The 71447-nt window shown below is 36.9% G+C and overlaps 1 protein-coding gene across 1 annotated transcript; it reads right to left on the bottom strand.

Annotated features, from left to right (window-relative positions):
• Nucleotides 1–20845: 20845 nt before the first annotated feature.
• On the bottom strand, nucleotides 20846–70763 carry LOC125267347 (metal transporter CNNM4). The gene is made up of 7 exons (XM_048188887.1): nucleotides 69173–70763; nucleotides 53428–53571; nucleotides 52936–53070; nucleotides 51504–51673; nucleotides 40154–40250; nucleotides 28158–28333; nucleotides 20846–22789 (listed from the first exon to the last, which is right to left on the bottom strand). The coding sequence occupies exons 1-7, from the start codon at nucleotides 70542–70544 to the stop codon at nucleotides 22550–22552; spliced, it is 2334 nt and encodes a 777-aa protein (XP_048044844.1). The 5' UTR covers nucleotides 70545–70763; the 3' UTR covers nucleotides 20846–22549.
• Nucleotides 70764–71447: the final 684 nt, after the last annotated feature.

Raw genomic sequence — 71447 nt, 5'->3', positions numbered from 1 at the left:
AATGAGAAAAGAAAAAAAAACATTTTTGAAAAATTATATTTTATTCATATTATGCTATGTCCTCTGTAGTGGACACAAGGACTAAGTTGTTTAAAAAATAAAAAAAAAATATTCACCAATCAATTTTTAGGCTTCAGTAACCACACTTTGTTTAAAGATGATTCTCAACTATGTTATGAACGATATAATTAATTGATATACCCTTTTACTTTGTGCAATATGTGGGTAAAATGGCCATACATGGGTTTTCCCATTCAATACAATGCATCTATACACTGTATCTAATTTGCATATTAATGTGTTCTTGGGGCAACATGTAATGAAAAAGAGGAGTAATAATTGGCAACATTTTCATAATAATATCTGATTATTAATAGGAATATTGATATATCATTTATTTTGCTATTCACTTATTGTGTCTCCCAAAATGCCTGATAAACATAATTTAAGTCCTGGTGTCCTCCACAGTGGACATGTATAAATCAATGCCTTGTTTTGTAAAATAAAGTAAAAAAAATTTTGATTAGAAACTAAATGAAAATGAAATTGACTTTATTGTCCCCAAAGGGAAAATTTGTGTTGGACTCAAGGTGTTTACATTGACAAAATCATTAAAAACAACAACAACAACAACAACAACAAACACATAGATAGTAAAACAAAATTACATTCATTCATTCATTCATTCATCATTTAACATTTTAATTGAAATAGGTATAAAAGACTTCTTAAACCGATTATACCTACACATTGGAATTCTGTACCTTCTTCCAGATGGTAACAATTCATACACTGTATGCAGTAAATGGATCAGCTAAGATATGATGTGCTTCTCTAAGAACAGACTGACTCAAGAGGCAAATGGTCCTTTCTCCCAGTGGTCTTCATTGCTTTTTTTACCAAGCGTGCAAGATTAGATTTTACTTGAATTGTAAGGTTACCAAACCATACCGTAATGCCATATCTGATTATGCTCCGTATAACTGATAAAACAACCACATGATTTTCTGATCCACTCCATAAAGCCTTAGTCTACGCAAAAAAATACAATCTTTGCTGCACACGAGAACAAATTGTATCCACAAGAATCCCCCAAGGTGTATTATCCATATAGATACCAACTTGTAAGAGCACACTTGCTTCATTGATGTTTCATGGATAAACACTGGTGAGTGATGATCACCTATTGATCTAGGGTCCAAAATCATCTCCTCTGTCTTTTTTGTATTTAAAATAAGATGATTTATATCACACCTTGATACCTCTGCAAAGTAAACTGACAAATCATTATTCTCATAGAGAAGACTAAGTATTGCTGTCAGGGCCATGTTATCCTAATGGGCGACATGGGCTGCAGCCCAGGGCCCCGAACACTGGGGGGCCCCCGAGACAATCCTCTTTTGTGTTTTAAAACGCATCGTCATAACACACCCGAATCAAGAGTCACAGGCACAGCGGACACGCACGCAGGAAATACAACTAGGACAGTGGCGTATAGCGTCTGGGTATGCATATGCATATGGGCCTGGGTGGATTGGTGGCCCGCTATTATAGACTTAACACCAAGGTATACTTCGGGTGTTCGCAATGCGTAATTTTCGTCATCAGGAGGGTTCGCGAACGGTATGGACGTCTGCACTCACCATCCGCGTGCGGGCCAATTTTCGTGATGGCACGGACCGTGTGTGTACTGTACAACAGCCCATGCGAAAGTGAACTGAGTGCTTGAAAACACAAGTCCACTAGATAGTGCGCAGTGCACACGCCGAACGCATCTTTCCGCAGCCAAATAGTTAAAGGCTCGCACGCGCGTCTGTGCGCGAGACACAAGCCATGTGCATGTTCATAAAAATGGAGCATAATAGAAATAATGTTGTCAATAACTTGCTAAAGCCTATCTATGTTAAATGTTACTACTAAAATCATTAAGAAGCTGAATACATGGACAAAGAAATTGTCCATTACCATGACTTACTGATGATCTATTGCATTTGATCGTCATTTTTTTCAAGTGTGTTTCTGAAACTTAGGCATGCAGTAATGCAAGTAATTACAGAATTTTAAAAGAGTCATATTGGTTTTCTGAAAAAAAAACAAAAAACGGCTACATTTTAAGATACTGCACAAGATGTGAATAAATGTAACTCGTACACTCGTTGGGGTGGATGCTTTTTATTCAGTGAAATAAAATGCACACAAAACGTGATGGAAACACATTTAGAGAAGAAACTAATAGTACATTTATTAGGTATTGTTGTGGCAAAAAAATCAACTCCGACTCTACTGCATAAGAGACAAACACTTCCAATTGTCTTTAAAGCTTTTATGTCTTGCAAGAAAGGTCAGACAGGTCATACAGAAACACAAGTAGCTGCAGAGTGTAAGACCAAGAACGAAAGCTTCCCCTCACTTTTATATCTCTAACCTCCAAGGCCGAAGCCTCTATCCTTTTACCATATTTGGAACATCTCTTAGCGGCTGTAACTTTCCACACATTGTTAGCACAGACATGTTTTTAACATACATCTTGCATGTCCCCATACCATATCTTGCTCTTTCTATTTCTAACATCTATGTTAACACTATGTTAAACATTACCACTTAAGCCAACATCATACCATGTTCCATAAGCATCATATTTCACAAGAACACAGGTTAAAATCATATTAAAAATTAAAATTTCCACAACAATTCCCTCTTCTTATCATTCATTGATAACTAATCATTACTTCTACTTCATTTCACATCACAGTCTTAAGGGTTCACCACTAGTCATTCATATTCAACTTAAAGTATCTTATACAGTAAATTTAAGTTCTTACGTCACATATATGCTCTTCATTTCTGATCTTCATACAATCAACAAATTCAGATACGTCACCCAATCATAGAACTAATGATAACATCCTTCCTTTTACAGACATATAGCATGCAAATTTCTAACATCTTATCACAACAGATCCATTTTGTAGCCCACGATGTGTCATTGTCCAACCTCAGTGGTGATTTGGAATTTCTTGAGCTGATTTCACCTGTACACAAACTTTAGACAGGATCGGAAACATTTCTTTGCAATAGTTCAACATGTCATGTTCACACAATTCTGTTGATGCCACTCGTTGTTTAGCCCCTTCTATTCCCAAAAATGGGCTCTTCCAACCTAATTTAAAATTTTCTGGCATATTTTCAGCCATACATTCATTAGTTACCATTCCCCTTTTTGATGCATTGTTCATCATCAATTGATCATAGTGGTTGGAGACATGTTTCTCTAAACAACATTTGCCATCAACACTAAGCTAAACTCCATCTTCAATTCTGCAACCAGATTTCCTCCAGCTTTCTCTGTCCCAGTGGCGGCGGCAACCCCCTACCATATCTTGCTCTTTCTATTTCTAACATCTATGTTAACACTATGTTAAACATTACCACTTAAGCCAACATCATACCATGTTCCATAAGCATCATATGTCACAAGAATACAGGTTAAAATCATATTAAAAATTAAAATTTCCACAACAGTATAAAACGTGCATTAAAAAAAGTCTGTGGAAGAATCGCGTTTGCCCAGGGCCCCGTGAAGGCTTAACGCGGCACTGATTGCTGTGTCATCCAAAAATTTCAATTTGAAAATTATTATAATCACAACTTGAACACTCGTTGGTATACAATGTAAAAAGGATAGAAGAATTAACACATCCCTGTGGAACACCTGTGCTAATACTTTTCAGCTCCGATAAAGTGTGACTCTAACCTGTTGAGTCCAATTAGTAAAAAATGAAAAATGAAAAGAAAAAAAGTGACTGGAGAGGAAACATTGGGAGTGCCATATAGGTTTTCAAGTGTCAGTAACCATGAGAAAGCTAGATTATTAATTTCAATTAAGCAGATATTTTGCCATGACTTTTTAGTTTATTCTCCATTGCTGCATCATATTACATCTGTCACTGTTTCAGTGTTTAAACCTACACTCACCTGGTTGTCTGCAAAATTGCATTAAATAAATAAAACATGCTGAAATATACATAGGCTGTCTCTGAAAGCTGAAAAATGCTGCCTTTGGAGGATACATTCAAACCTCAGACTCAGTGACTCAGGAGCGAAACTGTGGTGTTTTAATCTTGGAGTCCTGGGTTCAAGTCCCACTGTTTTTTGGGGTGGGCAGTTGTGGCCTAATGGTTTAGAGATTTGGACTTGTAAGCTGAAGTTCACAGGTTCGAGTCTCAGTTCCAGCAGAAGGAAATGTAAGTGGCAGGAAATGTGGTTAGGGGGATGAATGAACAGCGTTCTCTTCCACTCTTATTACCCACAACTGAGCAAGGCACCTAACCCCTAATCGCTCCATGGGCACTGCAGCAATAATGGCTGCCCACTGCTCTGGGTGTGTGTTCAATAATTATGCAGTGTGCACTTGGATGGGTGAAATGCAGAGCACAAATTTCATGTATGGGACACCATACTTGGCTACACGTCACATCACTGTATTCCAAGGCACTAGGGGGCACACCTGAAACCAATGTTAGCTTCACTTCCCACACTTGGTCTCCTGAGATACCTATTTTGAAGGCAGCATAGATGTATCCTTAGCTGTCTTTGATATCCCACAATCTTGTGCATTCCATTCTCTGAAAGTTGAGCTAAAAAATAAAGATGGCACCTGACAGTTGTGGTTGGTGGTCAGTTTGTGTGTAATTGTACACTTTTGACCAACATTTTCCATTTTTGATGTAATTTCTACTTGTGAGAAATTGTATGACCTTGTATGACCTATACGATATCTGGTGAACACCATTTGATCAAATCTTGTTTTAAGGGAGATTAAAAGTCTGTTAGCAGTTTCAGGATAAAGAGAAATGACTATAGTAGTAATTAAATGTTTGCATAGTTATCACCAAAGCTCTCTCTTTGCTGTATATCATCAAACCGTTACGTTGCCTCAGAAGTCTGTCCAAAATCTGTCTGAAATCATTTTTATAAGGAAATGTGCAAATGCTTCCTGCAAAGTTATTGCCTGATAGGGCAGCAAGGCATCAAGTGAGCTGCTTAAGCTTTCATACGCAGCTATAATAAATAAAAGATGTGCATATATAATTCAGGCTCACGCCTTAGTTCTTCATTCAAAGCTGATGTAGAGTCTGAACAGGATCAAAATTTAGCAGGCCCACCATAAACTGGGTTTAAGCCTCAACTCAGTGAACTTTTGTTTGTAAATCTTTGTAAAACTTTTGTTTGATTGTACCCGCAAATATGAATGTATTCCGCCGTTGTATTTCAAATTGCATATATGTATTCCTAGTGTAGAAGCTTAGCTGTAGTTGTGTTAGTGTCATTGTAAAGAAAAAACTGGAGTGTAAACTATAACTTCCTTTTTATGCCTTTCCCACCTGACAAGTTTGGTTTCTTTGTAAAGCTCTCTTTATGCCTCATTCAACAATGTATGTCACATTACTGTAAAATGCATTGTTTTATTTTAATGATACTGTGAAGGAAATACACTCTGATCTGATACTTCATAAATTATGCAAATCGAGCCACAAGACAAGACAAAGAAAGGTTTTGCCCGCCAAACATTACATTCGTATTATTGGCGGGTCCACGGCCCCAAGGAGGCGTTCCGATTGTTGTCCTTAAAACACAATGGCACACATCTCCTCGTTGCACAAGTTTTCTGTCGTCATGCTTTTGCCATCCTCCATCACCTAGGAGATGAACTCTCTTCTTTATTTTCCGGTTATATTACTCTTCAGTTTAAACCTCGTTTGAAAAACCCGCTGAAGAACACCCTCCTGAAGAAGGACCAATTACCAAACCGAGCACTCTGAAACTCTAAAATGACAACACCCGAAACTATATGTAAGTATTAACTTCTTTAAAGGTGCCCTAGAATCAAAAATGTAACTTACCATGACATAGTTGAATAACAAGAGTTCAGTACATGGAAAAGACATACATTGAGTTTCAAACTCCATTGCTTCCTCCTTCTTATGTAAATCTCATTTGTTTAAAAGACCTCCGGAAAACAGGCAAATCTCAACATAACACCGACTGTTACGTAACAGTTGGGATCAGTAATATGTACGCCCCCAGTATTTGCATATGCCAGCCCATGTTCAAGGCATTAGACAAGGGCAGCCAGTATTAACATCTGGATCTGTGCACAGCAGAATCATCAGACTAGGTAAGCAAGCAAGAACAATATCGAAAAATGGCAGATAGAGTGATAATAACTGACATGATCCATGATTACATGATATTTTTAGTGATATTTGTAAATTGTCTTTCTAAATGTTTCATTAGCATGTTGCTAATGTACTGTTAAATGTGGTTAAAGTTACCATCGTTTATTACTGTATTCACGGAGACAAGAGAGCCGTCGCTATTTTCATTTTTAAACACTTGCAGTCTGTATAATGCATAAACACATCTTCATTCTTTATAAATCTCTCCAACAGTGTGTAATGTTAGCTTTAGCCACAGAGCACTATCAAACTCATTCAGAATCAAATGTAAACATCCAAATAAATGCTATACTCGCATGATCCGAAGCATGCATGCAGCATGCATGACGAACATCTGGTAAAGATCCATTTGAGGGTTATATTAGCTGTGTGAACTTTGTTTATGCACTGTATTACAGTCGAGAGCTCGGGGGGCAGGGAGCGCGAGATTTAAAGGGGCCGCAGCCTGAACCGGTGCATAGTTAATGATGCCCCAAAATAGGCAGTTAAAAAAATTTATGAAAAAAAATCTATGGGGTATTTTGAGCTGAAACTTCACAGACACATTCAGGGGACACCTTAGACTTATATTACATCTTGTGAAAGAACGTTCAAGGGCACCTTTAAGATTTGTGTACTGAGTTTCCTTGCTGGCTCTCAAAGGTTTAACTGTTTGTAATTTGCCACTGTTTTGATCACCTCTGTTTTCTTGACTTTACTTTCATTTTCGATATATATGTGTAGTACTTATAATTTTATATATTAAATACATTATATTCATGCTTGATTGTTCTGCTGCCCATTCAGAAAGATCAAGTCACTTTTAGGTTCGGTCCGGCTTTACGCTTTGATGCTATAATAGGAGTTTATTCTCGTGGTCAAAGAATAACATTCCTTTTATAATAGTCTGTGAGAAAACTAACAGTTTGCTGGACAAACTTGGATAGTTTCTCTAAACAACTATTAAACTAGAACTGATCATATATGTAATTGATTATAATTCATTGTAACTGATTCACAATATATGTGCATAATTCCCTCTTGGGTTGATATATGTATCATAATTAATCATAAGGCTTTATGATTTATTAGATTCATATATTTCACCCATAAATTGATTAAATACTTGTAATATCGCTAAAGATTTGTTACACTGACTTATCTGACTTAGAGTTATGTAATCAGATTACTTATTCAAATAACGAGTAAAGTAATGCATTACTTTTACCCCCAGTTTCAAAGACAAGACTTAAGCTAGTGCAGAACTAAAATGCATGTTTGAGCTGTTTTAACTGAAAGCAACTTGCACTGACATATCTTAAAATATGTCAGTGCCATTGTTTTGTCTCATGATGCACACCAGTAATGTTTTTATTCTAGTGTACGTTGTGATGGAATTTTTTTTATTAATCATAACATTTCCTTTTCCTTGCAGCAATAACACTTACATGCTTTTGAAACCTAAAGCTCCTCAAACTTTGGGTCTAAGTCAGTGTCTTAATCATGTCCAAATATAAGAAAAGGGAAAACGAAACCTAGGGACAACGATCTAACTAATGACAAATAAACACATGATTTGGGCAGATATTGCTTTACCTAGTAACAGAAGGGTTTGAGAAGCAATCATATTGTTGAATGCTTTGCCATGCTCCTATCCTGTATAAACTGTTGTATTCTTTTTGCTGGTGGGATTCTCTGTGATTGATACGAGGTCCTCCAGCCATGATTAAAGCATATTCTAGGACAACAACTGGTGTCTCTTGTGCAGCGCTGCAACTTAGACACTTGAAATCTATTTCCCAGGTTTAGTGTCGTAGGGGACGAGACGTTCAACTCAGAGTGAGACTCTTAGGCGGGGTTGATTGCGGTCAGGTAACTATAACTCTTAGGCATCATATGCGGTCAGAGCAGTTACACTTAGGCGTCAACCTTTGCGGGCAGAGTGGGATTCACCTGAGGATAATTCTTGTATGTGTCAGGGACACCAAGTTAATTTAGGTCAGGTGCGTAGGGGAAATCTACCACAACGTTTATAAAAGCTACTTAAATATCCTAATTGAACTAAGGCCTAATACTGGCTTAGGCTAAGCCCTGTCTGTGACATTGGGCCATTCATTTACTTTTTCAAACAAGTAACGCAAGTTAGAGAGAAAAGTGCAAAGGCTTTGTGTTGACTGTGTGAACATGGTTATTGTAGTTCTAGACTAAATATGAGCATTTACTCATTCCATGATCCAATTCAACAATACTAATAAGCAAAAATAAAAGGTCTTGTTGATGATTGTTCTGTGCATCTGTAGGCAGAGATGCCAATAAACAGACTGTAAAGGGCTACAGACTGAAACAAGACTTGATTTTTTTTCACTTTTGAGTTTTATTTAAAGCATGAGAAGCTGGCTGTGTTTCAATGGCTTTGTGGATGATTCCTATTCGCTGTGTGGATTAATGCGGCAGTTTCCTCAGTTTTGTGTGGTTTCCTTGGATTTTGAAGAGAAGCTATTGCTCTTCAAAAACGTGAAAGCCTGCCTGGCAAGTATTACGGGAATTACTGGAAGACTGTGCTGGGGCTTTGGCTAGTGAATGGATGCTGAGTCCTTTTTTTGAGGATGTGCCTTTATTAACTTCTGCCAATTACTTCATTCTCTTCACTTCTTTTACATTTGTGCCACTGATGCCACAATTCTCCTTTTCATCACTTGGCTTAGAGAAATTTAGAGACATTAATTCAACAATCTACACTTTCAACATAGAATTGTGTAAAATTTCAAGAAATGTAATTTTACCTTACAATTTTGGCCTTCTGATTATTTTCAGCATGTTTCTTTGTTACAGGCTTCTCCTTGATATATGGTGTTTGAGTAAAAAATAGTTGATTCAGAACATGCCTGGTTTTAAATGCTGAAAGTACAAACCCAATTCCAAAAAAAAGTTGGGACACTGTACAAATTGTGAATAAAAAAGGCAATAATTTAAAAATCTCATAAACTTATATTTTATTCACAATAGAACACGATGTAACGGTGTTAAAGAAGATGTGCTGTCCAGATCTTGAAACACTCATCATTAACTGCAAACCGTTCTATTCGCCGCGGGAGTTTTGCTCGTTCATTCTGGTGAGCGTCTACATTCCTCCGCAAGCGCACGTGAGCTCGGCTTTACAGTTACTCGCTGATATGATCACAGAGAGCGAGCAACAACACCCGGACTCTGTTCTTATCATTCTCGGGGACTTTAATAAAGCGATTCTCTCACGTGAACTGCCCAAATACAGACAGCATGTTACTTGTCCCACCAGAGACAGTAATATACTCGACCATTGTTACACAGCAATAAAGGATGCATATCACTCTGTCCCACGGGCAGCTTTGGGGCTCTCTGATCACTGTCTAGTTCATCTCATACCAACCTACAGGCAGAAACTGAAATCAGCTAAACCTGTAGCAAAGACTGTAAAGAGATGGACCACCGAAACAGAGCGGGCTTTACAAGCCTGTTTCGAATGGACTGATTGGAGTGTTTTTGAAGTTGCTGCCACCGATCTGGACGAGCTCACAGAGACTGTTACATCATATATCAGTTTCTGTGAGGATCTGTGCATTCCTACAAAGACTCATTTATCTTACAACAATGACAAACCCTGGTTCACTGCAAAACTCAGCCAGCTCCGTCAGGCCAAAGAAGATGCTCGCAGAAAAGGGGACAGAGTCTTGTACAAACAGGCCAAATACACACTGGAAAAGGAGATCAGAGTGGCAAAGAGGAATTATTCTGATAAACTTCGGAATCAGTTCTCTTCTAATGACACAGCTTCAGTGTGGAAAGGTCTGAAAGACATTACCAACTACAAGACACCATCCCCAGCTCTGTGGAGAATCAACAACTGGCTGACGATCTAAATGAGTTTTATTGCAGGTTTGAAAAATCACCATTCACACCTCCATCAACCCCACTCTCCCCCACACCTGCAATTCAGTTCAGTGAAGATGACGTGCGCCAGGTCTTCAGAAAGAACAAGAGAAGAAAGGCACCAGGCCCAGACAGCGTTTCACCAGCCTGTCTGAAAACCTGCGCTGACCAGCTGGCCCCCATCTTCACACAGATCTTCAACAGATCACTGGAGCTGTGCGAAGTCCCCTCATGCTTCAAACGCTCCACCATCATCCCTGTCCCAAAGAAACCCAAAATTACTGGACTAAATGACTACAGACCTGTGGCTCTAACGTCTGTGGCCATGAAGTCATTTGAAAGACTGGTTCTGGCTTTTCTGAAGGACATCACTGGACCCTTACTGGACCCCCTGCAGTTTGCTTACCGAGCAAACAGGTCTGTGGATGATGCAGTCAATATGGGACTGCATTATGTTCTCCAGCATCTGGACAGACCAGGGTCTTATGTGAGGATCCTGTTTGTGGACTTCAGCTCTGCTTTTAACACCATTGTCCCATCACTCCTCCAGCCTAAACTAACTCAGCTCTCCGTGCCCACCTCTGTCTGTCAGTGGATCACCAGCTTCCTGACAGACAGGCAGCAGCTAGTGAGGCTGGGGAAATTCTCATCCAGCACCCTCACCATCAGCACCGGCGCCCCTCAGGGCTGTGTGCTCTCCCCACTGCTCTTCTCCCTCTACACCAACGACTGCACCTCTAAAGACCCCTCTGTCAAGCTCCTGAAGTTTGCGGATGACACCACACTGATCGGCCTCATCCAGGACGGTGACGAGTCTGCTTACAGACTGGAGGTTGAACAGCTGGCTGTCTGGTGCAGTCTTAACAACCTGGAGCTCAACACGCTCAAGACAGTGGAGATGATCGTGGACTTCAGGAAAAACCCACCTGCTCTCCCCCCACTCACCATCATGAACAGCACTGTGACTGCAGTGGAGTCATTCAGGTTCCTGGGCACCACCATCTCCCAGGACCTGAAGTGGGACAACCACATCGAGTCCATTGTGAAAAAGGCCCAGCAGAGGTTGTACTTCCTTCGCCAGCTGAGGAAGTTCAACCTACCACAGGAGCTGCTGAAACAGTTCTACTCTGCCATCATTGAATCCATCCTCTGCACTTCAATTACCGTCTGGTTCAGCTCAGCTACCAAATCTGACCTCAGAAGACTACAGAGGGTAGTCCGGTCTGCTGAGCGAATCATTGGCACAACCCTCCCCACTCTCCAAGAACTGTACTTATCCAGAGTGAGAAAAAGGGCAAAGAAGATCACTCTGGACCCCTCACATCCAGCACACTCCCTCTTTGAACTGTTGCCATCCGGTCGACGCTACAGAGCCCTGAGCACCAGAACGACCAGACACAGGAACAGTTTCTTCCCTCAAGCAATCCATCTCATGAACACTTGACAAACACGGAACACACAACACTATTACATATTATTTACTTAAAACACTTATTTATATCTCAATTTGCACACATAATTGTACATACAATTGTCTATAATATATATTGTCTTTTGCTTTTTTTGCACTTTGTCTATCTTGTAAATTTGTATATTATTATTTTATTCTTTTTATTATGTGTCTTGTCTTGTCGCTGTTACTCTGTTGCACTGTGGAGCTTCTGTCACTAAAACAAATTCCTAGTATGTGTAAACAACATACCTGGCAATAAAGCTCTTTCTGATTCTGATTCTGATTCTGAACATAGATAACATATCAAATGTTGAAAGTGAGACATTTTGAAATGTCATGCCAAATATTCCCACTGAGCAAATTACGTCCAGAAGACGTCTTTTTGAGGTCTTGTCTCAGGTTGAAAAGACGTCCACTGAGGGGCCAGAATGAAAGTTTTTATGACGTCTTTTTTTGACGTCTTCTGGACATCCAATATAGACGAACACGCAGAATCACCAAAGGAGAAAAATCACAATTTTTAAGCCACCATCGTGGAGATGAGTGTTTGCTTTAGTTGGGCTCTTGACCCTTGCCTTATTAATATTAGAGTTTGTTTGGGCAGTTAACTGAGTCATAACAGCCAGACAAGTAAAGAAAAATGATCAGGTGTTGGTCTCACATAACCATTAATTGACCTGATTCACTGAACTCATTTAGAGTCCAATCTCTGAGTTAGATTTACGTTATTGATTACAGCAGCACTGTGATTCTACAGCACAAGATCAGCTTTATCAATATAATATAAAGGATTTCACATGATAAAATTTTTTTTCTCTTAGGCACACACAGACATCAAGAATCAGCCTGTGAATCTCAATGACGGTGACAAGCAACATATTCTGATCAACAGATCAACTCTGAACATTAGAAAACAAGCTACTAAAAAGTTGCATAAACAGAACAAAATAAAATATGAGAATAAAGGAAATTACTAAGACAATTAAGCTCATAATTTATTCATGCAGCAATGCATGATGGGAGCCATGGATGAATTTTGATTGGTGGCTCCCAGAATGCACTGCAACATGCTTTTTGATGGTCACCACTGTTGAGATTCACAGGATGATTCTTGATGTCTGTGTGTGCCTAAAATGAATTTTTTTTTTTTTTGTTCAACACACCTTTTCTGAAATCATTTGAATCATATTGTAAAAGCTGATCTTGTGCTGTAGAATCACAGTGCTGCTGTAATCAATCATGTAAATCTAACTCAGAGATTGGGCTCTTCATGAGTTCAGTGATTCAGGTCAAAGAATGGTTATGTGAGACCATAACTAACACCTGATCATTTCTCTTTACTTGTCTGGCTGTTATGACCCAGTTAACTGCCCAAACAAATTCTAATATTAATAAGGCAAGGGTCAAGAGCCCAACTAAAGCAAACACTCATCTCCACGATGGTGGCTTAAAAATTGTGATTTTTCTCCTTTGGTGATTCTGCGTGTTCATCTATATTGGATGTCCAGAAGACGTCAAAAAAAGACGTCATAAAAACTTTCATTCTGGCCCCTCAGTGGACATCTTTTCAACCTGAGACAAGACCTCAAAAAGACGTCTTCTGGACGTAATTTGCTCAGTGGGTTGGTTCATTTTGGATTTCATGAGAGCTACACATTCCACAGAAATTGGGACAGGTAGCAATAAGAGGCCAGAAAAGTTAAATGTACATATAAGGAACAGCCGGAGGACCAATTTGCAACTTATTAGGTCAATTGGCAACATGATTGGGTATAAAAAGAGCCTCTCAGAGTGTCAGTGTCTCTCAGAAGTCAAGATGGGCAGAGGATCACCAATTCCCCCAATGCTGCGGTGAAAAATAGTGGAGCAATATCAGAAAGGAGTTTCTCAGAGAAAAATTGCAAAGAGTTTGAAGTTATCATCATCTACAGTGCATAATATCATCCAAAGATTCAGAGAATCTGGAACAATCTCTGTGCGTAAGGGTCAAGGCCGGAAAACCATACTGGATGCCCGTGATCTCCGGGCCCTTAGACGGCATTGCATCACATACAGCAATGCTACTGTAATGGAAATCACAACATGGGCTCAGGAATACTTCCAGAAAACATTGTCGGTGAACACAATACACTGTGCCATTCGCCGTTGCCGGCTAAAACTCTAATGGTCAAAAAAGAAGCCATATCAAAACATGATCCAGAAGTGCAGGTGTTTTCTCTGGGCCAAGGCTCATTTAAAATGTGGCAAAGTGGAAAACTGTTCTGTGGTCAGACGAATCAAAATTTGAAGTTCTGTTTGGAAAACTGGGACATCATGTCATCTGGACTAAAGAGGACAAGGACAACCCAAGTTGTTATCAGCACTCAGTTCAGAAGCCTGCATCTCTGATGGTATGAGGTTGCATGAGTGCGTGTGGCATGGGCGGCTTACACATCTGGAAAGGCACCATCAATGCTGAAAGGTATATCCAAGTTCTAGAACAACATATGCTCCCATCCAGACGTCGTCTCTTTCAGGGAAGACCTTTCATTTTCCAACATGACAATGCCAGACCACATACACCCCCCACAAACTGAATCTCAGCATAAATACAAATAGTACAGTATGTTAAGAACAAGAAAAATAGCACTTGCTTTAACAATCACAAATCCTTTGAAGAATTCAAAAATGTTCAAAACTTAAATTCTCATTAATCATTTACCCATATGCATCCCAGATGTTTATAACTAACCTTCTTCGGCAGAACATAAAAGAGATTTGCGATCTGTTGCATATCATGAAAATGAAAGGCTGTCATCAGGTATAAGTAAATGATCCAAACCTTTATTTTTGTAACGATACTGCACTTTTTAAACAGTATGATAACATTTTTAAGAGGAAAAAACAATGTCAAAGAGAAAAGTGTAAATTGCACCGTCCAATGAGAGGAACTAGCGTGTGAATAAAGCTTAAGAAGAAAAAATAAATAAATAAATAAAAACAGCCAACACATCAGACCAACTTTGGATAGATCTGGCAAGAGCTCTGATGAATCTCAACATGCACAGGTCTGAGAGGAAAACATTAAGAAAATGGCAAAAGATAATTATCATTAACACTGGACACACTTTTAAAATTAAAGAGAAAATGAACTGTTTAGTAGATTAATGTAATTAGAAACTTAAATAAATACACAGTAAATAAATGTGTTTGTTACAGTAGACAAGACAAATATCATCTTAACAGAAGCAAGGGCCATGACATGACCAGATAGTTTAGCCGTGTGTAAAAGGAAGTGATTGTGTGTTTTCCAGTTAGCCAGAGAGGAATGAATAAGTAAGTGATTGTGTATGTTTTTAATTTGAGGTGGGTGAATGCTGTATGCTACTGGAAAAATGCATGTGAATTTGCATTTGCCTCACAAATAGTAGAGCATGTGTGTGTGCAAATTTAGCAAGAATACGTGACTCTGATCTTAATAAATTGGGTAATATATGTAAACCAATTTAAGGGTTCCTGATACAAAAACCAAACCACTTTCGCAATGTTACCTCTTTATACAACAGATGTTCCAGGCAGGTCCAAATAGTTCCAGGCATCTTGAGGATTTGACCAGATTCCAGTTCCATATCCCTTTGCCAAATGATTTCAGTTATTTCAAAGGTCTTTAGAGCCTAAAACTACAAAAGAACCAAACCCCACAAGGAAATTGATCAAGCAAATAAATATAACAAACAACAGAATAAAAATGACAAACTATTGCTTATGCTTTATTTTCTATGGAACGTATCTCCGATACATTCACACACACATATATAGTGCAGACACACAATTGCACATAGATGTGAATATACACAGAAATTTTAACAACAAAATAGTGTAATGTCTGAAGTACAACAGACAAAGGAGACTATAACTGCCGGTGCAAAAAATAAGGCTGCAAGCAGCGATTGAAAGGCCCTCGGACATGGGCTCACCGCCACTCGTTGGTCTTAGGAAAACTGTGAACAGTGGGTGACATGCATGTAAGCCAGTAAATACAAGAGAATTATGGCAAAGTCATTTCCAAGTGCCACACTTCCTGCTGCCAACAGGTGGCGCTTTAACTGTAACTGAATATTGCCATGTAGATGTCTTCAGGCCAGGACTATTATCAAACATGTGAAGTTTGGAGCAGATCAGACATTGTATGCCTGAATTACAACAACTTCCTGTTTTGTGGCGTTAATCGAATACTTTAGCACTCAGACAAGTGTTGTATGATTTAATGTGTTTCTAGTATGTTTGGCACTTCGTGGCATATTTAAATGTGTTTCTGGGAGTGAATTACAGTGCAAAGCATGCCGTTTCCTGTTGCCAGCAGGTGGCGCTATGACTAACTGAATATTGGCATATAGATGTCTTCAGGCCAGGACTCTTATCACACATGTGAAGTTTGGGGCAGATTGGACACTGTATGCCTGACTTACAACAGCTTCCTCTTTCATGGCGTAACTTCAAACTTTGTCAGGCCGCCACGGACACGCCGTTCAATGAAAACTCAAGATCTTTGCAACGTATCGTCACTAAGGTCTTCAGATTAGACTGACAACATATGATGTTGATCTGCTTAAATCTCAATGAGGAGTTAATCACAGTGTAAAACATGTAATTTCCTGTTGCCCACAGGTGGCGCTATGACGGTAACTGAATGTTGGCATGGCCAGGACTCTAATAAAACATGTGAAGTTTAGGGTAGATCCGACATTGTATGCCCGAGTTACAACAACTTCCTGTTTCATGGCGAAACATTGAATTTTGTCAGGCCGCCACGGACACACCCTCCAGTGAAAACTCAAGATCTTTGTAATTTAACGTCGCCAAGGCCTGTAGATTAAACTGACCAAATATAATGTTAATCTGATAAAATCTCTAGGAGAAGTTCATTAAAGTACAACGTCTGGAAATGGCAAAAATTTTGCAGAGATAAATTCAAAATATCTCACTTCCTGTTGGGTTTTCAGATTTTGCACCAGGGGACTTTTTTGTAGGTATTGGGCTGTTACATCTGTCTACCGAATTTCATACCTGTACGTGAAACGTAGCACGAAAGGCGCTTGAATTGAAATGTTGTAGGTGCCGCTATCGAGCCATTTTGCCACACCTAATTCAGAAACCCATATCAGATGTAAATTTTCACCACTTCTGACGCGTGTGCAAAGTTTCATGACTTTTCAAGCATGTTTAGGCCCTAAAAAAAGTGATTAATTTCAGAGAATAAGAATATATAGCTACAAGCAGCGATGACGGACCCAAGCCGGTGGCACCGCCAACCCGGTGGCTTCAGGGCAACTGTGCACAGCGGCAATAGGCATTTAAAATGGGTAAACATAAAAGGACCATGTCAAAGTCATTTGAATACACCACACACAAACCACAACAGCCACATCCATGAGATCGTTTAAATTTAGATTAATTGCATGTCATAGAATGTCATAGGTTAATTTAAAATGAGTGCATAATATCATCCTAATCTGCCATACATTCTGTTTTTTGTGCAGATTCAACAGTACTCTTGAGAAATGTAATTCAGTCTTAAAGGGTTAGTTCACCCAAAAATAAAAATAATGTAATTTATTACTCACCCTCTACACCTGTAAGACCGTTCATCTTCGGAACACAAATTAAGATATTTTTAAAGGTCCCGTTCTTCGTGATCCCATGTTTCAAACTTTAGTTAGTGTGTAATGTTGTTGTTAGAGTATAAATAAAATCTGTAAAATTTTAAAGCTCAAAGTTTAATGCCAAGCGAGATATTTTATTTAACAGAAGTCGCCTACATCGAACGGCCAGTTTGGACTACATCCCTCTACTTCCTTCTTTAATGACGTCACTAAAACAGTTTTTTGACTAACCTCCGCCCACAGGAATACACAAGAGTTGCGTTTGTAGAGTGTGTTTGTCGCCATGTCGTCGAAACGCTGTTATTTTCATCCCGCAGTCCAATGACCGGGTCTGATTCCGGCTCAAATTGATAGGGTAAAATTAAAGACATGTTTACAATAACACTGAGCGCATGCATCTCCACGTTATGGTAAGAGGCGTGACCTTTCCGGGCAAGATGCGCTAAACTGCTGTCGAATCACAACACAGGAACCGCTGGCACAATCAGAACTCGTTACGTATTTCTGAAGGAGGGACTTCATAGAACAAGGAAGTCATCAGCCCGTTTTTGTGACAGTGGAAACAGCGGTATACAGATAAGTAAATTATGTGAAAAATACTGTGTTTTTTTACACGCGAAACATGAACACATGTTATATTGCACACTATAAACACAATCAAAGCTTCAAAAAACCACGAAAAACGGGACCTTTAATGAAAACCAATGTCTCAGTGAGGCCTCTATTGAGAGCAAAGTCACTGTCTACTCTCAAGATCCATAAAGGTACTAAAAAAATATTTAAAACAGTTCATGTGAGTACAGTGGTTCTACGTTAAAGGGATAGTTCACCCAAAAATGAAACTTCTTTCATCATTTACTCACCCTCAAGTTGTTCCAACCTTGTATAAATATCTTTGTTCTACTAAACACAAAGGAAGATATTTGGGAAAATGTTTGTAACCACACAGATCTCACCCCCCATTGACTACAATGGTGGATCTGCTTGATCTTCCAGTGTCCATAAAAGAACTAGTAGCGTGCAGTAACTTCTGTTGGCAAAAACTTTAGTCCTTCATCATTACTTATACAAGAGCAGTGTCACAGATATAGTCTTGTAAGGATCTTGGAGCTGTGCCGGAATTGAGGTTGTGCTGTACTAGCCCCGTTTGTCCACAGTCCTTATCTTGTGCCAGGAAGATGTTTTGGTTGTGGTCAAGCACTTCCTGCAACTGTCCATGCTGGCTGGGGGTAAGTCCTTCACTGCACCATTGCCACAGCTCCTGAATCACCAGTACAGTCTCTTTTGAAGGAGAGGGCACTGGTTCGGTCAACTGGGCCGGCGTGGTGCTAACATCCATAGGGGTAACATTCAATGAGGGCGCTCGACTATTCTGCCCAGCTGCTTTCCCCCTCGCTTGGCCCAAAGGCACATCAACTGTCTTTTGCCCCTTCTGTAGGGGAACAACTTCATGACCGATCTGAAGGTAAGCCCTGGCCACATTTATGCAAGCCCCTCTCAGTGTCAAAAAATCTAGTCCAGTAATACAAGCATCGTCTATGTCTGCCAGCCAAAACTTATGGACGAAAACACCCGTGCCCACGGTCACCTGCAGGTGAGGACCGCCCGCTCCCCAGTTACAGTTCTCACCTGCATCGCAGTAGCTGACTATCTAGTCTCAGCCTCAGACATTACGGCCACGGACCGTTGGCTGAACGTCTGATGCATATGGTACACTTAACTGGAAACACGTCTTGGTTGAATTCTACAGGATGTCTGTGAGACACGTGCATCGCGTTTTTTAATGGTCCGTCTGGAAACAAATGCTGTGACGCCAAACCCCCTTGTGGATTTACAACTGTGACAATAAGCAATTACCAGGATCAACTAAATGCTGGGTTTTCAAAAGTATGTGTAGTGTGTGGCTCCTTTGTTGCAGTAAACTTGCGCAATATTCTTGAATTAATAATTTATTAGATGCACGCTGGTCTGTTATTGTAGAGACATCGACTTTACATTTTCACACCCCTAAACATGACATGGAACAAAACGAATTGTGATTGGTTGCTTACTTGCGTTACATGTCAGTCAAACGTCCTCTTGGGTGGTCCTTGGCCAATGAAAGCTGCAATAAAGTCTAAAGGTCTGGCTACACGAGACTACTGACCACCCAGCTGGCATCGTCCCTTCCGTTCCAGGCAGGGTTCCTGGGCAGACGATGGAAATGGTGGACCCTGTGTCAATGAGGGCCCTGCAAGCATGTCCATTTAGAACACAGTGCATGTACAAACCCTGGGTGTGGCCCACAAGCGAACATTTTTTCTATTGAGGGGTGTAAACTGTGGCTTGCGGGGCAAAATGCAGGCTTGCGGGGCAAAGGCGCAGGGGTGGAACAATCACGGGCCAAATGTCACAACCTCCCCGCAACGGTAACATGGGTCCCATTGAGTAGAACGCCCTTGCTGGTTCAGGGGCCTTATTGCATAAGGTCACCCATATGGCATATAAGGGATATGCATCATCGACATTAGTACACTTGGTCTGGCGTACTCGGGCAGGAGGGTGGCAAGAGAGAGCCTCTGCACGTGTCATCATGAATACAGACTTGCTCTGCCTCTGCCAATGCTTGAGCCAGTGTTCGTGGGGCAGATAAGTGAACATGCAGTCACAGGGTAGTCTCGGGTACTCTCGCCACACATAGAACCACACATATCTGCTGTTCAAGCACCCCCAGTCTCCTTTGTCAATTTATACCTAAACCTAGCATTATGTGTGCTGTGTAAACAAGATGGTTATTGTAGCTTTAGACTAAATTTGAGCATTTACTCATCTCACTTGCACAAAAACAGAATCAGTATTCCTCAAAATTAATAAAAACAGTGAAAGGAAAACTCAGAATATTACACAAACCTGCGATGTTAAATTATACAAATGTACTTTATGTATTTAATCTCACTTTATTAACCAACGTCTTTGCTGCTGACATTTGATGATTCAAATCAACCATACTAATAATATAATCAAAAATGACTTTAGTTAAACATTACAATTTGCATTTAAGTTTTTTTTTCTTTCATTGCTTATGAGTGTTGAACTTCCTTCTCCTGTGTCCTTTTCTTCTACATCCAGAATGGCAGCACAGGTAAAAGTTTTGTTTGAGCTGCGCCCTCTACTGTACAAGCGTGCATTTGCATTTCCTTCAGCCTGAGGCTTATTAATTTCAATTTTGGTGTGAAAGGGCCATTACATTTGCCAAAATAGAACTTTTTTGTTATTAAAAACCAAGAAAAGCCCAGTCCAGGTGAGAAAACATAATGTAACATTACTTTCCATAAAACATAAGTAGCACAATTAGTTATTTTTAAAAGTAACTTTCCCCAACATTGGTCAGTACACCTGCTGATGATTTAATGCAGAACATCTGAATTGTTAAACACTTTTGCTGTGCGAAAGAGTCAGAGGGAAATCTGGATGAATTACAGAACAAATCACACTTTACAAGAAAGTGTAAATATTAAATTTGATACTCTTAAGATGTGTCTTATTAATATAAAGCTGAGACTACTTCCCTTTAGTCCTTTTACATATTCACTTGATTTGAGGTTTACAAAATACCACTGATTATGAATACAAGAATATGAAACATATTACACTGATTAAATAAATAATTTAATAGCCAAACTCAGATCATCTAAAAGAAGACCTTTCCCAAACCACAAAATAACTTGGAAAAATACAGTATAAAAAGAATCAAGTTTCCTTTGAAGACAAAAAAAAAAAAAGGTGTGAATTCATAATGTATTTTGTGACTAATTTGAGAAAGATAGGAAATCATTTTTGATTAACAGTTCAAACGAACAGGGAGTGTCTAAAAAAACTGAGCAGCTGTCAACAGCCAAAAATAGAAATACACAGTGCAGTTATTGTACCCCTTTTTATCAATCGAGAGATGCTACAGAATAGAGGAGGCTTTGCGTCCATTTGACTAGGCATATCTTCCAAGCAACCTGTCTGAGACACTTTACACTTTGATTGTTCTTATCAGTTTGGAACATATTTGGTATGAAAGCAAAAGATTTGCACAATGGCAAAAAAGGCAAAGAAACAGTACATTTTATGAAGTCACTTCCTGAACCTGCCATCTCCTAGTTTTAGGCATCTACAATTTGTAGTTTGTACCATGTCAACCATGCAACCTGCATATAAAACGCACAGCAATGTTAAGAACTCACAAAAAATAATAATAATTAAAAAAAGAAAGAAAAAAGAAAATCATTTAAAAAAAAATACAACCTCAATTGAATGCTAAATAAATACAGCAAAGTGTTAAATTCTTTTGGTTAGATTACCTCTGGTCCAATGGGAGCAACAGATACAGTTCGAGAGCTTTAATCACACAAATGTCTTGTGCTGAAAAGTGACTCCATTTACAGTTGTACTACAATGACAAATGCTTGTTCTCTTTGGAGTAAAAAAGTCAATGCAATATTTTTAAAAGGACAATTTTACACATACACAAACACTAAATCACATTAACAAATCTCCACAGACAACCAGCAGAAATATCAAACATAAAAATTACATGTGGATGCCATGTGGATGAGATGCATTTTATCTTTGTGTTTCACTGTTTGGTGCATTTGACGACAGCATGCTTCACTTTTTTTGATCACTTGTCGCATGGGTTCACGTAAATCAATAGGGAATTATCGAACATGCAATTACTATGTGAAGCTCAGCGTCTCCCTGAGTTGTTGCTTGCTTGGGCTGCAACGGCCAAATCGGACTCATGCGTTGTCGTATATAACACACACTGGCACGTATATATCTCTATCACAAACTCACTTTCATTTTCACTCACACACATACATACATATATATATATATATATATATATATATATATATATATATATATATATATATATATATATATATATATATATATATACGGAATTTGGTACAAATGATAGAGCTATTGACTAACACTAAATAAAAAGGCATCTGCAGTTTCCCTCACTCGCATTCAGCCAGTTTCTGAGCAACTTCAATAGAAAAATGACAAAATAAACATCTTCATGTATATAGAAATGTCTCTATTATCACAGTCTATAAAACTCCCCAAAGAGACTATTGGAAACAGGGGCCTTTTTCAGTCCAGATACACTTTGGCTTCTCTGTGCCTTCGTCTTGCACAATGTGTTACACAATGTCTCAGCAAACTATTGCTCATCATTGACCCACACGGATATACCGGGAAATGGAATGGCTAGTGTCTGATAAAACTGTATGGGAAAAGGTGCTTAATGTCCAGTGGGTGTGAGGGACATCGTTGAATTGTGTGCAAGTGTGTCAAATGGCACTCTCGTTATGTGTGCTGTGATTGGCCTGGAGTGCAGATTGGCTGTTCTGTTCATTGAGGAGTGAGGTCGTCTCATCGGGGGCATCCGTAAGCGTGAGAATGTTTTCCGACGAGGGATGGTGAACGGATGATGTGCTGTTATCCACGCGGCCGTGTCCGCTGTCTGGAGACTGGGGCGAGCTGTCCAACCGAGACGCCATCAGACCGTTCTGATACTGAGAGCGTGTGATCTGGAAAACAGGAAGAGACAGAAATATTGGTTGTGAGAGCCATTTAGAATTTATTGTAGAATTTCTGCATGGGGATGGGACCTGGGCGCTGAACATGCTGATTGGTTGAGTTCAAGCAGCATTTTATTTCAGCCATTTTTGTAAAGTCTGCTGCAGTGCGTGCAGTAAGAGTTGTTTGCTATTCGAATCAAAAATACGACCGATGGACTGACGATGAGGTTCAGGCTTTATTAAGCTTATATGCAGATAACGAAATCCAGTCCTAAGTCACCAGACTATCTTCACGGTACTTTAGACTGCTATGGAAACGCAGCTAGCAACAGGTCTGGGGGAAAAAATGTTCCTGGGACAAATTGTTCCAGATAATTTTGGTGGAAACGCGGCTTTAGTGACACACTGAAATTTTTTTTTTTTACCAAAACACAAAACCGAAATTACAGTTTATTCAATAGTAATCAATTAAGCATACATAAACATCTAAACTGCACATTGGGGGGATTTTATATCAACTTTTTTATTATTATATAACTATGTTGAAATATAAACATTTAAACGGTGGCTGTAATAAAAACATGGCAAGGCAATTTTATTTGTATAGCACATTTCATACACAATGGACACTCAAAGTGCTTTACATAAAGAGGAAGAATAAAAATAGAACATAAGAAATAGAAATAACAGTAAAAACAGAGAATTTTGTTATCTGGATGAAAGAGCTAGGAAGTTTCAGGGAATTTTTTTGTTGTTGTTGTTGTTGTCCGTCAGAGTGGATCTAAACGGATCTATCCATCAGAGCAGATCTAACTGGATCTTCCTCACACGTCAGGACCGCTGTCTAGCTCTACCTGTTAAGGCACCTTGAACTGATAAACAAAGTTTCAATCTCCCCTTTTGCCAAGACACCTCAAAATGCGCCACACAGCCCCAATCCCCCTTCCGGAGATATCTTATCTATGCAACGCAGTTCAAATTTCCCCTTTGGAAATTTCCCCCTTTGGAAAGTATCCTGACTGTAATCCAGATATATCTTAACCATGCACCCCAGCTCAAATTTCCCCATGGTTTGTCCATATTTACCAAATTTAAACCTAATCACAAAAGCTTTCTTCCTAATTCACCCAGCTCTTTCAACCAGACAGCAATATTTAAGATGCATTAAAAGTCAGGAATAACAAGATGATACATAAAAGATATAAAATACATTAAAAATGAAATAAAACAGGAAAGGAATTAAAAAAAAAAAAAAAAAAAAAAAAAGATAATACGTATAAAACAGTTCGGACATAGCACAGTGCTCAATCAGCAAATGCATAGATAAAAATATATGTTTTGAGTCTGGATTTGAATGTGGCTACTGTTGGAGCACATCTGATCTCTTCTGGAAGCTGGTTCCAGTTGCGGCTGGCGTAACAGCTAAAAGCAGACTCTCTCTGCTTTGAGTGAACCCTGGGTATTTCTAAGTGACTTGATCCTGATGATCTGAGTGATCTGTTAGGTTTATATTCTATGAGCATATCTGCAATGTATTGAGGTCCTAGGCCATTGAGTGATTTATAAACAAGTAGCAGTACTTTTAAAATCAATTCTAAATGCAACTGGAAGCCAGTGCAAGGACCTGAGGACTGGTGTGATGTGTTCATGTTTTCTGGTTCTGCTCAGAATCCTGGCAGCAGCGTTTTGTATGAGCTGCAGCTATCTTATGGTCTTTTTGGGCCAGTGAGGAACCCATTACAATAATCCACCCTGCTGATGATGAAAGCATGAACAAGTTTCTCTAAGTGTTGACTGGAGACAAAGCATCTAATTCTTGCAATATTTTTGAGAAGATAATATGCTGATTTAGTTATTGTCTTTACATGGTTATTGAAACTCTGGCCTGACTCCAAAATCACGCCAAGATTCCTAACTTGATTTTTAGTTATTTGACCCCTAGAGTGAAGGTACGTGTTCACTTTGAGAACTTCATCTTTGTTTCCAAACGCAATGATTTCAGTTTTGTCTTTGTTTAACTGAAGGAAGTTTAGGCACATCCAGTTTTTAATTTCATCAATGCACTGGCACAGGGAGTCAATGGGGCTGTAGTCGTTAGGTGATAGGGCTAGGTAAATCTGGGTGTATTGAAACATACATTAAACAAATGAAGACAACAGGTTAAAGGTTAAGTGTGTAAATTTTAGCAGTATCTAGCGGCAACGTGCGAATTGCAACCAACGGCTCAGTCCACCGCTCATCCCTCCCTTTGGAAGCACATAGAGAAGCAATGGTGGCCGACACAGGACAAAGATGTCGTTGTCTGAGACAGAAGAGAGTAGCCAGTCACACAATGAGGTTTCTTTACAGTTTGTCCATTTAGGGCTACTGTAGAAACATGGCAGTGCAAAATGGCGACTTAACATATAAGGGGACCTTACAATTATCGAACATGCAATGACTATGTGAAGCTCAGGGTCTCCGAGTTCTCCCGTGCAGTTCAACAAGAAGTCAGCTATTATTATGCTATTAAGTCAGCTATTATGCTCTGGAATTTGATATACTCCTCCTAGGCGATTAATCCAATCATCACCAAACTCGGCCAGCATGAAATCAAAACATTGAGGATGCCAAATTGTGAGCGGATTTTTGATATCTCAAACGGTTTGGCCGTGGTGAAGCAACAAATTTATGGCGAGATAAGGGGAACAGGAAGTATGTTATAACATCTGCATACATTGATTGATTTTTATGAAACTTCAACTGTGTGTTTGTTGTAGGAGTCCGATCACATGGATGTGACTATTGTGAGTCAAAGTTATAGCGCCACCAACCAGCAACAGGAAGTGTGTCACTTTAAAAATGCTTTGAGGTCACCCTTTTATTTTTACCCGATTTCCTTTAAACTACATTAGAATAATGTCAAGACATGGCGAATGTAGACCTGTGAAAAGATTTTTGATATTTTTCAAGCACTGTTGCCATAGCAACAGATCTAACTTCAATATTTGTTTTGTGATTGTGAACATCATGTACGACGCATATGTCCTTAAATTAATTATTTATTGATATAATTCAAGTTTATTAAAAACCCCTATTTAAGTAAATTACACATGATTTTATAAAAGTGGATGTTTAAAATAAACTTGCATAAGTGAGCAGAAAAATCTAGACATGTTCCTTACTATTACCTGAGACTGACATTAAAATAGACTTTGCAGGTTCTGTGATTTGGCCCTATTTATTAATTTTAGAATTTTTTCATCATATACCACACATATTGAAATGAAATGAAAGCATGCTTTTGGTGCATAAGTTTGGTGCACAAATATGGAAGCCCATTTCCGCCACTAAATAAAAAAATAAAAAGTAATTGCAACTTTTTATCTCAGAATTCTGACTTTTAATCTCGCAATTGCGAGTTTATATCTCACAATTGCGTAATATAAAGTCAGAATTCTGAGATATAAAGTCACAATTGTGTGATAAAAAGTCAGAATTCTGAGATATAAAGTCGCAATTGTGTGATAAAAAGTCAGAATTCTGACTTTTTTTTCTCGCAATTCTGACGACTTTTTAATCACGCAATTCTGACTTTTTTCTCTCAATTGAGAGTTATAAAGACAGAATTCTGAGATATAAAGTCGCAATTGCATGATATAAAGTCAGAATTCTGAGATATAAAGTTGCAATTGCGTGATAAAAAGTCAGAATTCTGAGATATAAAGTTGCAACTGTGTGATAAGTCAGAATTCTGAGATATAAAGTCGCAATTGCGTGATATAGTCAGAATTCGGAGATATAAAGTCGCAATTGCGTGACAGTCAGAATTCTGAGATATAAAGTCACAATTGCATGATATTAAGTCAGAATTCTGAGATATAAAATCTATTAATAAATAGATTTGGCCCTATTTATTAATTTTAGAATTTGTTCATCATATACCACACATACTGAAATGAAATGAAAGCATGCTTTCAGAATTCTGAGATATAAAGTCGCAATTGCATGATATAAAGTCGTAATTGCATGATATAAAGTCAGAATTCAGGAAGTCAGCTATTATTATGCTTAAGCAGTAATCTCTAAGCAGTAATCCTGATGGTCAGTCGCAATGAAAGGAAACGCAAGCAAAGTAAGGACTGTGAGAAATAAAGTTTCACACAATTGTGAGAAAAAAAAGTCATAATTCTGACTTTTTATCACGCAATTGCGACTATATCTCAGAATTCTGACTTTATATCACGCAAGTGTGAGATTAAAAGTCACAATTACTCTTTTTATTTTTTTATTTAGTGGCGGAAACGATAGCTCATGGAGGAAAAAACAATTTAGGGCAGGGCTTGATTTTGTCCATGGAGAACTGATTGGATGTATGAAATGTAGTAGTTTTCTATTGGTCTATTGGCTGTGAGCAACAGGTTGTCCCACCCTCATGCCATAGAGAATTACAAGGGCACATGAATTTAAAAAACATGTGCACGGATCATTTAAAATAAATACTAAAATATTTCATAAAAAATATTTTGTGATGGAGTATTTTTGTGCCAAATACACTACTTCTGGTTTTGGACTGGGTTTTCTGAGTTTTTTTTTTTTTTTTTTTTTTTTTTTTTTTGAGTATGGCCCTTTATCACGTAATAAAGAGTGGAATTCCTTGTATGGGTACTTCTCTCTGATGCGTGCATACACACACACATCATCCGGAACAAGAGCACTTTGTTCAGGTTACGGAAGCAGAGAGATTTTTCAACAATGTCACCAAAGGAGTGTGTTTTTAGTTGTGAGGGAAAGATGACATTTTCAGCTTCCCAAAGAACCCAGTGTTAAGGGAACGGTGGATGAAGTTTTTCCGGGACAGCAATGGAGTTGTATGTATGTTTGTTTGTTCCCGGAAATTCGTTGATGAATGCTTTGTAAACAAGTCCCAGTTCAACACTGGATTTGCAGATCGCAGGTGGTGATTAAAACTGTATCAGATGTCTGTGTTTTGTTGGCAATCGGCATGCAAGTGCATAAAATGTAAACAACACAAACTTTTTGTTCCCTTTTTTAATAATGATGTCACAGCTTGCAGACGATCTCGAAGTAAAAGCTGCACATGCTTGTGACTCTTTAGCTCTGCCCACGGCAGGCACGCCTCCAGGAGCTCAGCTTTTTTTGGAAAGACTCGGTACTCTGTATCTATCTTTTATGAATATGAAAAATATAAAGATTTTTCGGAGATATGGAGGATGCAATACTACTCTACAGATACTCAAGATTAATGTGTGTGTTACCTACCCTTTAAAGACACCATTTTGGTAAATGATTTCGGCCTTCAAAAACTGTTTTGACCAAAATCAAAAAATCATTTTTGGCCGCCGAGAGTTCATGCATCACTAAACCATATCTTTACCTTCACAAACTGTAGGTCCGCCAGAGCTCGGACATTGAAGTCTGGTGTGTACTGCGGCAATGGAGCGCTGCTGAGCTGCGTGTTGCTGCCGCTGACGGACTGAGGTTCAGGGTGATCTGTGTAGTTCAGAGACGCAGATCGGTTGAGTCCGCTGATGTGAGAGGGTGATCGGAATTCTGAAAGACACGCACAGAATGTTGAAAAGATGTGATAAAGGAGGGTGAGTAAAGAATGACAGACTTCTCAGCATGATGATGATTTACAATGTTTTCAGGAGCTACAGTGCAAAAAATATTTAAAACAAATGAATAGTTTTATCAGCAAGGATGCATCAAAAGTGACAAAGATATTAGGAACATTCCATGTCAAATCAACCAATTTTTTTAAAAAATTCCCTGCTCAAATGTATGTTTTTGTTCATATTTTTTTCTGAAGAAAGACAAACAAAAATAGTGATGAAACCAAAATATTAATATTATTACTGAGTAACCCACTATTTTGTAAAGGTGGTTTTCACATGAGATTTGGTATAAAAATGACTTTAGAAAGACGGCAGCATCATTATTTTATTTTTACACTGAGATTGGTAGGTCTATAAGTTAAATCTGTTTACTTTATTATTTATAAATAAATATATAGCTTTTATTATTTATTGCAATATGCCAATGGTGAAAGTTCAAAAATTGGAAAAAGGGCACTTCTTGTGTTTTTTGCCTCAAGTTTGCATGCCTGTAACTCAAGAAGTATTAAAGATATCTTTATATCCTTTTTAATTTTGGTTTTTAACAAACATTTCTTTTGCTATCTTCATTTTAAAAGCTCAACTTGTTTAAATCCCAGAGATATGGAGATCTTAATGCTGCTCATTGAGTAAAGTGCTAAATTGTACACATTTTCAGTTGTCAAAAACCAAATGTGGGTCACTTTGCATACAGCTGATACTCTTTTCTTTCAAATAGGAATCTCTGAAGAACAAATATTGTTGAAACTAGAAATGTATTGTGTGTTTTTCCATCAAAACTACTGCATAGAACATAACTCTCTGAGTGCCATAAATATAGTTTTTTCAAAGTTTGGATGCCTGATTTAAAGATATCTTAATATGATTTTAGATTTTGGCTCTTAAACTTTTCTTTTGAAAACTAAACTTCATTTTCAAGGTCTTTGTTTCATAGGAACACAAATCTAAAATTATTTTTGATATCTATAAAACTTCTTGTGTTAGCAAGACATGTAAACTTCAGAAGAAGGTTGTTGTATGCCATTATTTTGATAGAGGGAAACAAGATACATTTCTAGTTTCAGTGTTATTTGTTCTTCAGACATTCCTCTTTAAACACAATAAATATCAGCTGTTTGAAAAGGTAGCCACATTTGGTTTTTGACCATTGAATATGGGTAAAATAAAACAATTTGAACATGGAGATCCCCTTTGAGATCCCCATGTCTATGCGACTGAACATAGGACCTTAAAAATGAAGATTCCAAAAGAAAAGTTTATTAAGAATGACAATCTAGAATATTAAGATATCTTGAATACTTTTAGAGTTACAGACATTTCATACACTTTGGAAAAATAATATTTATGGAACTGAGACAGGTATGTTCTATGCAATAGTGTTGACAGAAAAAAAAGATACACATTTCAAGTTTCAACATTATTTGTTGTTCAGATATTCCACTTTAAAAGAAAAAAATGCTGTAAGTAAAGTGACCCACACCTGTTTTTTGTTTTTGTTTTTTTTGACCACTAAAATTGTACAATTTACTCAATGAGTCGCATTAAGACCTCCATTACTCTTGGATTGAACCATATAGGGCCTTAAAAATGAAGAAACCAAAAGAAAATTTTAAGAATCAGAAAAAAGGATATTAATATACAGTGCCCTCCACAAATATTGGCACCTTTAGTAAATATGAGCAAAGGCGGCTATGAAAAGAAAATCTGCAATGTTTATCCTTTTGATCTTTCATTCAAAAAATTCACAAAATTTTAACCTTTCATCGAAGTAAAAGAATTCAAAGTGGGGGAAAACTCACATTATGAAATAAATGTTTTTCTCCAATACATGTTGGCCACAATTATTGGCACCCTGAGAAATTCTTAGGAGTAAAATATCTCTGAAGTATATTCCCATTCATATTTAAAAATTTTTTTAGCACACCAGGGTGACTAGGAGTATAAACATGAGGAAACACAAAGGCCAAATTCCCGTAATCAAACTATAATAAACCAAAGAATCTAGTTCTGATGAGCAATATAAATATATAAAACATGTGTCTAAATCATCCTAATGTGTGGTGATGAGGAAAGTTTGAGTGGCCAAAGACTCTCCAAGGATCACAGCTGGAGAATTGCAGAGATTAGTTGAGTCTTGGGAAAGCCTAAAAAAATTACCAAACAGCGCCTATAATCACCAAAAGTTGTTTGGGAGGGTTTAAGAAAAATCCTCTGCTCTCATCCAGAAACAAACTCCAGCATATTCAGTTGACAGACAAGACTGGAACTTCAAGTGGGACCGGCTTCTATGGTCAGATAAAAAAATAAAAAATAAATTTAAAAAAGAGCTTTTTGGCAGCAAACCCACCAGATGGGTTTGGTGCACACAGGGATAAAACGTACCCCATGCCCATTTTTTTTTTTTGCTGGAGGTCCTGGACATCTATCAAATACCAACAGATAAAAAAAATAAAATAAAAACCTGACTGCTGCTAGAAATCCAGTAATGGGTCATGGCTGAATCTTCCATCAGGACAATGATCCAAAACATCAAAACCAACACAAAAATATGTCACTGAGCACAAAATGCCTGATGAGCAAACAACAGAGCTGACATCATCTTGGTCTCCGAGGCCACAAAACAACTGATCTTGCTGGAGCTGACAGTGCCCTGGGAGGAGAGGATGGAGGAGGCTCAAGAAAGAAAGAGCTGGTGGACTGTCAGAGGAATGGATGGAGGACCAGGTGCATGCAAGTAGAGGTGGGCAGCAGGGGATTTGCCATTCACTCCCTGAGCAAGGCCTACGGTACGCTGGTCATAACAGGTGCTAACCGAAGAAGAGCCATAGGCAACAACATGGAGGAAGCAGAAAAAGCATCCAGATGGCTCTGGGTGAAGAGGGGAGAGCCGTGGGGGCAGTAGAATAGAATGACACAGGCCAGGGTCTGATCAGCCTCGGTCAGGTCGTCAGGACAAGGGTGTCTGTTGTAAGACCCGAAACACCCAGTGACTCCTGGAAACAACACTGATGATGTGTCCAAGGTCGTGCATCAGAAGATGTTTCTGTAAACAGAGCTGTTATATTGCCAACGTGAACTAGAAAAAAAACATTTATTTCATAATAAGCTTTTCCCCCCCATTTTCAATCGTTTTACTTAAATGATGATTTTTTTTTTTTTTTTTTTAATGAAAGATCAAAAGGATAAACAACGCAGATTTATTTTCACAGCCACCTTTGCTCATATTTACCAAGGGTGCCAATATTAGTGGAGGGCAAAAAACATAAGTAGTGCCACTGTCGGCAAATAATAATTAATAAAAGTAAACAGATTTAACTAATAGATTTTAAAATAAAAATTATGTAAAAAATAAAATTATGATGCTACCATCCTTCGAACATCATTTTTATCCCGTGTAATTTGGCTCCAAATCTCTGATTTGAAATCAAAATCTCTGAGCCCCCTCTACAAAACTACTGAGAATTACTTTTATTTTATTTATTTTTTTTATCAAAATCAATGTGTTCAATGGTTGTGTTGACACGGAATAACCCTTTAAATGTTGGAAAAGACTTCTATTTCAAATAAATGCTGTTCTTTTGAACTTTCTAGTCATCAAAGTTCATCCACAAAAATATTGAGCAGCATAACTGTTTTCAACATTGATAATAAGAAATGCTTTTTTGAGCAGCATATTAGAATGATTTCTCAAATCAGCAAATTAGAATGATTTCTGAAGGATCATGTGACACTGAAGACTGGAGTCTTCAGTGCTTCCGCTATTCTACTTATGGAACAAATGCGGCGCCAGTTTTGTTTTTGTCCATAGGTAGAATAGGGAAGGCGTAGGACATACAGCATAAGGTTTTTGAAGAATACGGAAAGCGGAAGCACGTGCAAGGCGATCATCTGTTTATATAAAGCATATACAGTTGTATTTTTTTTTTTCGAAAATGGCCGATCATTTCGCTAGATAAGACCTTTATTCCTCGTCTGGTATCGTTTAATGCCCTTTGAAGCTGCACTGAAACTGTAATTTTGACCTTCAACCGTTTGGAGACCATTGAAGTCCACTATAAGGAGAATAATCCTGGAATGTTTTCATCAAAAAACGTATCTTCTTTTCGAATAAAGAAAGAAAGACATGAACATCTTAGATGACATGTGGGTGAGTAAATTATCAGGAAAAGTTTATTTGAAAGTGGACTATTCCTTTAAATGATATCACTTTTCTATTTCACAACCACAACCCCATTGTTTGATTACAAAAAAAGATATAAAAAAGGCATCATAAAGAGATGGGAAATGAAGTCATTCTAGACAAGAATTCCAGTGAATCATAACCTTTAGCCTAAATAACCTGTATTTTACAAAACATAATAGAAGGAATATATCATACAGTGACACAGTGTGTTCTCATCTGCTGACAGCTTTTTACTTGGAAAAGTGCTAAAACAATCTGCATGCATTTAAAAAACACTTAATTTCAATCCAGCTGGAAAAGTTGTTTTTACCATGATAAAATATGTCCCTGCTTATTTCTTCTCTACATATTGTTAAAAATCAAAGACCATATAAAATTTGAGATTGGTTTGAATCAACAAGGACCTATCTTTATCTTAATCTGTTTATCTTCCTGTCCTAAAGGCAAAAAAAAAAAAAAAAAGTTATTAGGTGACTATTACATAAATGCATCAGCACATTTTCCACATCTGCAATGCATTCACTTTCCCAAGAGATAGAGTGTCATGCAAACACATTTCTCATCACTACAAGAGTCATAAGGTAGTCAAGAGGTTCAGAGAAGAGAGTTAAAGGAGTAGTAAAAGTTAAAGGAGTAGTAGTTCACTCACAAATGAATACAGAGCGCATAAGACATGATTCATACTGACCACTTTTATGGCTTCACAGCCATGGTTATCACTAGTTATCAGCTATCAGCAATAGTATCTTGTTTAAAAAAAAAAAATCTCCTTTTGTGTTTCATAGATAAGATACTCATAGGGGTGTGGAATGATATGAGTAAAATATGACCGGATGTTCATTTTAGGCAAACAAATTCTTTAAAAGCCATTATTGAACACACTGGCATAAAAAAATGCTCTGTGAATGATTTTATAAAACAATATAGACGGGGACTTATAAACTATGGGCCCTATCATACACCCAGCACAATGTGACGCCAGGCACGACAAGTGTTTTTTGGATTCTGGATTCATTCTTTCCACTGTCAAAATTCCGCCTTGTATATCATGGTGTAAGCGCATCTGGCTTTTAAAGGAAATGGGAAATGAGAGTCTGATTCAGTGTTCAATTTCACAGCTGTTTTTGTTTTAATCTTCTTCTTCAGACAAAAATGCTCTTTAGTCTCGGTCACATTTTTGTCATTCATATTTTAGTCAAACTACAGTTACCAACATGATAGCTATTTTATATGTAGTCTTTAGACAAAATAGTCATTATAATTTTTCTCTTTAGACCAGTTCATTTTTATGAAAAATCTGAATCAAGGTAACAGGCTGTATTGACACTGCACTCTTAGCAGTAGCCCTTGTGCAATTCTAAATATCCCTTTTCAGTGGTTCTCAAACTTTCTAGAGTGTCATACCCCCTGAGGGATTTAACATCCTTCTGCGTACCCACTCTCTTTCCCACTTAGACTGCAGTTACACCTTTTCCATTAAGGGACAATATTTGCCTCCTTAAAGGTGCCCAAGAATGCTTTTTCACAAGATGTAATATAAGTCTAAGGTGTCCCCTGAATGTGTCTGTGAAGTTTCAGCTCAAAATACCCCAAAGATTTTTTTAACTGCCTATTTTGGGGCATCATTAACTATGCACTGATTTTTTCAGCGCGCCGCCCCTTTAATTCACGTGTTCCCTGCCACACGAGCTCTCGATTATATTACAGCACATTTACAAAGTTCACACAGCTAATATAACCCTCAAATGGATCTTTACAAGATGTTCGTCATGCATGCTGTATGCATGCTTCGAATTATGTGAGTAAAGTATTTATTTTGATGTTTATATTTGATTCTCTATGAGTTTGAGGCTATGCTCTGTGGCTAACGGCTAATGCTACACTGTTGGAGAGATTTATAAAGAATGAAGTTGTGTTTATGCATTATACAGACTGCAAGTGTTTAATAATGAAAATAGCGACGGCTCTCTTGTCTCCGTGAATACAGTAAGAAACGATGGTAACTTTAACCACATTTAACACTACATTAGCAACATGCTAACGAAACATTTAGATAGACAATTTACAAATATCGCTAAAAATATCATACTATCATGGATCATGTCAGTTTGTTATTGCTCCATCTGCTATTTTCGCTGTTGTTCTTGCTTACCTAGTCTGTTGATTCACCTGTGCAGATCCAGACGTTACTGGCTGCCCTTGTCTAATGCCTTTCATAATGTTGGGAACATGGGCTGGCATATGCAAATATTGGGGGCGTACACCCCGACTGTTACGTAACAGTCGGTGTTATGTTGAGATCCACGTGTTTTCCGAAAGTCTTTTAAACAAATGAGATTTACATAAGAAAGAGAAAGCAATGGAGTTTGAAACTCAGTGTATGTCTTTTCCATGTACTGAACTCTTGTTATTCAACTATGCCAAGGTAAATTCAAATTTTGAATCTAGGGCACCTTTAAATTGATTTTTCCAATGCATTTTTTTTGCCTTTATTAATAGCCTACCTTTATAAAATAAATAATGCTTTAAATAAAAAATTAAAAAAAGTGATACTTTTAAAGTCGGCATGAAATCAAAATCAACCCTATTTACTTTGTTAGTGCATATTACTAGTCTTGTGGTAAACAATTAATCTGTGCAAGTTAAAACACAGAAAAAAATTGTTTGTCGTGGTAATCTTTAATCAAAATCTGAAAAGTTACTTCCGGTCTGGAATGGCGTTCCTTCTCTGATAACATCAGTTGGACGGCTTGGTTTGAAAACGCTCAAACCACTCCTCTCCAACCGTTGTCTGCTATGAGCGAGAGATGGAGAGGAGGAGCGCTAAAGTAAAACTCTGCACTCTATTCAATATTCCGTTTCACCTGGAAATACATCACAACACTGGAGAAAAGTCATTTGCAACTTCAGGTTCACGGGGACTTTTAGTGCACCTGCGCCACTTCAGACCATGCGCTGAGATCATAAAAAATAGGGCCCATTATCATCATCAGCAAAATACACTGTCGTTCAAAGTTTGGGGACAGTAAGATTTATCGTTTGATTGTTTTGAAAGAAAGCCATTCAGCAAGGATGCATTTAATTGATCAAAAGAAACAGTAAAGACAATTATAATGTTACTAATGATGTTTTCAACATTGATGATAATAAGAAATATTTCTTGAGCAGCAAATCAGCATATTAAAATGATTTCTTAAGGATCATGTGACACTGAAGACTGGAGTAATGATGCTGAAAATTCAGCTTTGCCATCACAGGAAAACATAACATTGTAAAATATATTAAAACAGAAAACAGCAAATATTGTAATAATATTTTATAATAGTAATGTTTTACTGATCAATGAAATGCAGCCTTGGTGAGCATAAGAGACTTCAAAAACATTAAAAAAATCCTACCAACTCCAAGTGTACATATGTCTTAAGGATAGTTGTTGTAATGTGTGTGAGTGTGTTTAGGGGTTATATATATAAAACACTAAGCAGTCTTAATGTAAGAAATAATACATCTAGATGTGAAGAAACACCACACAGACGCATAAGGAGGGAGGTGAGCAGAAGTGCTGGATATCACACAGATAAAGACATGCTTCACTCAGATATCGCCACCTACCCGCACATTCACAGTACTGCAGCCCACAGTTGGATAGTTCACCCAAAAATGAAAATCCTGTCATTATTTATTCACTCTCATTGCCCTTTGTGGAATAATTTCTTCTATTAAACACAAAAGAAGACATCTTGAAGAATGTCAAGCCCAAAAAAGACTGCCCAATTACAGCAGCCCACATTTTTAAGCATTACATTAAGTCTTCTAATGTCATTCAAACTATATGTGAGGGAAAAAAAGACAAATTTAATATGTTATTCACTGAAAATGCACCATAGCTTCTACATATAATTTGTCCTAGCATATTTTCATCATACGGACTGTTTTTATGGTGCCTTTTGTGGCTTGACAGAGCCTACTTTTACATTGATAGAAAAGATCTTTTCTGCAAGATCTTTTCTTTTATGAGATGCAAAGATACTTGCATCCCATAAAAGAAATAAAGTCATGGAACAACATAAGGGTGAGTAAATGATGACAGAATTTTCATTTTTGGGTGAACTAACCCTTTAAATGTGTTCAACTGTTAAGGCTCTGGAGGGAAGCAGGCATATGAGAGGAATTATTCAACTCCAGGTCTGTTCGCAAGATCTAATCTACAATAAATCCAAGTGTTACATTATTGGTTTCTTTGAACAAAAAACTATCTACTTTACTATTCTTAAGTGATAGGAGAAGGAGCTAAAGGCTGCCCCTTAAATAGCACTTGTAGGTTATTTCTGCAAAAACAATCACTGTTAATCAGACTGACCCTTCCCAGTCAGTGGTTAGAGAGCCCCGACATGCCGACAGTTACCTGGGAAACGAGAGAAGAGAGAGCATCTCTTAAGAGACAGGTGACGAGGACGAGACACACTCACTGGGAGCGAGAGAGAAAGACAGAGATGGGAAGTGTAAGACAGGGTTGAGGGAAGAGGGAAGAACAGGTAGAGGGAAAACATAAGGTTGAAGACACACACTATCGTTCAAAAGATTGGGGTCGGTAAGATGTTTTTTAAGAAATTAATATTTTTATTATAGAAAGGATGCATTAAATAGATCAAAAATGGCAGTGAAGACATATATAATGGTACAAAGATTTCTATTTAAAATAAATGCTGTTCAACTTTCTATCCATCAAAGAATCCTGAAAAAGTTTTTTTTTGAACTTCCACTCTCAGAAAAAAGGGTCAATGGTGTTCTAAATAGAACCCTGGGGTTCTTGACTCAATTTTAAAGAACACTTTATGCCAAAAAGGTTCTATATAAGGCAAAATGCCTTAAATTATTGCTAAATAATTTCATGTTTAACCGTTTATATATTACTTTTTAATCCTAAAGTTTTTCCACTTTTAAATTGAATTTTAAAACCTATATTTAACAATCCTCAGGCTTTTAAAAAGGTCTATTTCACAATTTTACCATTTTACTGTCTTTTTGATTAAAATAATGCAGCCTTGGTAAGCATAGGAAACTTTTTTCAAAAACGTTTAAAACATGTAAAAACCCCAAACCTTGAATGATGGCATACATGAGCACAGATAGACAAACACCAGAATGAATGACCTCTTTTATAAATAAATGGTTAATGGACCCAAACATTTATTTACATACTCTGATGACAATCCAAAATTTACTTTCTTTCTCCAGGGGAATGCAAAAGGAGATTTTAAGCAGAATCTTCATGCTGCTCTTTTTGTGAGGAAAAAGCTGAGATTTGAGTCATTAAACCATAAAAAAAAAATCCTCCTCTCCATCATTGCTCTCAAATCTCATTCGCATATATTTAATTATGCACATGAAGATGCATTACATCAGGTTTAAAGGGTTAGTTCACCCAAAAATTAAAATTTCTGTCATTAAGTACTCACCCTCATGTCATCTTAAACCTGTAGTTAAAATCGGCGATGCAGCTACAGTGGTTCAACCTTAAAGGGTTAGTTCACCCCAAAATAATGTCATTTATTACTCAACCTCATGTCATTCTACACCCGTGAGACCTTCGTTCATCTTTGGAATACTAAATATTAAATCCAATGGCTCAGTGAGGCCTCTATAGAGAGCAAAGCCACTGTAAATCTCAAGATCCATAAAGGCACTAAAAACTTATTTAAAACAGTCCATGTGAGTTCGGTGGTTCTATCTTAATATTATAAAGTGACGAGTATACTTTCTGTGCACCAAAAAACAAAATAACTTTTCAACAATATCTCATGATTGCTGATTTCAAAACACTGTTTCAGAGCTTTACGAATCAAATCAGTGATTCGGATCTTCTATCAAACAGCTAAACTGCTGAAATCACGTGACTTTGGTGCTCCGAACTACTGATTCGATTCGTAAAGCTCCGAAGCAGTGTTTTGAAATCGGTCATCACAATATATGTTGAAAAGTCGTTATTTTGGGTTTTTTTGGCACACAAAAGTATTCTCATTGCTAAGGTTGAACCACTGACCTCACATGAACTGATTTAAATATGTTTTAGTACCTTTATGGATCCTGTGATTTACAATGGCATCGCTGTCTATGGAGGCCTCACTGAGCCATCGGATTTAATTAAAAATATCTTAATTAGTGTTCCGAAGATGAACGAAGGTCTTATGGGTGTAGAACAACATGAGGGTGAGTAATAAATGACATTATTTTAATTTTTGGGTGAACTAACCCAAAGAAAAACAAAGAAAATACTTTTTGTGCGCAAAAACAAAACAAAAATAGTGACTTTATTCAACAAATTCGTCTGTCCCCAGTGTTTCCCCATAAACACTAAAGCTCTGCAGCGAAAATAGCATAGCAGTATGACAGGGGACAGACAAATTTGTTGAATAAAGTTGTTATTTTTGTTATTATTCTCGTCACTTCATAATATTAAGGTTGAACCACTGTAGTCACTTTGCTGGTTTTAACAATGTCTTTAGTACCTTTCTGGACCTCAAAAGGTGCAACGTCGTTGCTGCCTATGTGTGGATCAGATACTCTCAGATTTCATCAAAAATATCTTAATTTGTGTTCCAAAGACAAACGAAGGTCTTATGGGTTTAGGATGACATGAGAGTGAGTATTAACGACAGAAATTTCATTTTTGGGTGAACTAACCCTTTTAACATCTATAATGCCAATCGAAACTGGTTGTTGAATATGTGGAATATAAGTATAAAACTGGAATATATGAAATTGTGAATGAAATATGAGAGCTACAGCAGAGCATATTTCCAGTTACTTCAATTTTGGTATGTTCCTCACACAAAGCTATCGTATGGCTTCAAAAATGCTTATATTGTGGAAGTTTTATGATGCTTTTTCTGTCCTTTCAGAGGCTTTTCATTTAAGAGCAGCATCCACATTCTGCCTACAGTCTCCTTTTGTACGCCACTGAAAAGTCATAAAGGTTTGGAACGGCATGAGGGTGAGTAAATTATGACAATTTTCATTTATGGGTGAACTAACCCAAATGAACAAAGAGGAATCTCTCATCCTCTAGCAGATGGCCAATAGAGGGCGGTGATCTACAACTTTTTCAGAGCCCAACAACTTTAGATGGGTGGCCTAGAAAAGTCCCAGTATCCCAAGTGAGATAATTATAATTATGAGTGATTAGTGGCAAAGCCGACTGTTGCTTTAAAGTATTTTCCCATCTGTTGTTGAACCCTTTAATAATGTAGTATTTACCGTAATGCACACACAGACTCACAAACAAGACCACCTACTGTTCATCCACACACAAATCCGAAAGGATAGTATGTAGGATATGATCTTTAAATAGACTATCCTGACATCAAGTCACTTAATATATGAAGCCTCAGCTTTGAAGGGGTCAGCAACACAATAAGTAGTAGTACATATGTTTGTGCATGTTAGTAAATCAAATATTGGAGATTTAAAATTTTCTAAATGATTCCTATTTTTGACGAAGAAAGGACGAAAAAGAGTCTTGGTTTATATGTATTTGTTATGTATGTTTTTCTTTGTGTGTGTTTGTCTCACCTAATGTTGGAGCACTGAGAGCCATGACTCCATAGAAAGAGAAAGGTCCGGTCTCGAACTTCATGTTTTCATTCCCAGCCTCCACCTCCACACGGCCCTGTGCACAAAGAAGGAAGATGATTCTGGGTGAGTTCAAATAAAAAAATAAAAAATAAAAAATACAGAATGTAGGCTGAAACCACAATGCACTTTTTTAAAAATGTTTTTATTCATTTTTATTAAGAAATCTCTTAGGCTCGCCAAGGCTGCAGTTATTTTATCAAAAATAAAGTAAAAAGTAATATTGTGAAATATTATTACAAGTTAACCCTTGTGCGACATTATGGACATTTTTGTCTTTTTCAGTTTTGATTTTTTATGTACAAGGCTTAAAATAACAATTTTCTTATATAAATTTATTTTAAAATGTCATTTTAAAATATATTTATTTCTGTGTTCAACAGAAGAAAGAAATTCATATATGTTTGGAACAACGTGAGGCTGAGTAAATGATCTTTTTAAATCATCACAAAACACAGTGTGAGTAAATAAATGACAGATTTTTCATTTTCGGGTGAACTAATCCTTTAAATGAATCAGAGACATAGCCACAAGCTTTTGTCCTTCTGACCAGTGGACATACCACAAGACTAGTTTCCCAGACACAAGGAAAATGAGAGTATCCCCCCCACCCCCAGAAGCATCAGCACCTAGGTGGACAGACACATAAACGAACAACTAGCTTTAGACCGAGAAGACCCCGAGTGAATTAAAGCGATAAGACTGAGTGAATGTGAGCTCTGGTCAAGAGGAATGTGAGAACTGTAGCACAGTAAATCCACTGAGACAACAATGACGCTCACACACACACACACACACACACACACACACACAAGCTCTGAGAGATGGCGCCGAATACCACCAGTGACTGATGTCCACATAATGAGGTGCACAATGCAGCATGATACACACACACATACACAGTTCCCTTTGTGAGCATCAAGGGAATGAGATTGTTTGTAGGGAGGGGACTGCAGTGGCTGCATGAATCCTGTTTTTCTGGAAAGATCATATCAATCACGTTTCACACATATGTGAACTGACCTTACTGAGAAAGACCTCCAGGACAAAAAGTAAACACGAACACAATCAGAAATGGAGAGAAGAGATCTTTAAATAGACCGTCCATGACTGCGAGGAGGGCAGCCAAAACCTACAGAGTATATATGTGTGTAATATGTGTGTGCTGGCAAAGGGAAAAGTTCACATTTGTCCATTATAAACACGCTTAACAAGCATATCCCACCTTAAGATGTCAACAAACAAATAATCTTGCATATTCAGTTCTTACAAATACCCTTAAACACACATTTAGCTAAATCAGGACCAGCAAAGAATTCAAATATTTATACAAAAGCCAATATTTGTTTTTCAATAACTAATTTGTGAATTTTCATTTAAAAAAATAAAAATACAAAAAATTGACTTCTATCATTTTTTAAATCTAGACAAGTTTAGCATTTTAATAAATGATAATAATAATAATAATAATAATAATAACACAAAACATTGATTTCTTTTGTTTTTAAAGTCATATTTTGCATTGTAGTTGATAATAATAATAATAATAAACAATGGCTTCTATTGTTTTTAATGAAGCCAATTCTTGCATTTAAAATAATTATTAATAATAATAATAATAATAATATTTTTTAAATAAAGCCCATTTTTTTAATAAATAGTTGTAGTAATCATAATGAATAAATATTGACTTCAATAATATTTTTTTCATTTTAATAAATGATAATGATAATAATAATAAAAACATTGACTTCTATTGTTTATAATGAAGCCAATTCTTGCATTTTAATAACAATAATTATTTTTATTAATAATAGTAATAATAATAATAATAATAATAATAATAATACTACAAAAGCTTTTTTATTTACTTATTTTTTAATTAAGCCAAATATTGCTTTTTACTTCATAATAATAATAATGATGATAATAACAACAAAAACAACAACAACATTGACAATGTTTTTAAATAAAACAAACAAAAAAACAATTTTGGACAATTTTGCCTCATACACACAGTGAGCCTGCAATGTCAGACAGGTGGGCTGTATGAATAATGGAGGTGTTGAGAAAAGATAATGTTTGTTATATATATATATATTATATATACATACATATACATATACATACATACATACATACATATATGTGTGTGTGTGTGTGTGTGTGTGTGTGTGTGTGTGTGTGTGTGTGTGTGTGTGTGTGTGTGTGTGTGTGTGTGTGTGTGTGTGTGTGTGTGTGTGTGTACGTGCAGAAGGCCTCGTTAGGTTGCATCACTCAGTAACCTCTTCTCAGCGTCAGTACTGTCAATCATTCACAAACATAACGTGGGTGGCCAAGCACATTAGTAAAATTACTATGAGTATGTTTAACAGCTCTTTGTTTGAGTAACTAACAACAGTGCTCATGTGCAGTGAGGACAAGCAAACATCTTCAAATATTTATGTACAGAAAATAGACAATCACAGTCTCTCTTCCTGCACTGCTATAATTCTCTCCATCATGAAGCAGAGTTAACAATAGGTACACTACCATTCCAAAGTTTGGGATCGGTAACATTTTTAATGTTTTATAAAGAAGTTTCGTCTGCTCACCAAGGCTGCATTTATTTAATTAAAAATACAGTAAAATCAGTAATATTGTGAAATATTATTACAATTTAAAATAATATTCTATTAAAATAAAATAATTTTAAATTAAAATAATTTTCTATTTGAAAATATTTGAAAATTTAACATTCTTGTGTTGGCAAAGCTGAATTTTCAGCATCATTACTCCAGTTTTCAGTGTCACATGAATATGCTGATTTGCTACTCAAGAAACATTTATTGTGTACAGATGTTCAAAATATTTGTGTACAATGTTTTTTTTTCAGGATTCTTTGATGAATAGAAAGTTCAAACGAACAGTGTTTATTTGAAATATAATCTGTTGTTACATTTTAAATGTCTTTACTGTCACTTTTGATTGATTTAATGCATCCTTGCTGAAAAAAAATATTAATTTCTTTAAATTCTTCTCAAAAAAATAAAAATAAAAATTCTTAATGACCCCAAACCTTTGAACGGTAGTGTATAATGTTACAAAAGCTTTGTATTTCAGATAAATGCTGTTCTTTTGAACTTTCTATCCATCAAGGAATCCTGAAAAAAAAAGTACACAACTGTTTTCAACATTGAAAATAATCATAAATGTTTCTTGAGCAGTAAATCATCATATTAGAATGATTTCTGAAGGATCATGTGACACTGAAGACTGGAGTAATGATGCTGAAAATTCAGCTTTTCCAACACAGAAAAACAGTTTTTTTTAATAGAAAACAGTTATTTTAAATTGTAATAATATTTCACAATATTACTGTTTTTACTGTATTTTTAATTAAATAAATGCAATCTTGGTGAGCAGACAAAACTTCTTTTGAAAATATTAAAAATCTTACCGATCCCAAACTTTTGAACTGTAGTGTATGTGCAAAACTAATATATATATATATATATATATATATATATATATATATATATATATATATATATATATATATATATATATATATATATATATATATATATATACACAAAATCAATTAGGCAGTGGTTTGTCTGAACAGTTAGCCACTCTTGAAGATGTCTTGTATAATTATGCTGGTTTAGAGTTACTCCACCAGACATATTTCTATACAGTGCTCAGAGTAAATGAAAAAAATGTTACAAAAAAAAAAAAAAAAAGTTACATTTTAAACAATATCTCAATGAACACAAAAACAATTTTCAAAATGTTGACAAGACTAAGTTTTATATAACATCTGTTTAACTTATAACATGAAAGTAAAGTTAATAATATGACTCAGATAACAAAATTTTCAGATGAAGGCTGTTTCTCAATTCCAAGAACGCAGAGAACGGACTTGCGTTCTTGTGGAGTCCGGTCTTGCAGGCGACCTTGAAAGAACGAACTCGGAAGGACGCGAGGACACAGAACGCATCATTTGAGAATTGAGATGTGCTGCTATCTTGTTGCTCAACTGACCGTCCCAGCATCTTAAAAGTGGCTAATGCACAATAAATACAACATAACATTACAAACAAATGTCATAACTTATTAAAAGATTTCTTATTATAGACGTTGTTTTCATATAATTTTATATCTTTTTATTTCACTGCGTGTATGAAAATGAGTAGCCTTTATGCTTTGTCAATGTTAAGATTATTTTTATATTCCAATAAAAATACTGCAGGCTTTCTTCAGGTTTCTTCATGCATCCTCTGTTCTTGCGTTCTTGAGTATTGGAACTGAACTTCGATTGATGATGACGTAGAGCAAGAACACAAGGACGCAAGATTGCTTAAGAACGCATATTGAGAAACAGCCGAAGACTGCTAGAACTCTATACTCTGGAGTGATGAGACCAAGATTAATGTTTTTGAAACCGATGGCTTCAAAACTGTATGGTGTCACAAAAGTGAGGAATACAAAGAAAAATGCATGGTCCCTACAGTGAAACATGGTGGTGGCAGTGTCCTTATGTGGGGCTGCATGAGTGCTGCTGGTGTCGGGGAGCTGCATTTCATTTATGGCATCATGAATTCACAGATGTACTGATCTATACTGAAAGAGAAGATGCTACCATCACTCCATGCCCTTGGTCGTTGTGCACTTTTCCAGCATGACAATGATCCTAAACACACATCTAAGGCCACTGTTGGATTTCTGAAGAAGAACAGGTTGAAAGTGATTCAGTGGCTCCTGATCTGAACCCAATCAAACACCTATGGGGAATTCTGAAGGGACAAGTTGAGCATCACTCTCCATCCAGCATCCAGTCTCTAAAAGAGTTTATTCTTGAAGAATGGAAAAAGATAGATGTTGCAAAATATCGCCAACTTGTTCATTCCATGCCTAAAAGACTTGGTGCTGTCATTAAAAATCATGGAGGCCATACAAAGTGCTAGATGTAGAAGTTTTTGTTGTGGGGTGTACTCATTTTTGCATCACCCTAATTTGAGTAAAACTGAAAAATGTGTAATCTAAGTTATATTATTAACCTTACTTTCATGTTATAAGTTCAACAGATATTATATTAAACTTAGTTTTATCAACACTTTGGAAATAGTTTTTTTCAAAGGGGGTGTACTCATTTATGCTGAGCACTGTATATATATATACACACACACACACACACACACACACACACACACACACACAGTGGGTACAAAAACTATTCAGACCCCCTTAAATTTTTCACTCTTTGTTATATTGCAGCCATTTGCTAAAATTATTTAAGTTCATTTTTTTTCCTCATTAATGTACACACAGCACCCCATATTGACAGAAAAACAGAATTGTTGACATTTTTGCAGATTTATTAAAAAATATAAACTGAAATATCACATGGTCCTAAGTATTCAGACCCTTTGCTGTGACACTCATATATTTAACTCAGGTGCTGTCCGTTTCTTCTGATCATCCTTGAGATGGTTCTACACCTTCATTTGAGTCCAGCTGTGTTTGATTATACTGATTGGACTTGATTAGGAAAGCCACACACCTGTCTATATAAGACCTTACAGCTCACAGTGCATGTCAGAGCAAATGAGAATCATGAGGTCAAAGGAACTGCCTAAAGAGCTCAGAGACAGAATTGTGGCAAGGCACAGATCTGGCCAAGGTTACAAAAACATTCTGCTGCACTTAAGGTTCCTAAGAGCACAGTGGCCTCCATAATCCTTAAATGGAAGACGTTTGGGAAAACCAGAACCCTTCCTAGAGCTGGCCGTCCGGCCAAACTGAGCTATCAGGGGAGAAGAGCCTTGATGAGAGAGGTAAAGAAGAACAGATCAGATCACTGTGGCTGAGCTCCAGAGATGCAGTCGGGAGATGGGAGAAAGTTGTAGAAAGTCAACCATCACTGCAGCCCTCCACCAGTCGGGACTTTATGGCAGAGTGGCCCGACGGAAGCCTCTCCTCAGTGCAAGACACATGAAAGCCCGTATGGAGTTTGCTAAAAAACACCTGAAGGACTCCAAGAAGGTGAGAAATAAGATTCTCTGGTCTGATGAGACCAAGATAGAACTTTCTGGCCTTAATTCTTAACACTGCTAAATACCTGTCCAATACAGTCCCAACAGTGAAGCATGGTGGTGGCAGCAGCATGCTGTGGGGGTGTTTTTCAACTGCAGGGACAGGACGACTGGTTGCAAGCGAGGGAAAGATGAATGCAGCCAAGTACAGGGATATCCTGGACGAAAACCTTCTCCAGAGTGCTCAAGACCTCAGACTGGGCCGAAGGTTTACCTTCCAACAAGACAATGACCCTAAGCACACAGCTAAAATAACGAAGGAGTGGCTTCACAACAACTCCGTGACTGTTCTTGAATGGCCCAGCCAGAGCCCTGACTTAAACCCAATTGAGCATCTCTGGAGAGACCTAAAAATGTCTGTCCACCAACATTTACCATCCAACCTGACAGAACTGGAGAGGATCTGCAAGGAGGAATGGCAGAGGATCCCCAAATCCAGATGTGAAAAACTTGTTGCATCCTTCCCAAAAAGACTCATGGCTGTATTAGATCAAAAGGGTGCTTCTACTGAATACTGAGCAAAGGGTCTGAATACTTAGGACCATGTGATATTTCAGTTTTTCTTTTTTAATAAATCTGCAAAAATGTCAACAATTCTGTGTTTTTCTGTCAATATGGGGTGCTGTGTGTACATTAATGAGGAAAAAAAAAATGAACTTAAATGATTTTAGCAAATGGCTGCAAAATAACAAAGAGTGAAAAATTTAAGGGGGTCTGAATACTTTCCGTACCTACTGTACATACATATATATATATAAATAAAATACACACACACACACACACACACACACAAAGACCTATGAATTACAAATAATAACAAGAGCATTAATCAAAGAAGATGATTCAAAACCTGACAGTATATCATTCAAAATACAAAATAAACAAAATCTATTTTTCTTTATGTCAGGTTTTCAGACATATCTTTTTCCTTCAAGTGCAAACAGGAAAACATACATACTCTTTTATTCATCACAAACTCCAAGTCCTTTCAGCACATACGCACATGAGTGCAACAGAAGAAGTGCTGTGGATCTTTAGCACAAAGCTTGACACCTCAGAGAAAGCAGCATTAATCTTTGATGAAGGTCATTCGGCCCGCTCTCAGCTTGAGGCCCGGCTGGAGGCCGTCTTCAACTGGTGCCAGGAAAGAAAGGTCTCCATGTTGGGAAGTCTACTTGCAAGCACCTTTAATGTATTAAATAATAATCAAAATAATACAGCACATCCTGCTTCCACAAACACATCATTGAGCCGCTTTAAATAATAAATAACAAAGGCCACACAAACAGATGCCCGACATATTTAACAGCCTCAAACTGCTGCTAGTGTGCACTTCATAATCTATTAATGAATCTCCTTCCTGCTGTGAATAATCTACACCAGTGTACTAAGTTCAGACATTTTAACCGGAGAGCTTGAACTTGACAAGTTAATTCCATGACAGTTCAAGAAACAAAGTTCACACACTCAGAAGCGTAAATGCCACAAAAGTTTAAAGTGCCCCTATTAGCCTTTTTCAGATATTACCTTTCATGTAGTGTGTAATATAGCTGTTTGTGAATGTAAAAGTTTCATAGATCTCTCAAAAATAAAGAACCGATTCTGAACCGCCTCAAAAGAGTTGCTAGTAATTCCATTCTAACTTCCTGCTGGAACCTATTTAGGCTTGTAACAAATTTGCATAATCCCAGTCTATGGTCTTCATTGGTTGCCCGTGAACATCTATTTGACCCGCCCTCAAACACTGTAGTTGTAGCTGTCCTCAAAGAGTTTGGTTTGCGTTATCTACATGTTGATGCTGTTTTCTGTGCTGTGAAAGCAAATCCACTTTGAATGCACTTCCAAAGGATGAGGACTCAAGCTCGAATTGATACTGTAAAACCGACACCATCATTACTGTTCATATCACTGTGTATCAGGTGCTGAGGAAGCCTTTAGAGCTGTATTCAGGTAATGGCAGTTTCGTTTCCGACACGCGCTGTAAGCGGTGACCAATCACAACAGACTGGACCATCTGACCAAACAGAGCAGAGCAGGTGCTCTTGGAAAGGAGGGGTTTAGTGAGACTGAAACCTTTATCAATCTGTTTCAGACACTGTGAGAAAAGAGGTGATGCTGCAATGTATATTATGAGAAAATTAAAGTGTTTTTTTTTTATTCTGGATGCATGTAAATTTATTGTAGGAGACCTCTAAAACAAAATTAGGAAGCATGATGATATATTTGTGATATTCTGTGGTTTCCCCCATTTCTTTTGAGGATTATCATAGATTTGAACGTTCATTATAGAAGAAACAGTGTGTGGGGTCTGAAATTCACTGAATCACTGAAAGGCTGAGGTATGCATGTGATGTTTAACCATCATGAGCTGAATCGTCTAATGATTGTTTAGAGGCCAATAATAACAACAACAAATTCAAGAAAGACAGAGAATGAATGAAGGAATACGTGATGAATGATGGTACCACTGTGGGAAAAAGTACAACACTACACTTAGGAAAAAACCTGAGGTGAGCTTCATCCAGGTGATAATTTAATACGGTGTAAAATCACCAAGCTAATGGATGGGAAAGCGTGTGCAAACATATTTCGTAGTTAAACCTGGTTTAATGGTAATAACCTCCATCAAATGCTTTTTATTGCTACTTTACTGCGGTTGTGCAACAGTTACAAGGTATTTTGGGCCGTTTCTTTATACAAAACAGTAGCAGCATATTTTTGGATGCCTTTCTTCAGAGGTTTTTTGAGCTCATGCCAGACCAAGTCAAGAGGTCTTTTCTTTCCAACTGTTTTCTATTGTAGTTTCTGTTTTGAATTCTTCCTGATGCAACTTTTTTCTTGAATCTTCAACTTTCGTCTTTTATCTTGAGAGAAAATAAAACCAGGGCCCTGTTTACTCCTGTTATTAAGATGCGTTTTGGTTGATTGGATCACAAGTGGACGACACTAAATACAGGTGTAAACAGGGTCTAAAAAGTTTTGAGCTTGTCCACTTTTGACCACTTCCAGAGGTAGTCGAAAACGCATTAGACTGGACTGCTTTCTTAGTTTAGATGCTTGTGTGGTTGAATGTGTTTGAACAGCCGCAAAAGATCGCCTACTCTCCACCTACTAACCTAACGCCCAAAAAAACATTATGGGAAGCGCGTTAGCAAGACGGGATTCAAACTTTGTTGGCTGAAGACCCAAGTTTGGTTTGAAGACGAAAAATGTACCAAGCACAATGTTCTCCAACCATTTCTGATTTCTAACATGCACTCAGTGTTTGGCGTGGTCTTGCGACTATCAGAGCTGAAACGAAAGCTGCTGCTCTCATTATGTTTTTCCGTCTTCTCTGGGCAAGTTCATATGTAAATTACCCAAGCTTATTTTTTTCTTAAAGGTGCCATCGAATTGAAAATTGAATTTACCTCGGCATAGTTGAATAACAAGAGTTCAGTACATGGAAATGACATACAGTGAGTTTCAAACTCCATTGTTTCCTCCTTCTTATATAAATCTCATTTGTTTAAAAGACCTCAGAAGAACAGGCGAATCTCAACATAACACCGACTGTTACGTAACAGTCGGGGTGTACGCCCCCAATATTTGCATATACCAGCCCATGATCGAGGCATTACTCAAGGGCAGGATGTCTGGATGTGCACAGCTGAATCATCAGACTAGGTAAGCAAGCAAGAACAACAGCGAAAAATGGCAGATGGAGCGATAATAACTGACATGATCCATGATTACATGATATTTTTAGTGATATTTGTAAATTGTCCTTCTAAATGTTTCATTAGCATGTTGCTAATGTACTGTTAAATGTGGTTAAAGTTACCATCGTTTCTTACTGTATTCACGGAGACAAGAGCCGTCGCTATTTTCATTATTAAACACTTGCAGTCTGTATAATTCATAAACAACTTCTTTCTTTATAAATCTCTCCAACAGTGTAGCATTAGCCGTTAGCCACGGAGCACTATCAAACTCATTCAGATGTAAACATCCAAATACACACTGTACTTACGCGTTTAGACATGCTGCATGACGAACACTTTGTAAAGATCCATTTTGAGGGTTATATTAGCTGTGTGAACTTTGTGCAGTGATAAAGTTGAGAGCTCGGGAGGGGGCAGAGAGCGCGCGATTTAAAGGGGCCGCAGCATGAATCGGCGCATTTCTAATTTTGCCTCAAAATAGGCAATTAAAAAAAATGTATTACAAAAAAAATCTATGGGGTATTTTGAGCTGCAACTTCACAGACACATTCAGGGGACACCTTAGACTTATATTACATCTTGTAAAAAAACGTTCGATGGCACCTTTAAATATCTGAAAAAGCCCATACACTTACCTGCCCATAGACCCTCCCCTCAAAGAAGTGGTTGAAAGTGAACAAACGAGACAGATTAAAACACCAGGTGTAAACAGGTATGTGTCTCCCTCATCTACTTGTGATCTGATCGACCAAAGCGCATCTTAATACCAGGTGTAAACAGAGTCTTAGACACGACTGCCCTGCAAAACAGCTTGACTGTTACAGAAGTTAGTTATTAATGTTTCTGATAACTTTTTTTCTCATCTACACTATCATTCAAAAGTTTGGGGTCAGTAAGATTTCTTTTAAAGAAATGCATACTTTTATTCAGCAAGGAAGCATTACATTTCTATTCCAATTAAATGCTGTTCTTTTGAAATTAATTCATCAAAGAATCCTGACTTTTATTTCACAAACATATAAAACAGCACAACTCTTATCAACATTGATAATAATAGGAAATGTTACTTCAGCAAATCAGCATATTAGAATGATTTATGAAGGATCATGTTTTCCCAAAAACATTTTCAAAAATATTACCGGCCCCAAACTAAAACCTTCTTCTGAGGTCCTCTGAAATAATTTCTGATCAGGCCATAGCACACAACATAGATGTTCAGCTGGGCTGAAGACATTTACATGTTCCCAAACATCACCATATGGCCCTGATAAACTAGAGACAGGAAGTCTCACAAGTACTGTTTTATAAGCCAGCAGTTCTCTTTGAGTCAATTCTTCAACTTTAGCATGTGGCAACAGAAACCAATGCCAACCACACGCACATGCTGCGAGCCAAAGCCTGCTGTCTTAACCTGCTTAAAACACCTCGTCTGTCTAATTGGCTTTAAAATCCCTGCAAGCCGTGACCCTGGTAAAGATCAGCTCATTAGGCGTCAGTTTGTGCCGTTACCTGTAGTATGAGGATGAAGTAGTCCACGGGTTTCCCACGCAGGTAAAGGTAGTGATGCGGCGATTTCTTTTCATTCTCATTGAACTTGATCTCCTGGATCACATCAGGGTGTTTAAGGATACGCAGAAGAATTTTCTCTGAGATCAGAGATGGACTGAACAAATTAACCTCTGTGGAAACACAGGCAGCAGAGGCAGAAACAGACAGATGAGAGATGTAAAAATGAAAAAACATTAAAATGAGAAACTTGTAACACTTTAAAATAAGATTAAACATGTTAGTTTGTGGCAACATAGGGTTTCATTTGTTAACTACATTAGGATAATAATGAACAATACTTAATCTTAGGGTACGTTTACATAACAATGATGTACTAAAAACAGAAAAGTTTTTCCTTTGTGTTTTTCACTTACAGATGTCATGATGTCACTTTGTAAAGAAACACTACACACCTATAAATTGAACACATAATGCGCATTCACATGACGTCATCGTTTCCGCAAATTCCTGTTTTTGTAGTTTTCACAGAGACTAACAGTATCGTTTTCAAAAACTTTCACTTTGAAACCCGTTTTTAAAAGTTTGCTTTTTCAGGTCCCCAAAACGTTGTTGTCATGTAAATGAAAAGCAAAAACGCATAAAGTTTAAGTTATGTTTTTAAGTTGAAAACGGTGTTGTGTAAACGGACCCTTAATGTTAATTTTAACATTTACTAATAAATTATTAAAATCAAAAGTTGCATTTGTTAATATTATGTAATGGACCTGAGCTAACATGAACAAACAATAAACAGTTGTATTTTTATTAACTAACGTAAAAAAAAAAAAAAAAAATGAATGAATACTGTAATAAACGTAATGCTGATTGTTAGTTAAGGCATTAACTAACATTAACTACCAGGACCTTATTGTAAAGTGTTACCTAGTTGGTACAATATGTTACATTAGTTAATGTAAATCCATGCCAGCATTCAAGGCTATTTTCATGGCAAAAAAATGGGTAAAACATAAAAAAAAAAACCATAAAAAAAAACCCAAAAGAGGTTTAATATCCATTAATTAACATTAAATCAACAGTGCATGCATATTAGGCAAGTCAATATATATATATATAACAATTCCAAACTTCATCAATCTTAATCTTAACTACAATTCATTTTGTATAATCATTTAAAAGTGATGTATAATTGTTAATGAGGGTTGTAAGTGAAAAAATGCCTTGTATTCAGATGTGCAGAATTATTAATTATTAAGGTTTTCTTTTACAGGTAAAATGGGCCAAAAAACAGATTTAACTCACTGAAAAGACAAGCATTATTAAATGCCCATGAGAAGGATGTAATACTATAGAAATTGCAAAATGAAGGCGTGACCACTGGACAAGGCACGTACTGTTACAGTCAGTCTGGTGAGTGTTGTGACTGATTGTTTACCTGTTGCAAGGAAGCGGTGAGCGGCCAGCAGCAGCTGAGGAGAGATCTTGACTTTAGACTCACTCTCATGTTTGAAGGCAGAGAAGTCTCGCTTGTTTTTATTGTGTGCCACTTTCTTTCTGTTGCGGTTATCAGCTGCAAAAATGCACAAAAGTAATTGAGATGAGCACAACACTGAGGATTTTATAACAGAAGTCAGATTATTTAATTCCTCCCAAAAAAAAATAAATAAATAAATATTGGCACCATGAAAACTCTAACATCATAAACATGCTGATACGTGCTTCTCCAAAAATGCTGAGTGCATGTCTGTCATTTCGCAAGCATTCATGAAATGGTTTACGATGCAGAATATCAAGAGGAAGTAAAAAATCTGTGTGCTGGAAAATTTTGAGATGTGCAAATGCTGTGTGAATGTATTTCAAGAAAAGAGCAGTAATGTTGTCTGCATAACAACACTAAAAACACATTCATTAGACACGGTCCACTCACTGTAGAGGTCAGACTCGTCCAGGATTTCTGATTTGATGATCTCTTCAATGACATCTTCCAGGGTGACCAATCCCAGCACCTCATAGAACGGATCTCCCTCGCCTTCATTATTAACTTTCTGAACGATCGCCAAGTGCGATTTACCTGTAGAAGATAACGATTAATCAGATCAATTCAGAAAACTTCCAATCAATCAAATCAATCAATCAATCGAAATAAATAAATAAACAAACAAAAAATAAATAAATACAACCATTTAACTGAAAATTATAATTCAAATTCAGAAAAGAGTAATTGTGTTACTCTTTCAATGAACAGCTGATAATAATGTAAATAATAATAATAATAACAGTCAGTCAAATAACACTCAAAGAGTTTTAGTATTAAAGCTGAAAATATATTCATAAATAAGAATCAAGCAATAATGGTTTGCATAAAAAGAATAATATAATATTACATGAATTTTTTTTTAATTATATGAATTCTTTTCTGCATATACTAATGCATTAACATTTAAAGTTATATTAATTATTATTAACAATTATTATGAACAGACATGAATTATCAAATGGCACAAATAGTAACAATTTTATAATATGTTTATAAATTAAACATTAACCTGGATTAATGAGTACTGGTAAAAAAAAAAAAAAGTAAGTTTCTTCATTGTTTCTTCAATGCTTAGAACAGGGGTAGGCAAGTTCGGTCCTAGAGAGCCGCTGTCCTGCTGAGTTTAGCTCCAACCTTAATCAAACACAGCTGAACAAGCTAATCAAGCTCTTCAGGATTACTAAGGCTATAGGCAGCTGAAGGTTTTTTTCAGGGTTGGAGCTAAACTCTGCAGGACAGCGGCTCTCTAGGACCGAACTTGCTTACCCCTGGCTTAGAAGCAAACCATTTCCAAGTTGGTTTACTCAAAAAGTCTAAAATCTATGGCTTTGATCCATTTAATGACACTAGTATTGCAACAATTACACATTTGAGTTATGAGAAGATAAAGACAAACAACAAAAAAAACAGATTTTACATTTGATTATCCAACTCACTTACTAATTGTTTGAGTTTGCATTTATATTAAATTCAGAATCAGAGACTGAAGTACTCATATTAAGTTCAAAGAGAATATGTTAGCTATGACAGAGAGAAACTGAGCAACTACAGTATGAGAGAAATACAGACAGTCCCCTATTCTTATGAAATGTTCTATGGTAGAGTGATGGTACTGAGTGATTAGCCTTTACAATCATATAGCAATGAATTTACTTGGAATCCACACAGTAAACGCCCAAGAAACCATGACATGTTTACATACTAGTGTACGCTTTTGCTCAATTTAGTGATGGTAAATAGAAAACGCAGTATTGTAGCGCTTACTATATCTTGTTTCTTTATAAATAGTTTCATGGACAAACAGAAAGAGCTAAGGGTTCATACAGTTTAGGAGACGTCTATTGTGGACATTCAGCACACAAAGAGCCAGGAAATCCTAAAGCATTTGCTCATCAAAACAAAAATCCAGAAGTTATGTGTAGACATAACACCATGCGTGATGCGCTGACATAAGGAGCCAAAACAGTGACTTGCAAAACATAATTTAGCAGCTTAGGTTACAAAATATTTCAACTGTCTTGTCCACAAAAACACTTCCTATCTTCTACCACAGAAGTTTTGACTGCAAATGTTTAGACCACCAAACAATCACAGAAGCAAGATTTCATATTTACGTGGTATATAAAGTGCAATACCATTCAAAAGTTCACGATCACCATGATCACTAAATTGAGCAAGAATGCTTTAAATTGATCAAAAATGACAGAAAAGACATTTAAAAAAAAAAAAAAAAAAAAAATGTTTTGAATGTTTTGATCAAATTATCCTGAAAAAAAAAAGACACTTTCCACACTTCATTAAGCAGCACAGCCATTTTTAACTAATAATAAAAGAAATATTTCTTAAGCATCCAATCATAATATTATAATGATTTCTTAGGGGTCACATAACACTGAAGACTATACAAAAAATACAAAAATAAAATTCATTAAAATTGAAAATAGATGATACATTTTCTTCATCAAAGAATCCTGAAAAAAATGCATCACCGTTTCCACAAAAGTATTAAGCAGCACAAATGAAATACCTTCAAATAAAAAAGTTATTTTATTCTAATAATATTTCACAATATTACTGTTTTACTGTATTTTTGATCAAATAAATGCTGCCTTGGTGAGCAAAAGAGACTTCTTCCAAAAATTGTGTATATAGTGTAATGATACCCTCATGTCACGATTCGATATATATCACGATACTGAACTCACAATATGATATTATTGCAATACTTCAAGACATACTGTATGGCAAAAGGTTAAAAAAAGAAAGAAAGAAAAAAAATCTATTGATTAAAATGCTAAATTTGGTATTAAATTGGGTGTTGATACCAGAATAAAAATATTCATGATTCTGAAGTTGAAAATACAGAATTATTTTAGACAAATATGCTTCCATTCTGTCATTGACTAGATATATTTAAAATAAAGTAGGCCACTTTTTACTGGATACACAAGTCATTTGGCAATATTCCCCCATTGCATTATTATATATTATATTCAACAGTATATGTAGTAGTTCAATGTAATACTGACACTAAAACTCAAATAATGTAATGTAAACTTCAATGACATTACATTAATGTAATGTTCAATGTAAACTTGTTCAATAATTTTCATTTTGGGTGAACTATACACAAATGCATATTGTCACTATCCATGATATATTGCGATATGTTGTGACACGATATATTGTTACACCCCTAGTGTACATACACAATGTTATTTTAAATTGTACTAATATTTCACAAAATGACAACTATTTTGAACAGTCCAACATAAGAAAAACATAAGAATAATAATATTATAAAATAAAATAATATGGTAAAAGTCCAAACAACAACGGTAGTACTATGGTATGTCCAAAATCCATGGCAGTAGATGGTACTTGTTTTAGTGTTTACAACATATTTCAATCAAAGATGATGGTATTAATATGTTGCATATAAAACCAGTATCAACATGGTATCATCATTAGGGGCATTTGTGACCTAATGATTAGAGAGTCGGAATTGTAACCCGAAGGTCATGGGTTCGAGTCTCAGTACCAGCAGGAAATGTAGATGGGGGGATTGAATGAACAGTGCTCTCTTCCACTCTCATTACCCACAACAGAGGTGTCCTTGATCAAGACACCTAACCCCTAATCTCTCCCCAGGCACTGCAGCAAAAATGGCTGCCCACTGCTCTGGGTGTGTGTTCACGGTGTGTGTCTGTGTGTTCAACACTCAGTGCTGTTTGTGTGCACATGGATGGGTGAAAAGCAGAGCACAAATTACGAGTATGGGACACCATGTATGTCACTTTCACATCTAAACACTAAGCATGGTAATACCATGGTACTTTTCAGCTCGAGGACAGGGAATGAAGATATTTTGAATAATATGGATAACCAAACAGTTGACGGTGGCCATTGACTTTCATGGTAGGAAAAAAAAAATACAAATGGAAGTCAATGGGGTCCATCAACTCAATTCATACAGGTTTAGAGCAACTTGATGGTGAGTAAATGACAATTTTCATTTTTGGGTGAATTATCCCTTGAAAGCTCTCCTGCTTATCTCCCATCTCACTGTTTATAATGTGACAGGATGTAGCTAATAAAGCCTGAGCGGCACATGGAGACTAAACAGCCTGTACTCGAGTAATGCAGAAGATTATGGAACCCTGAATCTAGAGCAAGTGTCTTTGCTTGAGATGAGCGTACAGTCAGTTCAGTGTGTTTTTGGAACACAGATCTCCGGCAGCAGATGTCTCAGTGGGTCTGCATTATGCTGCAGAGGAACAAATGAGAGCCAAAAATCATGATGACACAAGAGAAACTATTCACGTCCTGTACCAAAGGACATTCTGAAAAGCTTAACGTGGCTTAATGTAAACACCATCTACTGCCAAGACAACAATACCACACAACACAATCATTTTGTGATGTAGCTGCTTAGATCCTATAATGTTGATGATTCATCTTTCAACAAGTTCCTTCGCACTCTGTGATCCGCCACGCGTGACAATCACAGTAGACACTGGATCTGTACTTTAGCCTATGTCACGCGTGACCTTTCTAAGATGATTATGTCATGCGTGGCGGATCACAGAGCAGTGCAAGACGAGCATTCGTGGTTAAAAAGCATATAATTTTTTTTAAGAAAATGTCGATCGTTTCGCTAGATAAGACCCTTATTCCTCATCTGGGATCGTGCAGAGCACTTTGAAGCTGCACTGAAACTGCAATTTCGACCTTCAAACCTGTTGAACTCCAATGAAGTCCACTACATAGAAAAAATTCCTGGAATGTTTTTCTCAAAAACCTTTATTTCTTAAAGTCCCTGTAGTCAATTCTGAGAATTCTTTCTAAACACTTTATAAATATTACAAATGTATTGCTGAAACACATTACAAAGTCTGTGAATTGTGTAATGCTTAATTGTGAAGTCAATGGGAACTCTATCAATAAGAGTCGAAAAAACATGCACAGACAAATCCAAATTAAACCCTGTGGCTCGTGACGACACATTGATGTTCGGTTTCTCGCACAAACCGGTCGTTTCGTGTCTTACGACATCAATGTGTCGTCACGAGCCGCAGGGTTTAATTTGGATTTGTCTGTGCATGTTTTTTCGACTCTAATTGATAGAGTTCACATTAACTCGCATTATTTGACTGACAGACGGCAATGGTTGGAGTTAAAAATCATCATTTGTGTTCTACTGAAGAAACAAAGACACCTACATTTTGGATGCCCTGGGGGTAAGCAGATAAACATCAAATTTTCATTTTTGGGTGAACTATCCCTTTAATAATGAGGAGTTTTAAGCTATGAAACTTGCAGGATGTTTTAATGTTACAAAGACCTTTAATATGTCAAAAGATTAAGGAAAATTTGATTTCCCATGTCATGACCCCTTTATGCATTGCCTCCCATATGGAGGTCCATTGGGACACAGCTAATTGCTAAGCACTTTATTGATCATAAATACTATGAACAATTGATAAGGCCAGAATCTAAATGCAAATAGCAAAGTGTAACATTAAGCTTTAGTAAACGCTTATAAAGACAAGGTTTAACATGGCTTAACATACTAAAACAAGTACATTTGCTTTATAATGGTTTTCTAAAATGGGGAAATTATTAACTTTTAAATGTAGCTGTAAAAAAAAAAAAAAAATTGACCTGAGCCTCAACTTGCTCTCCAAATAAGTGTCAATATACAAGGTGAAATATTTTCTGAGAATATTGCAACATTGTTTAAATAAAAGTGACTCGATTGTTCACTCTCTAATGAAAAAACAGTAATACACTTTCCATTAAATTGGCATTTCCAGACGGAACAAAAATGTTTTTACAGTAAAACCTCATGGCAAATGTTTTGAATGAATAAAATATTCATGTATTTTAAAAGTAAATTATATTAAAGTGCCCCTATTATGCTTATTCAGATATTACCTTTCATGCAGTGTGTAATATAGCTGTTTGATGTTTAAGTAAAAGGTCTGCAAAGTTTCAAAGATCAAAATGCATGATAAATGGACTCGGGCTCAAATGTGTATACAAGAGCTGTGGAAGCCTCCGGAGCTGAAATTCAGATATAGTAATGGGTGTTTTGTTTTGAACACATGCTTTAAGCAGTAGAACAATCACAACAGACTGGGCCATCTGGCTAATCAGAGCAGAGGAAGCTCTTGGAAAGGAGGGCTTCAGAGAGACTGAATCCTTTATCTAACCGTTTCAGACACTGTGAGAAATAGAGATGACGCTGCAATGTATATTATGAGAACATTCAAGCGTCTGCTGTCCACAAACACAGGTTTTCCCAAAGTCAGACAAAGACACATAAGTACTTTAGTTCAAATCTTATTTAATTTCTTATTTCAAAAATAACAAGTCAGTTTTGTCTTGCTGAGTCATCAATCCCTGCGGCTAAAATAATGCTTGTCTGTCTCTTGCTCCCTTCCTCCCTTTCTCTCTGCATCAGTGAACACACTCACCCACTGACAGACTCTGTACCCTGAAATCCACCTTACCAGCCATTTCAAACACTACACCCTTCTCATTTTACCCGGCGTTTCTCTCACAGCATCACCTGAAAGCCATTATGTATTCATTCATATAGAGTCACATAGGACACACCTAATCATTCTTCATTTTTCCACATTTTATAATAATACAGTCAGTATATATTTTTTTCTTATCAAAACTGTTCAAAAGTTAAAAAAAAAATAATAATAATACTTTTATTCAGCAAGGATGCATTATTAAACTTATCAAAAGTGACAGTAAGACATTCATAAAGGTGAATACCCATCAAAATAAACCCATCACAGGAATAAATTACATTTTAAAATATATTAAAATAAAAACTGTTATTTTAAATTGTAATAATGTTTAACAACATATAAACTATAACAATAATAAAAAATATTATTATACTGCAACAATAGTAAAAATAATCAGATGGTGTGTGTCATCTGATGTAGCAGATTTGATAATTTCTCAGAATTTTTGGTTAATATGTTACTTGAAATTACTTTCTTGAAAATACAGCAGCTTTTTAAATAATGTTTATGAACAACTTTAGTAAATTAAATTACTTTACAAATTAATCAACTTGAATCACATTAACAAATAGATCAGAAAAGTGGCATTTGCATGGGCACGTTCTTGCTTGTCAAACATATAAAGGTGAATGGAGTTGATTTAAACTTGTTGGGTCACTTCTGATTAAGTCAGTCACACCTCTAACGATGCATGAAATCAGAAGAAAGAAAGTAGTCTCAAAGAAAGTAGTCTACCCGTAATATGAAACGTTATCTAGAAATATGAAAAATTGCGGCATTACAGTTACAGTAGATTTGTTCATGTTACATCATATTTATAGTCCTTTCTTTTACATGTGTAGTCTGCAGTGTTGAGCATTATAACCAATCACATTAGATTAATTTTGCAGTATAGAGAGTTTCAGAGGTATCGAGAGATTTTGCGAAAGTGCATAACTCACATTAGACTGAAGTCATGGACTGCTTCGGTGTTCTTTGATCATTTCTTAATGTAATGGCTATATTCCTAGTTTGAAAAAAGCTTTTTTTTATGCTACCAAAATAATCAATGTCAAGTCTTCTTTTACTAATCCGTAAAAAAGTAATAAACTCATTACAGTTCTTGGCTTGTTTTGTCCGTAGCCAGAATGTGATGCTTTTTCCCCACCAAAAAACTTTGCAAGTGGTTAAAAAGGTACTTAAACAACAGATACGCAGATTCAAGTAGATTTTAATATGGTAATTATAAAAACTGGCCCCTACAAAAGAAAAAACAAAAAGTGCATGTATGTAATATATATATATATATATATATATATATATATATATATATATATATATATATATATATATATATATATATATATATATATATATATATATATATATATATATATATATATATATATATATATATCATATATCATTTTTAACATGCAAAAAATATCAAAAATATCTTTAGAAGTCTTAATACATGTGCTCACGAATGTTCTTCAGACTTGCAAAAAAGAAAAAGAAAAACAAAGTGTTCACAATGTTGTGTCCCACAGAAATTGAATTCTGCAGAAAAAGAACATTACTGATCTCATCCAAATGAGTCATTCGGCTAATCTGAGTCATATGCAATTAAAGATGCCCATGTTTCTTTACTCAGGGGATGAGTAAATTGCATCTGTAATTGCACACGCCATCTTTAGTTGCATATGAGGGTTTGTCATCTGAAGTTTCACTGAGGGTCAGTTTCTGAAACTTATCACAAGTACGTCACTGCAGTACCACATAAACTGAACATCTGTCTGCAGCCAGCACTGTGGATGCGTATGTGTGATTGTTAAATATCTGCATGTTTACATTTGTTTACAATTTTTAACAAAAATTATAAATGGTTGTCGTTGCTGCAACTTTTAACATCATTACAAAAACTCCAGAATTATTTCTGGAACAAGTACTGTAATGTGAACATGAATCGCCACTTACAGTAGTGTTACATTTCAGAATGGAACCACCAGACCAAATGGAGTTTGTTAAAAATAAAATATGTAAAAATAGAGATTTGCCTATTGGTTAACATTAAGTAAATGTAATCTGAAAAGGAAAGTGATTTGAGAGAAAGAGCCATAGTCAATACTGATTTGATGGCAAGAAACTTCTACCACTTTTCAAATGTCATTTCAATAATCTTTACATCAACCATTAGATATATCTTAAAATATTTATTTTTAAATAAACTTTAAAGGGTTAGCTCTCCCTCATGTCGTTCCAAACCCGTAAGACCTCCGCTCATCTTCGGAACACATTTTAAGATATTTTAGATTTAGTCCGAGAGCTTTCTGTCCCTCCATTGAAAATGTATGTACGGTATACTGTCCATGTCCAGAAAGGTAATAAAAACATCATCAAAGTAGTCCATGTGACATCAGAGGGTTAGTTAGAATTTGTTGAAGCGTCGAAAATACATTTTGGTCCAAAAATAACAAAAACTAAGACTTTATTCAGCATTGTCTTCTCTTCTGGAATCCTTTCCATTGAATTGATTCCATTGAATCCTTTCATCTGTCGGCGTTGGGAATGCACTTTTACGTCGCCGTGGTTGTTTTTGGTGATTAGGACATCCGCGACATTTTGAAGCATCAAAAATACATTTTGGTCCAAAATAACAAAAACTACGACTTTATTCAGCATTGTATTCTCTTCCGGGTCTGTTGTCAATCCGCGTTCACGACTCCGCTTCTTCTTCTTCTTCTTTCCTGTTTTACGGCGGTTGGCATCCAGCTTATTGGTGCATTACCGCCCCCTTCTGCTCCGGAGTGTGGTTCACGACTCCACAGTGACACTGCTGATGTAAGACGCTGCTGACGTGTTATCCGGTGCGCCAGAGCTTCGTTTACAGTCTGAGGGAGTATTCAAGCTATTCTACATTGTTTGTATTTTGGTATTGCTATATTTTTTAAAATGGTGTGTAAGTGTGCATGTCGCGGATGTCCTAATCGCCAAAAACAACCATGGCGACGTAAAGTGGTGGTAAATGGAAGCTCAAGCATGTTTGCTTGACGTGTGAGAACCAATGAGGTTCATTCTCATGTTACGCAGCACGTTTGAGCTTCCGGAAGAATCAATTTTCAAAGCAATCCAGTCTCTTCAGAAAATTTTAAATAAACCACTCAATTATGGATTCATTTTATGATCTCTTTATGAACTTTTTGAAGCATCAAAATGTCAGTTGTGTAGCTGTCAAGAGAGGATCAGAAAGCTCTCAGATTCCATCAAAAAGATCTTCATTTATGTTCTGAAGATGAACAAAAGTCTTACAGGTTTGGAAGTTTTCATTTTTGGGTGAACTAACCCACATAGTAAGTGAGGCTCTGACATTAAACCTAGAACCATCCAAATCATCATCTCCTTCATCAACAGAGCCTTTCCTTCTTGCGATCTAACACACGCACAAACACGTAGTGTATGCTCGGTCAGCACTCCTAATCAACAAATGACATGACAGGAAGAGAGAAGTATTTGTGACACTGTAGCCATGAACGCATGCACAGAGAAACACAGAGACCGTGATCCTACTGGAATACAAAGAGGCTTATGACATGACAATACCGTCAGAGAGCCGGCCGAATCCACTTAGCAACACTAATCACTGACCAAAACAACAAATTAAAGCACAGGTTTGACAGAAATGCGTCTTTTCCTCTTTTTCTGACTGGATTTTGATTGCACTTGGGTGTTGTTGAATTTTAACTCTCAGTCAACAACAAGCAAATGAACTCTGTTGTTAGAGCCAGTTTATTCCAGCTTAGGGGTTTATGGAAATTGAAATATTTTCTATCTTTTAGTGACCTAGAGACAGTTATTCATGCCTTCATTTCAACAAGGCTTGATTAAGGTAATGCTTTATATGCTGGTATCAACCAGTTTTCCCTATCACGTTTGCAATTAGTTGAAAATGCTGCAGCTCGCTTTTTACAGGGAAGAAAAAACGTGAGCAGTGAGCACATGACCACTATTTTGGCACACTTAGATTGGTTACCGGTCAAATTTACAATTGATTACAAGGTTTTAGTTTTTGTATTTAAAGCCTTGCACGGTCGAGCTCCAGTTTATATCTCAGACCTTATTTGTCCATACTCTACTAAAAGAACTCTCAGATCATCCTCAAACTACTAACCATCCCATTGTCTCACTTGAACTCTAAAGGTGATAGAGCCTTTTCCGTATTTGCCTCTGGAATTTGCTACCTCAGTCGATTAGGTTTTCCTCCTCCCTAGGTTTTTCCTCCTCTCAGGCCTATTCATAATATTAGATCTTTTAGTCTAAGTGAGTTAAAATCTTAGTCCTGATTTTATTTGGTTTTATGGTTTATGTTGTTGATTTTCATACTTAGTATTCTTATATGACTGTTATCCTTTTTATTGTGTTATTGTGAAGCACCTTGGTCAGCAGAAATGTTCTTTTAATGTGCTGTATAAATAAAAGTGACCTTGCACAAATTTCTTGCGGGGTCAACCAGAAAAAAGTCATGGTTCTTGCAAAAAAATCCAATGACTAAACTCATTGTAAACATAAACTAAAACTAACTGAGCACACTTTTCAGAATCGGCCATTCATTGTGGTTATTGCCCTGCTTTTGACCTTTACACATTCACACATTACACGCAATGCAAAACCATTTTTCCACAGTACCACATGGTAGATGGCAACCCAAACACTGGGCGACAGTGGCAGAATGCCATCTTTGAGTACCGCCGTGTTTAAGTGGGACAGGACAATTGGATGAGGAAAGAAATACAACGGTTTGGGTTTGTATCATGGATAGGAAGTAGTAAGAAAAGACTTCTGCTTTAACCAGAGGAAGTGTTTCAAAACAGACAAACTCATAAGCTGAACAAACAACATGCATAACCATTCTGGTTTTTATTGAATAAATCTAGAATCCAGCCATCTCTATTGACAGGTAACTAAGATATTACCTGGCCTGCCCAATTCAAAAGCACAAAAAAGCATGTGTCTTTGAGGATTACTGCCTTTCTGCTCACTAGTTAAGCATTAGTTCACCCAAAAATAAAAATTCTGTCATTAATTACTCACCCTCATGTCATTCCAATCCAAAACCCGTAAGACCTTCGTTCGTCTTTGGAACACAAATTAAGATATTTTTGAAGAAATCCAAGAGGTATATGACTTGTCCATAGACAGCAATATAATCAACACTTTCAAGGTCCAGAAAGGTACTAAAGACATAACATAAGCAGTGCTTCCCACACATAGACTTTACTTGGGCGGGCCGCCCATGTATAATAAGGGCCGCCCAAGTATATTTGGAGACACATTTTTGCTTTTATTATTTTTATCATCTTGTACTTTTATATCCGCGCAAGATAATGAAACCATCCGCGATTGAATAACTAGTCGTTTCGTACCTGCTCATTATGTGTGTGTCAGAACTGTTTTCACAAAGAGCGCTGCATGTTGCAAAGTCACAAGAGGGCGCTGTTGCGCGTTCTACAAGCTCGCGCAACAGTGCTTCAGACTGCTTCAAAGTGATTCTCAATCAATGAAAAGTGCAGATTTATGCCAAGCGATTGCTAATGAACTCAAGTTGATGAATTATTAAAGTCTACTTCATGGCCTTTATATAAAATGTTTTAGACGGTTGTAAGAATCTGAAGGATCAGCCTGCAATAGTACAGACATTTCAAAATAAGAGTCCCGGTGTATTTCGGGCTTGTTTATAATTAAAAGTCACACGCTAAGTTTTTTCTTTTGGGCATTATTGGTATTTTGGTTACACAATAAATTGTATTTAATTTGATTTCCATTTAATTCATAGTAAATTATTGTAGTCTAAATAGTCTAAATTGTAGTCTATGTAATTAAAATTAATTTCAATAAATAAAAATACTGTTAAAAATCACACATTATTTGTTTGTCACATGTAGTAGACAATTTTTGTGCCGTGTGTAATAGGAGGATTTTTCGCCCGGCTACCACCGCAAGTATATTTCAAACCTGTGGGAAGCACTGATAAGGTACTAAAAGCAAAACAAAAATAATGACTTCATTCAACAATTTCCTCCCTTCCCTGTCATTATCCTTACACAGGTGTCACAGTAAGCACAGTGAAGGCTTCCGTGTTTATGTCTGAATGAGGCTTAGTATTGGCAGATGCTGATCACATGAGCAGCACAACGCATGCGTGTGATGCTGACGCAGGAGCCAGCCAATAACGAGTCGGCATTCTAACGTAGAACTTGGAAGTACTGGATGTAAAACAACGTATGAGAATGACACAGAAGAGAAGATATTGTTGAATAAAGTAGTATTTTTGTTTTGTGTATGGTTTTAACAATGTCTTTAGTACCTTTCTGGACCTTGAAAGTGGTGGTTAAGTTGCTGCCTATATGGACGAGTCATATACCTCTCAGATTTCATCAAAAATATCTTAATTAGTGTACAGAAGATAAACGAAGGCCTTACAGGTCTGGAATGACATGAGGGTGAGTAATTCTTATTTTTTGGGTGAACTAACCCTTTAAGGTACATGTCTGACAGCAACAAAATCATAAGTCTGTGCTACCATTCTGATAACCATAATCCATAACAATCTGAAAGATATCCACTGCAGAGTGAAACCAAGTTTAATTAACATTAAATCCAAACATTTTTTCTAGCGTCTTCATTAAGAAGTCATCATGTTATCAGTTTAAAGTCCTTTGGTACTATTGCCTACTATAACCATTCAGGACAACATATTGTGACTATCACTTCTACTGTACACCAATGCAATTGAGCTATAAAATATTAGTACAAAACATTATTGTACTAAAACATTAGTACAATAACTAACGCTAATACTAGAGTTAAGGATTATACTAGAATACAGGCAATCAATCAGACTATGAATAATTGTAATATGCCATTTTGATTGGCTTGGCTGTTTAAATAGATAGTAAAAATAGAAGTATATACACATTTCTCCACATTTTGTACAATAAAACAATTCAAGTTCTGGATATATAGCTCAAGTCCCAAATCAAAACTTGTTAGATTTTGTTGTATTTGGCCGAGCAGTCGTTTGGGTGGCTCGCCAATGTATTAGATTTCTCCAATACATAAAATAAGTAACAGTTCTTGCGGGGAGAAGAATTTATTGAATGTAGTAATGTAGCACAGTTCTTCATTATCAATGTCAGCGTGTCGGCCTTCAAAATATCTTAACCCAAATTTCTGTCTGTGGGACAGAACACAAAGACAAAAGGGCTACAAACAATAGAAAATTGTTAGGAGCAGGACCTCCCAGAGGAGATCGATCTACCCTGCAATCTACTCTGAGCAATCCAGTTTATTCGTCATTCACACCCATCTGTTTCTGTCCATACGTCTGTATGGTCCATTTGGTTCACACCTTTACTACAGATAGAATTGACTGCATCTGAAGCACAGTCACGATGTAAATACATCTGACTAAAGCAGATAAAAATACATAATCTTTCACCTGCTAACAGTAAACTTCTGCAAGCAGTGATAACAGGTTTTTCATCATTATTAGTCACAGTTATTGTGATGACAACAAACACATGTGATTAGTCAAACGGGCTGGTTGCATAAAATGCTTGGACTACTTTGCAAGTTAGTCATCTAATTTTATTCTGGTCATAACTTTTCAGTCAATTACATGAAAAGGTAGATTGGGCCAATTTGAATCTGAAAAGTAATGTTAAATACCAGCCAAGTATTTTATGCAAGGCTTCAGGACCAAACTACAGATGTCTGCTTGCACATTGCTACTAATGACATCGTAACTATTGATAATAGGTGGATTAACTGAATTGCAGCCTTATTGGGAAACATTCCCAAGACCATATTAGCATGAAGTCAATATGAAATGGCATTTGCAAGCCATTTTATTTCTGTAATATAAAAATGTCCAAGCGAAACAAGATTTTCAATGAAAAAACTCTAAATAGAATTGATTGGATCATGAAAAATTCTATATATCAGGGTAACTATCATTAAAAAAATTTTCTTAAAGGGTTAATTCACCCAAAAATGAAAATGATGTAATTTATTACTCACCCTCATGTCGTTCCACACCCGTAAGATTTTTGTTCATCTTCGGAACACAAAGTAAGATATTTTTGATGAAATCCGATGGCTCAGTGAGGCCTGCATTGCCAGCAAGATAATTAACACTTTCAGATGCTTAGAAAGCTACTACAGACATATTTAAAACAGTTCATGTGAGTACAGTGGTTCAACCTTAATATTATAAAGCGACGAGAATACTTTTTGTGCACAAAAAACAAAACTTTTCAACAATATCTCGTGATGAGCGATTTCAAAACACTGCTTCATGAAGCTTTACAATCTTTTGTTTTGAATCAGTGGTTCGGAGCAACAAAGTCACGTGATTTCAGTAAACGACACATCAAAAGTTCACATGACTTTGGCAGTTTGATATGCACTCTGCACCACTAAATCGAAACAAAACATTTGTAAAGCTTCGAAGCTTCATGAAGCAGTGTTTTGAAATTGCCCATCACTAGATATTGTTGAATAAAGTCGCTATGTTGTTTTTTTTTTTGATGCACAAAAAGTATTCTTGTCGCTTCATAACATTAAGATTGAACCACTGTAGTCACATGAACTGTTTTAAAGTATTTGAAAGTGTTAATTATCTTGCTGTCTATAGAGGCCTCACTCAGCCATTGGATTTTATCAAAAACATCTTAATTTGTGTCCTGAAGATGAACAAAGGTCTTACTGGTTTGGATCGACATGAGGGTGAGTAATAAGTGACTGAATTTTCATTTTTGGGTGAATTAACCCTTTAACTGAAATAAAGCTGAAACAAAACAAAACAAAATAAAATAAAATAAAGTAGAAATGTTGTCTTGGGAAGTAACAGAAATAAGTTTAAGTTGAAGCACTTTACTAACTTGAAATTAAAGCTAAATAGTGATATAATAAACAACATAAATAAAAATAACAAATGCACATTAAAAATGACTACTAAATTACTAAATATTTAGTAGTAATTTAGTTATAAAAAAACTAATACAAAATGACCAAAAATGTAAAAAAAACTGAAAATAGTTATTAATAAAATCTATAATTGTATATAAATAATACTAAAAAAAAAAACACAAAAAAACACTGCTCTATATGACTGATGTTTGGAGGGGCAGGAAAATTCAGGAATGACACACACTGATGATTTTATTAAGAGAGCAAACAAGGTCAATAATGATTTCATGTCGACTTCATGCGCTTCAGGAAAGCAACCTCCCAAAAAATGTGTGTGGGAGAAAGTGAGAGAACACAAGAGAAGAAAGACTGCCAAAGACTGACCTTGACAGTAAGTGGAGGAGAGAAAGGTCCATGGGGAGAGAGGATGTGTGTTTTCCAACCTGACAGGAGCGGGACTAATTAATTAAGAATAGATAGTGACCTTTTCCACAATCTCTCCAAAAGTGACATCACTGCTGATCCACCTCCCTCCGGCTGTACTGTTCCTCACTACACCTGATGAATCTCACTGATAGTGACAATGAGAAATGCTGCAGGAAAAACAGTGACAAAAAAAAAAAAAAAAAACATTCACCAACCTTTTTTAAACTCCTCCAGCATGGAATCCAACTTGGTGTCGTGAAACACAAAGTGGACCGGATGGTTGTAGAACTTAGTGATGGTCTTCAACGTAGTGCAATCATCTGGATCCACAAACGCCAGGTCCTTCACAAAGAGGATGTCCACGATATTGGTCCGTTCATCCTCATAAACGGGAATGCGAGTGTATCCGCTCTCCATGATTTCCGACATGGTGTTGAAGTCCAGGACAGTGTCGCTGTTGATCATGAAGCAGTTGCTGAGTGGAGTCATGATGTCCTCCACCGTCTTAGTCCTCAACTCCAGAGCTCCCTGGATCATGTTCATCTCCTCTTTCACCAGGTCATTGTACGGCTCCGTCACCTTAAGCATCCCCACCAACTTCTCTCTGTTGTACACGGTGCCGATCTCCTGGCCTAGCACGCAATCCAAGAGTTTGCTGATAGGGAAGGACAGCGGAAAGGTCAGAAGCATGAAGAACTTAGTGATGTGGATGGTGTTGGCACCCACCGCCAAGCCATGGCGAGAGCAGAGCGCCTGAGGAACGATCTCTCCGAAGATGACTATACCGATGGTTGACGCCACTACAGCACCCAGACCTGAGCCGATGAGATCATCCAGAAGGATGGTCAGCGTGGTGTTGACCAACACGTTTCCAAGGAGAAGTGAGCACAACAGGTAGTTTCCTTTCCTCCGTATGGGTTCGATCTTGCGTGCGTACTTCTTTTCTTTATCAGTGCCACAACTCTGCACGATTCGCAGCTCCATGGGATCCAAAGCCATGAGCCCCAAGTTCAGACCACTGAACATACCTGAGAGCACCAGGAGGCAGGCTATCAAGATTACTTGGAGCCAAATGGGAAGCAGCGACTTCTTCTCCTCCACCACGCTCAACCATCCATCATGTTCTCCAAGCGGGTACCACTTCCCATCTTGGCTGTCTCTGACGCACAGCCAATAATCACTCTTGGACTCACTTTTCCTAAGTGTTTTAATTTTTACCTTCAGCACTCCAGAGGTGCCCTGACTGCTGACATTCATACCCTCCTCGATGAAGATGTCTTTGGTGAAGGGAGAACAAGTCCTGTTGGAGTCAGAGCCTGTGTCCTCGTCCTGACCCACGAACTTAATCTGCTTCCAGGTGTCATTTCTGATCTGCAGCCCGTAGAACCTGAGGAGGATTTCGCTCCCTTCGGTTACCTGTATGATCCCATCATCGGTGGTCGTGGCGGGCTTGACGCTCATCTCCAGCCGCATGCCGAGGATCCGGCTGTCGCTCCCCCAGGATTCCGCTCTATTCGCACAGACTCTACTCCAAAAGAACAGCATTAAAGTTAGCGTGTACCCTTTCCAACTGCATTCTGTCGCCATGTTTGTTTCACTCTCTGCGGAATGAGAGTTGACGTCACCTACTCATTTCACAAGACCTCGCCCCTTCATTAACATAGCGCCCTTGGAACGCCAATCAGCGTGTGGTTCGTCACCTTATAAGGAAGAACGAGCCTTCTTGGGTTTGTTTGCTTAAGGAAGACCGGTTTTTCTGTACTGTTAAGGTGGAGCGGTTTGTTTTAATTCCCAAACTTTCTGAAAAGTCTGAAAATATGAGATAAAACTGTTTATAAAACATACACAATTGTAAAATTAGCTTTTTTGTGAAGGAACTTAATACTTGTGTAGAATAAGGACGCATTAAAGGGTTAGTTCACCCAAAAATTAAAATAATGTCATTTATAACTCACCCTCATGTCGTAAGGTCACTAATTAAGATATTTTTGATTAAATCCGATGGCTCAGCAATGACACTTCCTCTCGCAAGATCCATAAAGGTACTAAAAACATATTTAAATCAGTTCATGTGAGTTCAATGGTTAAAAAAAAAACTAAAATAACGACTTTTCAACAATATCTATATGGGCCGATTTCAAAACACTGTTTCGGAGCTTTGCGAATCGAGCAGTGACTCGGAGCGCCAAAGTCACGTGATTTCAGCAGTTTAGCAGTTTGATAGGCGATCCGAGTCACTGATTCGATTCGTAAAGCTCCGAAGCAGTGTTTTGAAGTCGGCACATCACTATATTGTTGAAAAGTCCTCATTTTGTTTTGTTTTTTGGCGCACAAAAAGTATACTCGTCGCTTTATAATATTAAGGTAGAACCACTGTACTCACATGAACTGATTTAAATATGTTTTTAGTACCTTTCTGGAGCTTGAGAGAGGAAATGTCATTTCTGTGAATGCAGGCCTCACTGAGCCATCGGATTTAATCAAAAATAT

The sequence above is a fragment of the Megalobrama amblycephala genome, linkage group LG4 (assembly GCF_018812025.1).
Source record: "Megalobrama amblycephala isolate DHTTF-2021 linkage group LG4, ASM1881202v1, whole genome shotgun sequence".
Classification (NCBI taxonomy): domain Eukaryota; kingdom Metazoa; phylum Chordata; class Actinopteri; order Cypriniformes; family Xenocyprididae; genus Megalobrama; species Megalobrama amblycephala.
The sequence above is the reverse complement of the archived record's forward strand: the minus strand, read 5'-3'. Positions and strand labels throughout refer to the sequence as shown.

Bases quoted from the DNA above. Each gene is read 5' to 3' on its own strand.
- LOC125267347 (XM_048188887.1), bottom strand. From the start codon at position 70,544: ATGGCGACAGAATGCAGTTGGAAAGGGTACACGCTAACTTTAATGCTG. The intron at 53,572-69,172 runs GTTGGTGAATGT...TATCTTCTACAG, and splicing joins GCTGGAGGAGTTTAAAAAAG to GTAAATCGCACTTGGCGATC. The intron at 40,251-51,503 runs GTAACGGCACAA...CTTTGTGCACAG, and splicing joins ACTTCATCCTCATACTACAG to GGCCGTGTGGAGGTGGAGGC.